At 46.7% G+C, this 72,089-nt stretch overlaps 1 protein-coding gene, 2 long non-coding RNA genes and 1 other non-coding gene across 4 annotated transcripts; all 4 read right to left on the reverse strand.

The window, feature by feature from the left end:
* Positions 1–2,044: 2,044 nt before the first annotated feature.
* On the reverse strand, positions 2,045–15,140 carry LOC135387072 (uncharacterized). The gene is made up of 3 exons (XR_010420831.1): positions 14,015–15,140; positions 13,134–13,299; positions 2,045–2,072 (listed from the first exon to the last, which is right to left on the reverse strand). It is a non-coding gene; the product is annotated as an uncharacterized LOC135387072 (long non-coding RNA).
* Positions 15,141–19,939: 4,799 nt separating this feature from the next.
* Positions 19,940–36,057, reverse strand: LOC135389454 (uncharacterized). The gene is made up of 5 exons (XM_064619501.1): positions 35,408–36,057; positions 34,358–34,649; positions 32,529–34,130; positions 26,454–26,673; positions 19,940–20,004 (listed from the first exon to the last, which is right to left on the reverse strand). Exons 1-5 carry the CDS (start codon positions 36,055–36,057, stop codon positions 19,940–19,942), a joined length of 2,829 nt encoding a protein of 942 aa, XP_064475571.1.
* Positions 36,058–40,505: 4,448 nt separating this feature from the next.
* LOC135387073 (uncharacterized) lies at positions 40,506–43,079 on the reverse strand. The gene is made up of 3 exons (XR_010420832.1): positions 42,970–43,079; positions 42,796–42,906; positions 40,506–42,219 (listed from the first exon to the last, which is right to left on the reverse strand). It is a non-coding gene; the product is annotated as an uncharacterized LOC135387073 (long non-coding RNA).
* Positions 43,080–65,710: 22,631 nt separating this feature from the next.
* Positions 65,711–65,783, reverse strand: Trnaa-ggc (transfer RNA alanine (anticodon GGC)). Its single transcript has one exon. It is a non-coding gene; the product is annotated as a tRNA-Ala (tRNA).
* Between the last annotated feature and the right edge of the window lie 6,306 nt (positions 65,784–72,089).

The following is a 72,089-nucleotide window of genomic DNA, read 5'->3' on the forward strand; positions in this document are numbered from 1 at the left end:
TCAATGCCACCATTTACCCTGGTGAGCACCTTATGCACATTCTTGTGTCACTGTGCTGGAGTACCAACATACCATGGGCTCAGAGATTACCGTCCCTGCTCCAGGCTTTCCTTTGTCTGCTTCCACGATCTTCTTGAGACGTTTTACCATCTTTGCAGCATCTAACGAGGTATTGTAAGATAAAAAAGGGCATTAGCTTTATGATGAAAAAAACAGACTGGATGACACACTGCACTGAGTTGTCCAGTCCTTTTGTCTCCGCAACGCTGGGATTTTATTCTTTCTAAGAAAAAAAAACTGTCCGACTGACTGACATGACATGACATGGACAAAGGACCCCATGATCTAATGCAAAGTTACTGGTCCACCCAGTGCATGTAAACTGTTACTGGTACCACAGAACAAAAGGACTGCACAACGCACCCTCCTTGTCTCCCCGGTACTAGGGGTTTACTGTTTTGAGGACTGAAGCACCAAATCGCCCAATTTTTAACCTTTTTCAACATATCAACATTAACCGGTATAGCTGGCAGCAAACTATTCTGCACAGTGAAGTTTCACTCCCTGGGATGGTGCGGTATCTGGTCTGAGAAACCTCAGGGGAAGTTCGAGTATCTCATGCACTCAACAGAACAGCACTTGCATGTAGCAACTTACTGACACACAGCTCATGTGGAGACTTTGTAATAATAATAATAATAATTTGGGGCTACATTTAATGTCCCTCAAGCGAGACGGCGTGTCTGAGCAACTTGTACCCTTCCACCAAATTGTCACCGTCCTCGGCTGGGTTGGATGCGATCTTGGGATCTGCAGGCGGACACGCTACCAAGGGCGGCCACGTGGCTATTTTCTGCAGCCTACAAAACTTCAATATTCGCTGTGGGAAGTGCTGAGAGCCTCAACCTCAGATAATGGGTGGAGAGAGGAGTAAATTGCTCCACACTAAAGGACTTTCACTTAGTTTCTGTGAAATGCAAACTGGAGGCCATCCTCCTGTTCCATATGCCATAGGAGCAGGGATCCCTCCCTTCCCCCGAGTAATGTACACTCCCCCCTGGTTACTTGAAACACTACCTTCGAAATGTGTGAGATTGTTCTTTACGGCTCAACTGCCAATATATTGGAAGAGTGACGAAATCTGGGCTTGTTGGTATGAGACCATATTGCTGCTGGGCGCTATACGACGAGGACTTAAGAAGGAACACAACACATGCGCTAACTTCCAACACTTTAATGAAATTTCACGAAAACCACACTTAAAAGGGCCCGTTGTACTAGAAATATACTGGAAGAGTGACGAAATCTGGGCTTGTTGGTATGAGACCATATTGACCATAGCGCTCAGCAGCAATATGGTCTCATACCAACAAGCCCAGATTTCGTCACTCTTCCAGTATATTTCTAGTACAACGGGCCCTTTTAAGTGTGGTTTTCGTGATATTTCATTAAAGTGTTGGAAGTTAGCGCATGTGTTGTGTTCCTTCTTAAGTCCTCGTCTTATAGCGCTCAGCAGCAATATGGTGCCAATATATATAACCCCTCCTTTCGGAACTCAGTAACCCAGAGGTTGATTCTTGGGAACTGCTGAGGAAGAGTATAACGAACGCTTCATCACATTTCAAACAAGCATAGTGCAACTGGAACACATACCATGTGCCTCTTCCGCTCTTTTCAGCCTGTCTTTCAGTTCCTCATTTTCTGCTCTTAGCGCTGCAATCCTCTCGAGAAGTTGAGGACATTGAACCTAACGGAGCAAATGAAACCGTAATTACTGTACACCTTATAAATCGCTTGCAAAAAACATACATGGCATGGCTACCAGATATCAAATTTGCGCAACCAAACAACGGTGTGTGATGTTCCGCGCACCTACTGCGGCATCAATTTGTGGGACAGCTAGAAGTAAGCATACCGCATTCAATTAGACCCAGGAGTTATCGTTTGGGAACGTGATTACCGAGTTGCACTACTTACACACGGCAATGCGACGCTGCGTTCTTCATCTGTATTTTCGGTGTCACATTTTTTCACAAGCTTCGTTCTTTTTCGCTCCATGGCGACATCCGTACCTGAAGCAGAAGTAAATTACGTTCGATAGTTTGCAACGCCAGGGAATTACTGCGAAGCAGGCCGTGCATCAAAACGCGCAAAATTCCACTCTGCAGAAAGCTTGTGTTCCCCAATTAGTATAATTCCCTTCAAGAAACACAAAATAGGTACTTACCAACACCTATAATTAACCCAGGTTCCGGGTCTTCGTCTTTTGCCCACTTGATGAGTACCGGAGTCTTCCTGATTTTTTCCACGTGGGACGGAGATGTCGCTATTTTTTCGCCAAGCTGCACGTCTACAACTGCACGGAGTGGGTATACATCCCACTTCTTTTCCGCGGGCCACCTAACAAGTATGTGTGTCATGACGAAGCAGACACCAAGTGCTGGTACTCGAACAACGCGCCGAAACACAACGAGCTTTTAGTTTTCAATATGGCAGAAGTAGAATGGCTGCGCAGAAGAAAAAAGGGAAGGGCAGGAAGCAGGAAGAACTGCCTTGGATTGGAATGGCTTTGAATCGACTCGTTTTGGATTCCAAGCCCACTAGCAAGAACAAGAGAAATTGTTTTACATGAGCTGAAGTAAATAATAAAAAAAAAACGTATAACAACGAAAATAAAACTTTTTTTTTTTTTTGTAGTGAACCAAAGACGTGTTGCTCTAAACCGTACAGCAAACGTGAGACGCAGTGGAAATCTGCTGTATTGGGTCCCTGGTGCTTATGGCCGGCTGTCGTCTTGCTCAGTTTCCTCGCTCTGTTTAAGTCTTCAAAACATGCCAAAAAAACGCAAGTACAACCAGTTTTTGTGGGATGCTGGGGCCGAAATACCACTTCGGACAAAATACCGGATGGAAAAGCAGGCGCTAGGACAGTCCGCAGATGGAACAACACACGCCGAGTGCTGCACAAATACCCTTGGTGCCTCAGAGATTGGAAGTAGTCCAGACACAGAGTTGACTCAATCTCCAGATGCTAGCTACTTCACATCTGTCCACGAACACTCTGGCGATGAAGCAGCCTCACTTCCATATCTATCAACGGATCTGGAGTCTTCTGTAGACATCGGCGAATCACACTGTTACGCGAGCTCAAGTGACGAGGAATCCACATGTGATCCCGGAGCCAGTGAAAATGATCGGGAACAATCGTCAGATGATGAGGCAGCATCAGCTGATGCTTCAGTACCACCGGGTGTGACAACTGAGCTTGTAAGTAATCCTACCAGACTAAAAGTTGCACTTCACAAAGTGCCACATGTTTGTTTGCCTTTACTGTCTCAAATGCTTACGACAGAAGTGAGGGCATGAAAATACATCCTTTTAATTGTTGCAGGATGAGAAGCTATACAGCAACTCCAAAGTGACACATGGCCAGAGTCTTCTCATGATAATGGCACACAGTCTCAAGCATCACTGCTCAAAAGAAGCCACTGAAAGTTTACTGAGGCTGATAGATGCTCACCTCCCAGAAACAGCTACAATTCCGATGACAAAGTATCTCTTCTACCAGAATTTTACCGGACACACTGCTATGACACGTTTTCATGCGTATTGCCCAAAGTGTAAAGCACATCTGCATGAAGTGAGTGTGCAGAATGCTGAAAATCAGAGTTCAGTTGTTGTGTCATGCACACGTTGTGTTGATACACACACAATTGGAAACCTCATAAAGGCGGGCAGCTATTTCGTGACACTCAACCTCGAAAATCAGCTGCAGGACTTGCTTGAGCAGTATGGGATTCCACCAAAAAATACTACAACGTATGATGTATCCGACATTACTGAGAGCCTCGCCTACAAAAGGTTGCCCGTCTGTGAAGGTGACATCACCTTTACGTGGAACACAGATGGTGTCCCTGTGTTCGAATCGTCGGGATTCTCGATTTGGCCCCTGCTGCTGCAACTCAACGAGCTTCCACCAAATGTGCGTGCAAAGAATGTAGTGCTCGCAGGGTTATGGTTCGGCATGTCAAAACCAGAGATGAACTGTTTTTTAACGCCATTTGTGAGAGAGGTGAACCGATTGTCGACGGAAGGTGTTAGGTGGACCAGCAAGGACGGCATTCAAAAGGTTTCACGTGTTTTTCCAGGCCCGTGCTCTGTTGACACTGTGGCGAGATGTCTCGTCATGAATATGACACAATTTAATGGCAGGCACGGCTGTGCGTGGTGTGAGGCAGAGGGAGAACAGCATGACGTTGGAAGGGGAACTGCACGTGTGTACCCCGTGGAAGACACCCTGCCCAAAAGTCGTACTCATGACAACTTTATTGCACATGCTACTGAAGCTGAAAGAAATGGTGCTGCAGTGTGTGGTGTCAAAGGGGGCAGTGTGCTATTTATGCTTTCATTTTTCTTTTTTCCTTGTAGTTTTGTTGTGGACTATATGCATGCAGTGTGTTTTGGATTTGTACGATCCACTGCGTGCATGTGGTTCACACACAAAGGTCCAAAGAAATACCACATTGGGAGCCACCTGTCCCAGGTAGACAGCAGGTTAAAAGCCCTACAGCCTACATGGGAAATGCCCCGTCTTCCACGTTCTGTTGACGCATGGCGGTACTGGAAGGCATCGGAGTGGCGCAACTGGCTTTTGTACTATTCCGCGGTTGTGTTGTGGGGAATCTTGCCAAGAAAGTACCTCAGAAACTGGATGAAATTCGTACAAATTATGCATGTCCTGCTCGGGGAGTCGGTGCCGGTGGATAAGCTCGGAATGATAAAAAGTGCAATGACTTCGTTTTTGACTGAGTACCAGGCATTATATGGAAAGCAACACATGACATATAATGCGCACCTCTTGCTTCACCTGGTAGACAGTGCCAGGGAGTGGGGCCCACTATGGGGATACTCATCTTTCCCATTCGAAGGGATGAATGGCACGCTGATGAAGTTCCTAAATGGGACACGATATGTTCACAATCAAATAGTTCAAAAGTATTTGATATTGCGTAATCTACCAAGACTCAAATGTGCAATACATCTAGTGTCGGCGTAGTTGAATCCTTTGTACAATATACCCTAAAAGGCTACCACCTCAGAAAACATGTTACAACACATGACTCATTTTTTCTGTTTGGGAAAGGGATCTTGCATAGTTGTGGTACACGCTATTACAAGAAAATTGCAGTGAACGGATTCACATACTGTATTAAAGACCTTGACAAGTCACGGCGGTGCAATTCGTATGTCTACACAGGTACAGTGTTTGGTCGTGTGTGCAGTATTTTTATTCCCCCTAACTCAAATGCTGTAAAGTTAAATGTGGAAAAATGCACATAGAGAGTTTTTTCTTGACATCACTACCGGGGTTCTGTACTTTGTTTGCAAGTGTCAAAGAATCGTGTGAAATTGAATGTGTCTGTGCAAGTGAGATCAAGAAGTGTATAGCATTGAAGTGTCCTGATGTCACCTACTTGTGTGTGATGGACAGGAGCAGCACACATGAGATAACATGATTCATGTGGTTGGTGCTATGTTTCATGTCACATCAACTGTGGCAAGAACATTTGCTGTTGTATCAGTTGTATAAACTTTGCCTGAATCTGTTTTGTATGCATTTAGTGTACGGTATTTTGTATACATCCGTTTTTCTCAATCTTTTTTGCTATATGCATCCCCTTTACCATTCATCAAAGTAGTGATCCCATCTCCCCATATTAACTCCAAAGCAATACACACATAAAGATTCCAGGTGTTTCGTTGTTTCTTCCCAGTACTCCCCATCCTATGTCATTCCTTCCCATGCATTTCCGAATTGCCCACTGGTTGAGAACCCCTGGTACAGATCATTTCATGTGTTACACAGGGTGTCATTAAATTCTTAAAAATAGATTGCATTGTGCAAAAGTATCAAACCGCCTGGGATGCATTAATAAAGGTCTTTGCTACAAATGGTTGTAGTTCACTCACACATCGCTCGTTAATACATCTAACCTTGCTAATTGAACTCGAAAACTAGCCAAGCAAAGGCAGCAGTTTCCTTCAAGAATTCCATTGTCTGTGAACACTGTACACCATTCCGACTACCGTCTTGCAGAAGATTTGGATAAAAATTTGGCACCTGAAAATCTGTCACTGGCAACCCACTAAACTTTGTTTGTTTTACTGGTTAGAACCAATTGTTTTGCCCCGCAGAGGCGAACCTGGTCAAAAAATATAACGATTCCTGCCTGCACCTCATATTTAGTATGTTTTATGCACTAAACTTATTCATGTGTAATACGTTATCTTTAAAGTTTGGTCAGTCAGGTGGTAGTAAGGAAAACGTAACAAAGTAACAAATAACAAGCAAAACATTTAATAAAGTAATGTAGCGTCTGACCAACACCGTTAGAATATGCAGTTGAATTTTAAAGAACATAAAATGTAAATAAATTTTGTATTGTGTTTCTATGTAAAAATGTATATAGAGTATGTATTGTGTGGTTATATACAGAAGTACATACATAGAAAGTGCATAGAGAGGACATAGATTTTCTATTTACAAAAGTCAATAGACTGACAAATGCAATAGATTGTCAATACGGGACATAGACAGTCAATAAGACGTACATAAAAAGTCAACATTCATTTTTGTAAGGGAATCCAGTGCAAGTGAAAAGAATGCGCCTATTAACTTTGCTGGTGCAGTAGAAGCGCCGTGAAATGTTACCAAAGAGAACATATTTCTCGCCCCTGTCGCCATCTTCGGAGCCCTCTGGCGGTGGTACGTTTGGATTCGCGAGGTAATATTACGCAATGTATACCTAGGGTCAGACTTTCCCGGGTTTTATTTTTGTCGGAGTTCGCGGGGCGGTAAATATCGGGTTGTATTCCTTGAGCAGGGAAACATGGTGCAATCGGGTGAAATATAACTATCCTGGAACCGCTTGCACGAAACACTTTGAGGACACTCCGGGACGCTCCTCGGCACTTTCCTTCCTCTGTGATGTCCTCAAGCGGAAAAGTGGCTTGCACGAAACAAGTTGAGGATCGTAGCCATGAGGAAGGTAGGACGGTAGCGCCGAAAGGGCTGAGGAAGCTACTAGCTCTCTCAACGCAGTCTTTTGCGCTAGCACTAACATGGATCGCATGGATCGTGTTGTGACGCTGCGACGCCGTCATCGGCTGTTTCTCGCGCTCTCTCGTTGTCGTGGCAGCGAGTGTACAGAGACCATGAGAATTCTTTGGACTGTCTAGACGACGGTGTGCGGCAACGGCGGTTCCGCTTTACGAGGGATGAAATATTTTTCATTACGTCCCTCGTTGCTCCCGACATCGAGCCTGCGACCCGTAGGAGCCAGACACTCCCGTCGTCGTTACAAGTGGTACTGACATTGCAGTTCCTCGCTACTGGGAACTTCTGATCACAGCGGGTGACGTGGTCTACGTGCACGAAGCAACAGCCTGTCGTGTAGTGCACCGCGTCGTTGCAGCGCTGTGCAAGCGGGTCGGAAAGTTCGTCCGGTAAGTATATATGCCTATTGGTGGTCTGTCTGTTTTCCTGACTTCTAAAATCATGTTTTAGGTGGCCAAGAGGTGAGGAGGTACCAAGGGCCCAACACCTGTTTTACCAGCTGGCCAGTTTTCCTCGGGTTGTAGGAGCAGTGGATGGCACCCATGTTCGCATCCAGGCACCGTCAGCACACGAGACGGCTTTCGTCAACCGCAAGAACCACCACACCATAAATGTTCAGCTCATTGCGGGTGCTGACTGTAAGATCTTGGATGTGGTTGCGAACTGGCCCGGTGCCACCCATGACTCCAGGATACTGCGTGAAAGTACCATTGGGAAGGAGCTTGAAGCTAGAATCCACACTGGGCTTCTTCTTGGTGACAGCGGGTACCGCTGTAAACGCTGGCTGACGACACCGTTTCTCCAGCCACAAAACAGAGCACAAGAGAAGTACAATGCTTCACACTCGACAACACGGGCTTTGGTAAAGCGGTAAGCTGGTTCAGAATATCACCGATATTTAGCAACAACATAGCAAGAATAGTTTATTGAATGACTCAGTCTAAAACGTGGCACTCTACTCTGTTAGTTATGTACATACATAATATGATGAGCTATATACATGCATGTTTCCATGCAGGATGGAAACTGCAATGTAAGCGCAAAATTGCACAGCGTTGCAAAACTAGATGGAAGTGCAGCACATGCCACCGGGGAAGATGCACAGTGTACATATTTGTTCCTTATTGTATGTATTGCAGGACAATTGATCAGCTGAAAAGGAGGCTCCACTGCCTTCACAGCGAGCTGCGAGTGCTAACAAAGCATACCGGTCCTGTCATCGTGGCATGCTATGTCCTTCACAACATAGCCAAAGATTTCGGCAGTGAAGTTCAGGAGGCAGACGGCGACACTGATCACGACCCCCAGCTGGTGTCCAGTTATGAAGGACGTCAGGATGGCTTCATGTACGGAGATGCCATCGTAAGTCAGCATTTTACATGAGCGTAAGCGGACATTTCGGAACATATCACTCAACACAGTACTAAGCGTGAATTGAAGGTTACCTGTGTTAACCTAAATTGTTTGTTAAACAAACAATTTAGGTTAACACAGGTTGAGGTCAAGTACAGCTTTAAGGGGTTGTGACACATCTTCCCATATTATCCCAGCCGTGTGTTCTAGGTCTTGTATCTCACCAAGTACGAGACGTAGAAGAATGATGCTTCTTCCCTCAGTACTCTGGAGTGGAGTACGACGCAGACATGACGCCATAATGAACCACATCTATTAAAGTGTCGCAACCCCTGTAAATATATGCAAATAAAGCAACAAACAAATTAAGCACTATGAGGGTACTGTCATGTACAAATTAAGCTCGCTTCAACTGCATTGTCACAAGGGAATGAATACAACTAGATAAGAAATAAGAACTTAAAAATGTGCGCATTTGCACTATTGCTGCTGCTGGAGACGTTCCACTTCCAGTTCCAGTTTTGTCTGCAACAGCCTCTCTGTGTTGTGTCTCAGCAGTTCAGTCTGCTGCCTGAGACGCTCTGTTTCCTGCCTGAGATGGCATAGCTCACGCTCCTCGCCTCGAGAGCAACCCTCTGGCGGACCTCAATGAGCCGTTGTTCCATTGTAGCCGTCTCAGTGTCCTTGTGAAGGAGGCCCCAGTAACTCCGCTGTATGTTTTCTCTAGTGTCCCTCCTGGCTCGCTGGGAACGCGCCTGCATACTGCTCCGTGCCGGCTGCTCCTCTGCACCGTTCCCAGCATCGGCTAACGGCAGTGAAGAGGCACTACCCCCTGTGCCACTCACCTCGCAAGTCAGTACAACGTTATCATCTTCATGCAGCCCAGCTACAGGCACAACATCCTGGACCACAGCACCGTAATCGTGGTCATCACTGGTGGATGGCCCTGGCAGACTTGCAATGACGTCCTCGATAATGTCAGCGCTGTTGCAGAAAGCAAAAAACACGGATGAGCTGGTTTGGTGAAATGTACAGCGATTTCCTTCACTGTTCCTTAGCACTCTGTTTATAAGCTGTATGTTTGACTTTACAAGAGACCCAGTTTTGTGTGCTTTGTGCGTGCATATATGTGCTTCCTCAGTTCACGTTTTGTTCGGGTTTTATTTTGAACAGTTTGCTTCAACCGTGGTTCATTTGTTATATCACAAAGGACAATGTGCAATGTTTAATATGCATAGCTATGTTTGGATTGTTATAATATTTTAGGTTGTCCCAACATTTTGCTCTTCACATTAGTTCATTGCTGTATTGTTGTTTATTGTTGTGTCTGTATGTCTTGTAGATAGTTTATTGAATACACCACAGGTGCTCTTCTTGTAGCACAACGTGCTCAATGGGGTTGTAACACTTCGCAAACAATAGCATTCTACGTCTACCTGTGTGTCTGCCTGCCTGGAAATTTTTCACGTGGCAGCCTTATTAGTTACATAATACCTGGCAGGCTACGTGCTCCTACTTACCCACGGCTGTCCACACCTCCTTCAACCCCAGTGATACTGGGGGAATCTTCACCAATAATGTCGATCACAGCCTGTGTGATTGCAGAGGGCTGCGAGACAATGCCTCATCGACCTGTAATCAGCAGCCCAGAACATTGTAGCACAAAAACAAATGTGAACATATGTGCTCAGCAGTGTGCCCTTGTAAATCTAAAGCTGTATGTAGTGTACCTTATGTTGTGGTATGTTACTGACATGTCAAATGACTCTAAATATGTTTTGGGAAGAATATATTGTAAAGCTGTCACCAAAGCGCTTGAGTGCGAAACAAAAGGATGTTCCAAGAAAGCCAGCAAATCGGGTTCCATTCTCATTGCTTTTCTTCCATTCTCATCATTCAATTGTATGTATGCCACTGTGGGATGTATGGCTTCTGCTGCGTTATGCAAAGTTCTTGATGCATTTCATAACGTCAGTGGTGGAGGTCATGCTCCTCGTACAGGTTCACTATGACGTAGGACCGTGTGTATGTCTTTATTTCACTTACATTGCAAATGAGGAACGCGTACATAAGCGAACCCAATATAAAACTAATGTATATAATAAAGCCTGATTGCTACTTACCAGTTTGGAGTGACTGCCTTCTAAAGTAAGAGAAAATAGTTATGTGCCCTGTGCACAGGTTGTCCCACTGTTTTTTCAACTCTGCAACAGTTCCTAGCCTAGTTAGGTGGCGTCCATTGAGCACATCCACTATTTCTTGCCACGCCGCCTTTTTATCTCTTTTGGTTAGCGATGGACTAAACTTTCCCCTGATGACAATCCTCCTGTCCATCACCTCTTGGAGGAACTCAAGTATTTCCTCATCACTCCACGTAGAAGCACGGCTTTTTTTTTTTTTTGCTGGAGCACTTTCCATTTCCAACAAAGCAGAAGCGCGGAAATACTGCGCGATCGTCTGCTTATACTAAAAGCGCGCAGTTTCATGTATTTGATCAAATGACTCAGGTCATATTGCGGGTAACGTATTTCTCAGCAGTATTTGTGAGAAAGTTATTTCTTGGTATCGTCGCGAATGTCAAACGTTTTTCTCTCTTTTTTAATATTCCCATTCTTGGTGTGAGGCCAGCTAATCGCCGCAACTGATGAATATCGGCGGCGGCGATCACATTTGGGAGAAATTATCTGTCACACGGAAGAGACAGTATGCAATATGAGGCTCGTTTATTGCAAAAAAAAAAATAGAAGCAACAACATCTTATACACGCATAACAGTGAAAATGAACCAATCGCTCGCTATTGTGCATTTGTCAAATTACATGGAGCCATAGCAAAAGCAGACGACAGTCCCGTTCAGCGCGATCGCTGGTTGGTCTAAACGCGAAATGACGCGGTGTCTTCCGGGGAGGAGCTTTTGATGTTCGTTCCACCAATACCAGCCTGCCGGAAGTTCCTAGCCACAATCCACTCAACTTAGGACGTGTCTCAAAGCGTTCGTGCAAGCCACTTTCTGCTGCAACCCATAAATTCCTCAGTTGAGGAACGAAATGCTTGAGGAAGGTGAGCGTTGAGGACCATACCGAGGATTGTTTCGTGCAAGCGGGCCCTGCTAGCTTTCGAGGAAGAGAGAAAAGACCCGGCCCCCACTGGAATGCCTAGAAGGCAGAAGTTGGTGCACTTTAGCATCAAAACAAGTGAAAAGCTACCTATTGATTGTTTACCTAGCGACATCAGCTGTACAGAGTACCTTACCCTGAGCTGAATAACGTTACAGGGCATGTCTAAGGAGGTGTTTCAATTAATTTTAAGCGTCAATTCTAGCGAAGATGCAACACACGCGAAGTGTGACCTCATCCGCTGCAATTGTTGCCTTAAAGTGGGCTTCACGCAAGGCTCATGCGCGTGTGGCGCAGTAGATGCTGTAAATAAGTGTTTCGTATAGTTAATCTTCGTTCTGGGCTCTCTAAGGTGACAGTAATGAGGAAGGACAGTGGCTGTTCACACTAAGCAACTGTGATTAACAATGTACAGGATACGGTGTGACCATATGGCTCTGGATGCATCATATGCCCCAATGAAGGCTGACACCGGAGACACGGAGACGACAAAATTACTCTTGCACAGCAACGGTTTAATAACAACCGACCGCTTATATCTCCAAGACCCTTGCTGTGTAAGAGAAATTTTGTCGTCTCCTTGTCTCCGGTTCCAGCCTTGAGTATGCACAGCTTGTCTGCGCCCTCTCGCTTTTGTCGATGATATTGCCCGCTCTGCGGGCTTTTGACGTACATGCAATAAATCCATAAATAAATATGCCCCAATACCTAGCTACCCAAGCCGGCCAAGCCAATGCCCCAGCTGGCTACTTTATAGTCGTCTTTCCAGCTTTGGGGTTACAGGTATGGTACACGTCAGGTTACCACAACCTTGTTGTCTCGCAGAATTTCTTTGTGTGCCGAAGCAGCAACGGCCGAAGGGTAAATGCCAGAAGGTCCTGCTTATCCACATCATCATCATAAACGGGACAGTGTTTTAGTTTGCCATGGTGGCCTGAAGCTTACACTGCAACATTTATTTAATAAAGTAAAGGCGCAGGTGCTTCTACAGAATAATGCGACAAGTGTCAGTAACTAGTACACTTCGTCAACTGCATGTGTGCAAAGTGAAGAAAGACGAAATGAATGAGCGTCAACCCATGGCGGGACTGGACTTTCCTGCGCGCCCATGACTTAAGGTCCGTGGTTTTTACTCGCAAAGCAATGGAAAACTTCTGCTGTTCACTGCGTCGGTCTCTGCCCTCCAACCCATCTTTGTTCTGCTAGGCCCCTGTGGCAAATCCGGTGTTCCGTTTTTGGTGCCGCAGTTCTCTTCTGTTATCGGGTTATCAACACCAAGAAGGCACGTGCACGTGCTTGGAAGCATCGCATCCTTTTTCTTGCTGCTATTGTCATGTTCCCACTCCCAGGCTAAGAGCCTGGAAGGAACTGATATCTTGAAGGGTGAAGCCGGTGCAGTTCTACTTCTTGTTTCAGGCTTGCTCTTGTATGCGGATTCGTTAGAACGACAAATGGTCTCCATTTAAGGGAGACCAGAGTGTGTATTTTCCCTGCTTGGCTACGCGCGGCCTGCGTACATGACCGGGAACGCATAACAGATCATACTTACTAACGATGATCTTGCACACATAGAGAGCGCTGAAGTTTTCCTTTCCCTTGCGCCCTCTGTAGCTGAACTGTTGTGCAACTGCGTCAGACATCAGACGTGACGGGATCCTGTTTTGTGGGGTCTCTTCCTCGGCGCCTTGATATCTCATGATGGCATTTTCCTGCAACTGAAAAAAAGTATGGAACAACCATGTAAAAAAATAAAGTAAGCCAGGCACATGCGCTGTTCGCAAGGCAGGGGTCTCCCGCTCCGATTCATGCCGTGCATACTGCTTATGACAAATGTCGTGAAACACATCTAAGGGTGGAATTAGAATACTTATTCCGTTCGACAGGCCTCGACTGATCGTGGGCCTTAAGTATCAACGGGGAGCTCTATCGGGGACTTGGGGTGCGCTCGATAACAGAATGACGAGTCATGCTTACTTTACTTATATTTACTTAAGCATGGTGGGAGCCAGTCTAGCACATTTTCCGGGCAAGACTTCCTGTCCTGGTCTGACCCATCCATCTGGGCTCGATCCAACATATAAAAAGCTTTTTTTTTTTAAACACATTTTGTACGCAGCTTCTAGGAATGGAGCAACTACTAATTTGTAGGGCCTGACTTTTTTGGGTTTAACCCGAATCCGTCCTATATTTACCCCTCCCCCCCCAAAAAAAAAAGAAATTCACAAAATTCGGGTTTAACCTACACTAACCCGAAAACCAATCCTGTCAACTTGCTTTTGTGCATTCCTATGTGTTAGGTTCAACGCTTTAATAGGAGGACACAATATGCAAGAGACGGGCGAGTCGCCCGTGATACATGAGCTCACGCTGCCCCAGCAGCTTCGACTGAGGAAAACTGCGTTAGCCGCGTCAGACGTAACGCGAGCTTACCTTTCCTTCTCAGCCTTTAGGTACGTTGCACCCTCACGTGGAGAGCTTCGGATACAATTGCACGTACATGTACAGAGAGCACAGGGAACATCGAACATCTCCCTCCTTAACTCTGGTCGTACCCGTAACGGGTTGGTGGCTTCGGATGTCTTCCGTAACGTGACGTAGGTCCAGACGTTTCCGGTACTGTTTGTGGAGTTGTCCCATCGGATGGACTTAGCACTGGGGCATTGGCTTAGCATGAATAGCACTAAGTGCTTTACATTTCGGCGAACGGTGCCCTGATCTGTGATAACCCAGTAGGACCGAGGAGTGTCAGCGACACTCAATATCGTTCCGTGGCGTTTGAGTTCAGTTACCCAGACCTTCTGCTGAGGTTGGAACTCCTCACGTTCTCGGACAGAATGGCGCCTGTTGAAATTTATTCCTTGACGCTTTCTTCTTTCGCCTTCAAATGGGCTCAGATGGTAGCAGCAGCTCCGCCGCGATAGGTACATGTGTACGCAAACGTTCTGTTGAACAGCAGTTCAGCAGGGCTAAAACCATTGGCCAGGGGCGTTGCTCGATACGCTAGGAGTGCTCTGTAAGGGTCAGAAGATTTCGAGATCTTCGCTTTCGCGATTTTTACCGCTGCTTCAGCACAACCATTACTTTGTGGATATTTGGGGCTCGAAGTGCAGTGGGCAAAACCTCAATCCTTGGCAAAAATGGTGAACTCTGAGCGAAACTGTGGCCCGTTGTTCGTGACCACCATTTCCGGAATCCCATGTCTCGCAAGAACCGACTTTGACTTAAGGATGACTGTCTCCGGCCTCTGGTTCTCCAGAAGAGCGATTTTGATGTAGCGGGAGTAGCAGTCCGTTACTAACAAGTAGTGCTTCCCATTGTCATGAAAAAGATCCATTGCCACCCTTTGCCATGGGCGGTCAGGGAAAGGAGTTGAAATAAGAGGTTTGCTCTCTATTTGCAACTTTGTGGACAGTTTTTCGTCTCGAACTCCGACCACGATTCGATCCCTGAGAAGCTCGTCTTTGAGGCTGCAGTATTCACATGTTTCAACCAACGCATACAGCGCAGTGATGAAGGCCGCTGCCGGCTCTCCCTCGCGTTGCGAGCGGCTGTTGAACACAGCCCGTTCATACACCACGTTCTTCTTTACGATGAAAAACCCTTCAAAGGCCGCGACGACATCGGCGTACGATTCCTTCTTTCCTGCAGGAATAGGTAGAGTGGCGAAAATCTCCTCGGCTTTGGGACCCATGAGGTACGCGAAGGAGTTGACTTGCTCTGCTTCGTTCTTTGCATGGAGACCTGAAGCGGTGCGGAACCGTTCCCATCGTCTTTTTCACGTTGTCCAGTGCTCTGGTACAAACGTAAACGGCTCTGGTGCAACGAGCTAGTAGGTCAGGGGCGGTTGTTGCGAAGACCCATCCACAGTTTCGGTATGTTAGGCCTACTGGTCGTATGCTCGTTGACACACGATGAGAAACGATACTAAAAGTTCGCACCTGTGTCCAGCGATGGGTCGGTCGGCTGATGCGTGAAACCGTATCCCACTTCTGACACCATGTTAGGTTCAACTCTTTAATAGGAGGATACAATATGCAAGAGACGGGCGAGTCGCCCGTGGTACATGAGTTCACGCTGCCTCAGCAGCTTCGACTGAGGAAAACTGCGTCAGCCGCGTCAGACGTAACGCGAGCTTCCCTTTGCTTCTCAGCCTTAGGTACGTTGCACCCTCACGTGGAGAGCTTCGAATACAATTGCACGTACATGTACGGAGAGCACAGGGAACATCTAACACTATGTAATGTGAATCGCTGACAACTTTGAAATAACATTGCACAAACGGTTGAAAAGGCATGTGATGTTACTCTTTAAAATAGTAACATCAACTTAAAAGTTCTGAAAAACAGTAAACTGGAGTCGGCGAAGTTTCTCACTCTGATTTTTCGCAAGTCTCTTGAAAGCGGCGATATCCCTAGTGACTGGCGAGTGGGAAAGATTGTCCCAATACACAAAGGTGGCGACAAGCACTCCCCAACTAATTATAGACCGATATCCCTAACTTGCGTCGCCTGCAAACTCCTAGAGCATATCATTGTCAAGAATATTATTCTCTTTCTTGAGGAAAATAATTTCTTCTATGTTTACCAACATGGTTTCCGGAAAGGCTTATCGTGTGAGACATAACTTGCGGGTCTAACCCATGACATTATTTCATCAGTTGATACGGGAAACCAGGTTGACGCAGTCTTCCTTGATTTTGCGAAGGCCTTTGACCGGGTGCCACATCATAGACTTTTATTGAAATTATCGAAACTCAATCTAGGCCCTTTAACGTTTACCTGAATTCGCAACTTTCTAACCAATAGGGTACAATTCGTCGTTGCTAACGGGATTTCTTCTTCACCGTCATCGGTATCCTCGGTGATCCCTCAGGGCTCTGTTATCGGTCCACTCTTGTTTTTAATTTTTATTTATGATTTACCGTCAGGAATATTATCACGAATACGACTGTTTGCCGATGACTGCGTAGTTTACCGTACCATCTCTGATTCTCTAGATTACTCGGCCCTTCAGGACGACCTTGACAAAATTTCGCAGTGGTGTACAACATGGCAGTTACCGATTAACATCGACAAAAGCAAGGTCCTGTCGTTCGGACGCTGCAAAACGATGGAGTACAGTTATCGACTTGGACCACGTGCACTGCAACGCGTGTCGTCCTACAAATATCTGGGCGTGTACCTTTCTCACGACATCTCTTGGGCCAGGCACATTTCCCACGTCGTCTCAACTGCTGACCGTTCCCTGGGGTTTGTGCGCCGTAATTTACGTCATATTTCTAGCGCCGTTAAGAAACTTACATATACTTCGCTTGCACGTCCAAAACTTGAATATGCTTCTCCTATATGGGACCCTTACCAAATCACCTACACAGAAGCGTTAGAAGCTGTCCAGAACAGAGCGGTCAGATACATTTGTAATAATTTCAGTCCCGAGTCCAGCATCACGAGTATGAAAGACCAACTCTGCTTTCCTTCGCTTGAAGCACGTCGCACCATTGCTGCATTATCACTTTTTCATAGTATCTTTCATAAGAATTCCATTAATTCAGATATGCTTACCAGGGCTACATTTATCTCCCAGAGGGTTGGCCACCTGTACAAGGTGGGCTTGGTCCATTGTCACCATAACTACTCCCTTCATTCTTTCATTCCTCTCACAGCCAAACTTTGGAATGCTCTTCCCTCGAACATAATCCTGCTTCACGATCCACAGAAGTTCAAAGCCGCCCTCACAAGCCATCTCCTAGGCTAGTATGTGCGTAATGACTCGGTCTTGTAAATCCAGTCTTCCTCCCACCTTTTGCCGTTATGCATACAGGTTGCAGTATAAACATGTAGTGTGTATACATTGTATACATGTGTGTTTAGATAGAGATATTGATAGATGTATAGATATATAGTGTGTATACATGTATACATGTGTGTTTAGATATAGATATAGATATTGATAGATGTATAGATATATAGTGTGTATACATGTATACATGTGTAGAGTTGTTAGATATGTGCACGCGTTTTTTAATTATCTTTTTGTTGTTATTTAATTATTTTCAGGGTGATACACGATTATTAGCTGTGTGCATTATTTCTCGTGTAACAGCAAGTCGCAGTTATGTCACGCCTAAGTCGTGCCCCCCGTTGTGTAATGACCCTTGTGGTCCATCAACGTATAACCAAAATAAATAAATAAATAAAAAAATAAAAGTACGCGCGACAGAGTACTGGCGTAATTTTTGGCGGCTGCTGGCATTCCGCAAGAAGGCTTCACTGCACCGGTGTGGCGCATGGCGGGAAATCCACTTTAAGGCACAGGCAGTCATTGCTTGACTGTGTCTATGGTTTCGTCCTATTTCTAAATGACATGCATGTGAGTGCGTCGCTAATCTAACTTCAGTCCCATAATGCTGCACTTCAATCCAGTCTCTTTTATCAAGATTGTCGTTCTCCATACTCCGTATGTAATGTTGCACGCACGCTTCCAGCAAGGCTCGATTCAAACACCTACCAAGTTGGAAATGGCTGATGCGAGAAGGTACGGCACTAGTACTTCGAAACTTTAGTGCACGGAGCCTATAGACATTGTGGCGTTACTCTCGGGCCGGTGGCCCCCGTGTGCCAGCCTAGCCTAGCCTCGTTCCCGGTGGCGGCGCTGCATGTGGACCGCCAAAACCTGCCGAGGCTCATTCACTCACCGTACAGCTGCTGCGTTTCCGCGTTTTAATGAAGCATGACGGACGAAAACTCCGCCGCTCCATATAAAACGTCGTCGGGAAAGCATTGCGTGGTATACCAGTGCACAGATAACCAAAGAAAAAGAGGACGACTGCTCGTCACCACGTGCAATGCGCACGACTGCCAACGTGAGGAGTGCCGTGCGGTATCTTCAGCCTCTACAGATTTCCTAGCGCTTCAAGCACACAGTCCATTCAACAGCAATGGATTGTAGCAGTGAAAAGGGTCGGCTTTGTACTGTAGCAGCACTAGTGCCATCGGATGATAGCAGCTCAGTTTGAACGTGACCGCGCTGAGCGCGTTAAACCGGTTATTCTCCACCAGTAACGGGGTACGGTTGTCAGTCCTTTCCTACGCCACAGTACCAACGAAAAACGCCAGGGTAAGCTGGTCACACCGCTTCCCATTACTGCAATCACTCTGGCGGTGTTCTATGTTGCATTTCATCATTATATTCGTCATCAATTATATTCGTCATTACATTCGTCATCTTATATCTTACCCTGCAATGATGCATTGCTGTTATTGCCTTATTGCAATTCTAGGTTTGCTCGATTAATTTCGTCGATGGAAAGCTCACAGAAGGGAACCCAGTGCCCCAGCTCCATATGGGTTACAGCAGAAAGGTGAGCCATCTGTAAACACATGTACGCACTAAAGTGAGTATCTACAGCTGTAACAATTAGAAACAATGAAGTAGGTATACAACAATGGCCACAATTTAATTTATTTTTAATTTAATATATTTAATTTACTTTTCACAAAACAGGTTGTGCCCGCCAGGAGACAGCTGGTACGACACATGGGGAATCATAGGAGACAGGACCCACTTCATGAAAGACAAGACCTAACCAGAAATGCCACTGAAGCCAGTACCAGTGGCTTGCTGCTCAACACGTGCGAGTCTGTGGAAGACGCTGTGTGTGAATCTATGAAAGACACTGTGTGTGAATCTGCGAAAGACATCGTGTCTGGATCAGCGAAAGACACCGTGTGTGACTTTGTGTGTGACAAGAATGCTAGGTACTCTACGCAAACATTGGAATATCAGGCAAGCCAGCAGTAGTGACCTAGACAAACATATGATTCAAGCAGCAACATTACTACAGAAGAGCATGGCACCTTGGACAGTGTCTGAATACAGGCTACAGATCAGGAGACGCAAGTTTTGCCAAGATCAATCAACGCAGTGGGAAGACCCCTATCTGCAAATTGTAGTGGAACATTCTTACTGCAGCAGAGATGAAGAGGCACCAGTGTGTGTATCTACACAGACACTCTCGCAAACAGCAGCTGATACAGTGTCAGTGACTGCCATTTTTACACAGGCCTGTGCCCGGAAATGTTTCTCAGGTTAGTGATGTCTGTAAACAATGTCGCTAAGCCTGTTGGCACTAAAGTTGCCCTCTGTGCCCAAGTTTTGTTGACTCTAATGAGGTTAATACTTAATTGGCTTGCTCTATGGAGATTTGGCTCGCAGGTTTAACATTTCTACGACTCTTGCTGGAGACATATTTCGTGCTACGTTGAAGGTGCTGTCAAGGTTGCTAAGAAAGACTATTGTATGGCTACCACAAGATGTGATCCAGCGAGAAATACCACAGTCGTTCTGAAGCAGTGGCTACTCAAATACAACGTGCATCATAGACTGCACTGAAGTGGATCTCCAGCGGCCAAAGCAGTTGTCTGCAAGGACACAGACGTATAGTAATCACGGAGGACAGAGCACTGCCAAATTTCTTGTAGCAGACGCGGTAGTGCGGGTGACAGCGGCGTACCGCGACCGGTACAGGAGCCTGATGCTCGGGAAGGTACCGCTGGTGGTAGGCCGAGGAGTGCCATCACGAAGCGTGCGGCGACGTGACGTGACGTGTACGACCATGGCGACGTGAGCTGGGCAGAACCATGGTGTTCCGCGGCCGGGCGTTGCGATGAGTGGAGCCGCGGTGGATTGACGTCGTCGCCTAGCGGTTCCTCGGTAGAACGATGCACCATACCTTCGGAGATGGCTTCAGAGGTGGGCTTGCAGAAATTTGGGATGGTATTGGGCCGAATTACGCCGAACATGATGTTAATAGTTCGGGGTCACCAAATGTAGAGGCGATGGTATCCCTCTACATGAGTCCTGACTGGCGATGATGGAATGTCCCAGCGGGCAGATCGTCGTGGCCTCACACTAGGGCAGTGCCGGTAGAACTGCCGTGCCAGCGCCGTAGCGCGTGGCAGGAGAGGCACGTCTTCGTCATCACACACGGGCCGCCACACATTGGATGATATGGTTACAGTTTCTGCAGGACTGTGCAACCTCAAGGGTGCACTGTCTGGGGTTTTCCCTGGGTTTTCCTCAGACGCTTTCAGACATATGTCGGCACAGTTCCCTTAGAAGTCGGCCCAGGACGCACATTCCCCCAGGGCGTGAGTCGTGACGTTGCCCACATACGTGAGGCCGACAACGGCAAGCCCTATCACCACCACCACCACCACCACCAAGGGTGCACTAATCACAAAAAGTACTTAGTACATAGAAATAAGATAAGCAATAAACGGAAGAACTGCAATAAGCGGAGACATTGTTGTACATCTCAAAAAGTACTTCAGAGGAGAACTGCACTAAACGAAGACATTGTTTTACTGCTGCACCGTGATGTCTGTATATGGTTTACACAACAGGAGTCTGCCACAAGCATGTTCATTTGCTAAGACAGGTAAATAGTGCATGAAATAAAAGTCATGGAAGCGCTGTAAATTGCTTGCAACAAATGCATCATCATATTCTACACACATAAGGATGTGTCGGCTTTTGGACCACACGAAGAACAAGCATTCTCGTGTATCAGTACAAAACACTTCAAATTGTACTTAGAAGTAGTAGCCTCGTGGACCTGTTTTAGATAGTGTATGTCCACAACCTTTTACCTCCACTATGTCGTACCTCTTGCCACTATTAGCATTCACTAACAGGCTACAGTCGTCAGTTACAGGACACTTCACCTCGACACACACATTATTGTTTATCATCCCATGAGGAGTTCCAGAAATGTAGGGATGACTCTTGGATACAAATGTTCCCGTACGAACAACTTTGAAATCTGTTATCTTGTCAAGCGCCCTTGTATGGCTATATCTTCATGCATCGTCCCATGCATAGTGGCAGAATTTCCAGCAAATGCACTACTCATGATACGTTTAACAGCATTGCTAGGGCATGTTGATTGAGAGAGGATTGATGCTGTGAGACGTATTTGTCTGCTTGTGTGCCACAACCTTCTTGATTCTCCTCTTGTCTTCTGTTCTAGCACAGTCCCTGCCACATCAGACATCATTACATACTTTGTGTAAAATTCCATGGATAGAGAACAGTTACTGTTACTTTCGTGTTAGCGCCGCGAAGCAACTGTGGCTAGCATGGAGAACAGTCCTGATGTAGATTTCCACAAGTCATGTGGTCCGCATGTTCTGGAAGCAGTGAGCTTGGTGCAGCCCCTTGTCCATGAACACTGCTGTGAAGAATAGTTCCAGGAACACTTACTAGTGGCCCAATGTCAGATGATGTCATAGAGCGAACAAATGATTCCTCATTGGGATACTTTTCAACACATCGACGTCTCACATCACAAGATAGAGAGTCTGTCGTCTTCCGTAGCTTGAAGTCAATATCATAAATTTGACCCGGCACAACATTGCGTTTCGTTCCCCTGTTCTATGCGACCAAGCTTGTGAGTGCAAGAGGAACCTGTCAGCAGGAGGCAATGGGCAAATTCCATTTTCCAAAGAGGGGCACCTGTTTGAGTAAACATATTTTGAAGATACTGTTCCCACTGTGTAAAGATTACAAGTCTTGATTCAAGCATTTAAATTCAAGTCTCTCTTACCAGTGTGGCTGCATACCGGTGCCTGTCCAGCCATGCAGGTACTGGAGACGGCAACAGCTTTCCCTGCTTTCTCCAGACATATCCACGACCTGTGGCGATGAACCTCCCCACTCTCCAAAGCCAAAAATAAAGTTGTTGTTGTTGTGTGGTGATGCATTTGCTGCTTCAGAAGGCGTCACTTCCCCTTTCACGTACACATGGTATTCCGAGACATTGTGTATCAGAACCTTCCCAACTTTTCCGCTTGCCACATAATTGAATGCTTGATTTCATGCTTTTGAGAGCGTTCACATCTTCCAAGTCGCAAGCCTTGGTTATCACGAGGTACTGAAATATATGATGCTCCCCAACGGACGGCCACAGACGCACGTCGTCAAACTATTCTGTCACAACTGATGGGTGGGGATAACGAAGTGATGCTGCAAAACAAAGAAGAAAACTTTATTCAATGTTTTAAATCGGACACAGCCATGTGCACAGCGTTAGTTTCATGAGGCTTTTTCCCTTTGTTATACAGCGCCGGTTACGCAAGAACCCTACGATAGCCGAAGCAATAGTTTAATATAAAATAAAATGTCTCACAAGCACTCACCTGAAATTTTCAGCGAATCTTGTGTTGTCATAACAGCACCAAGCTAAAAATATACGGGAAGCACAAGCAGCAGCATGTGCGAGGGAGCATTCAACATACAAACTTGGGCTGCTTGGGCTTGGTTGGTAAAAGGCAGTCCACGGGCGGTAGGCGAAACGACTACTATATGGCCAATGAATTCTATATGGCCAAACGACCACTATGTGGCGGCGCACACTCATCGAACCGCGTTTACGTGTATGCGGCTCTGCCCGTCCACGTTTTGCAGCGCCCCCGCGGCGGCATGCCGAAACTCTACAATCACAGCTTTCCTACTGTTTCCCTAAAACAGCGGTAGGCCGGAGCGAAGAGACGCGCGCAAGTGGCGGTGTCTGCCCTATTTCGCGAAAGCGGAAAACAGAATTAGAGAGAGAGGTCCAACAGTTTATTTGAACAATACGTGAGACAAACGCGTAATGAGGACTACCTTGTGTGCGTCTTCCTTTTACATGAGTAGTTGTCGATGCGCCAGAAAAACCCTAATCATCTTCATCATCATCACCGTCGTCGTCGTCATCACCTTTTACATGACATTATGGCATAACGCTTCTCAGTGCTGCGTCGTCCTCCACATATGGTCACTCCTCTTCCTTCACCTCGTCCAGTTGGTATATTTGTCCCGAGTAGTCATCAGCCCACTCAATGCACGCATTGTGTAGAATGCAGGCGGAGATTATTAGGGTTGCTGCAATGTCCAGGCGCCACAACCATTCCCACGGGATCTTTCGCCGGAATATAGTAAACATGATGTATTACACCTGTGTCCGACGGAGCATTTCCACACATTCCAAATTCACAATGCATTGCCAGGTCCTCGTTGTCGCCGTTGCTGTAAAATAAATCTGACGCGCGCGAGATTGCAATTTTTTAGGATTGTTTACTCGCCTTGCTTTCAGTTGTCTTATGGTAGGGGTACATGTAGAATGCGTTTGAAAGATGCGCTTAACGTTTTCCTATGTGGTTCTCTAAACTTCCAAAAGTGACAGCATCTACTTAGTGCGTACTAAAGTGCCAACGCGGTACATAATGTGTCAGTTTACAGTAGAATACAAAACGGGGCTGTTATACAACGGTACACTGATACAGTACAGTTACGTAGACAGCGTCTCCCGCCACGCGTCTCATATTATGGCACATTTGGTGTGCTCACAACATCGCATCCAAGATTGTTGTGGCCAGTATTTGCATTGTCCTGTCTTTAGCTTTTATACTTAACTTCCGTTTCATCCAGTCACGTTAGTATAGGAATGTCAGTAACGGCATTTCTACCATGGGCGTTCCCAGAATTTTTTTTTTCCAAGGGAGGCAAAGCGCTTCCAGGGGGAGGGGCAAGAGTGGAAACCCCCACCTCCTACCACATCTTTTTCTGGAGGCGAACGTTGCGCAGTGTGTGTGTGTTCGGATGTTCCTATCATGACACCTGAGACTAAAGAGTGCACCATTTTCACAAGCGACCTTAGAGTTCCAGGGGGACCACGGCCCCCCTTCTCGGTACGCCCATGGTCTGTACCACAAGCCACGTATCAAGTTTCATGTTTGCTATTTACCTTCAAAAGGTGGCGGCAAAAATTGAACTGGTCGCTTCCTTTTCCCCTTCTCGACTGATTGCAAATCTTGCACTGCAGGATAATACTGCAAGAGTCCTTTCCGTGACCGAGATATACGTAGTACCCTTGCATGTCAGTCCCAAGCTTGAAACTCCGTGTTTCTAGTTCCTCCTCTCGTAAGCGTTTCTTTTGATTGTTGAGACGAAACAGACATTTGAGATTTGAAACAAAACCATGACTACAACGAAGTAGCCCCACGCTTGAGATGGGTCGTTCGCAAATGATTCATTCGCAGGGAAAGAATCGGTTCTCGTGGTTCACTCTGATGATTTTGACGATTTTCTGTTAAAATACCAATGAGTTTTGACATCAAACTCATCAGAAATTCCGATGAGTTTCAAAAACGAATTTCTGATACATTTCTGATCAAAATTGGTCACCGCATACATGACGAGTACTTGATGGGTGAATTTCTTACGACTTTATGCCGTATTTCTGGTCAGATTATGCAGAGTTTCTAGTTTGTGTATGATGTATTCATGATGAGACTGTGATGCTTCTGTGAGTAGTTCCTGATGCAAATCTAGCAGTATACAGAAACTATGCAAGCGCTTTTGTTGTTGCCATATGTGTGTTCCTGTAAGTGTATAAGAGTTTACGAGCCTCTGCAACAGAAAGGGGTTGACAAATAATAGAGGACGCATATCATCACCAATGGCCACTATGTGGTTATGTTAGAATACCGGACCCTTTATTTGATTTCTCTGGATACAAGGGAGGACATGCTTGACTTGCACAGATGTGGTATCGTATTTGCTACAGACGTACCCTAAAAAGCAGGAAAAGAAAAATGTCGTTAGCAAGACAGAAAAATGTATTACTAAGTACACATATTTCACGTATAGGCACAGCATTTCATCCCGATATCGGATGTTCACGGAAGGTAGAGCCACAGATCAGAGGCGTTTCAGAAGATAGTTTTCGGCCGAGTTAAGAACCCCCTCTCCACACACACGCACGTTTGCATGTTTGGACCGGAAGAAGGTATTTTTTTTGGGGGGGGGGATGGGTGATTCTTCTGTCGCGTCATTGTCTCAACGTTAACTGCCAGAACCCTCCAGCAGGTGACCCCCGTAGGGAAGATGCCCGGTGTGACTTGTCCCCCCAGGACCGGCTGCGCGCAGTAAGTGATGATGATGATGATTGGAGTTAGGTGCACAAGCAACTAAGATGACACACAGTAAAGCTTAAGTCACTGCCAGTATAGTTCAATAGACGTAACTTGCAGTAAGCTTAGACTCCATTCCTTCCATCTTTGCACTGCTATAACGTCACAACGTCGTGGCACACAGCAATATCAATTTGATTCGTGTCCTCAGCGTGCCTGCATGAATATATCCAGCGCTGTTTCTCTAGAAATTCGGAGGTATCACAGCCCTTTTAACTTTCTTTCCATTCCTTCCATGCAGTACTCAAATGTGGGCAAAGAACTGAGACAAATACAGTGTATAGAAACAGACTGAAGGAGTTTTGCATATTCTTAAAAAAATACCATGGAAACGCACATCAGCTTTACCCTCAGTATCGCTATCTTGCACGCGGTCTATGAGGTAATGTAAATTTACAATACGACATAAAATATACAAAATGTTTTCACTTGAGTAATGGTTAAGTTAGTAATGGTTCGCAAAATATACTTCCGCCCTCAACAATGTACCAACTTTGTACGAACAATTGGATTTGAGCATGTTTTACCATACGAACTGAGGTCAAAGTAACAATAAATAGGGCAGTAAAGGATAGGGTACTAAAAGCTAATGGGTATGTAGCTCACAGTCCACTGATTAAAAAAGTAGTTGTGAGGCCAGGAAAGTTGAAGGGCATGGGGCAGCCTATAGCCTTGTAACCAATAACCGGACATGCTTTTATTCTCAACTAATTTGTTCTTTCAGTTTGCTTTTGAACTTTATATATCCTTAATTTATGGCATTATGCTACTGATATTTATATTTATCAGTTGTTATTTCAATACCATTGACCGTAGCACAGCATTAGCAAACAATTAGCAAACAAGTTGATACATACCGATGTGTGCACTGACGCGCTCTGGATCCAGTGCGTCTTTTGGAGGTGCTCCCTTGTTTGCATTTGATCCTTTACCAAACAGCGATTTGCCACGGAGCTCTTCCTCATAAAATATCGTCTTTAAGAGGCTCCTTGCGAAGTTTGTGGGAGCTCCCCGACAGTGGGCATGATGTATATCGAGGACCACCTTTTCGGCGATTACACCGCTGCCAATGTCAACCTGCGCAGCGAAGTAAAAAGAATTTCCGTTAAAATTTTAATAATTTAATTAATCATTCAGGACAGTTATTGTATGTGCAAACGTCTCATGTATCCTCTGTAACCACTTTCAGCAACAATATGTGGAGTTAAGTTAGTGAACACAAAACGGAATGTTACAGACAGAGGGTGGGGGATCAGGGAGTCAAACCGAAAATATGATCGTTTCGGTTCTGGTTTAGGTTTGACCGTCCCAGATGAAACTTGTAGGGTTCCGCTCCCTGAACCCCACCCGGGTGTAGGACCCGACCCGTCAAACCCGCAACCCAGTGAACACAGAGGCAGAATGCAGAGCGAACAAAACATATATTAATCTTACATAACGGCTTACATTTTTGAGAAAAACCTGCACTCTAAGAAAACAAGGAGTCAACCTGAACCCTTTGAGGGTTTTTGCGGCTTGTCCGTAGGGGGCACCTATTGGGGGTGCTAACTTGAACCCATTGAAGGACCATTTAAAAGGTTCACGTTTGAACCTTCTAAAGTGTCCTTCATTAAACCTTTTAGTGGTTCACAACTGAACCCACAAAGGGTTCGTGTTTTACCTAGTAGCCATGTGCAGCCCTCACACCCTCACCCTCAGAAAGTGCTCCCTACGGACAAACTAAAAGAACACTGTACTGGTTACACACAGAACTATCTCGATTTGACTCCGTGATGGTTAAGTCATACTGAACGAGTTCAAAATATATATTTGCTGTTTCCGAATATTTATTGTACTGATGATTAGGAGCTGACAATACAAATGCACCGGCAATAACAAACAAGGAGTAAATTCAATGTACACGTTTGTCAGGAAACCCACAGAAATTCTATAGTTGTGTCACACTGGCACGTGAAAAGAAGCACGATCGATAACTCGCACATATCAAACGATTTGAATGTTTCAAAGTAATAAAGTTACTAATGTTGAAAAAGAAACAAGAGAGCGCTTAATCGCCAACAATTCTGGGGAAGGATATATTTATTAGAAGAAAAAAAAGAAATAAAAAGGGAGAAGTCAGCAAAACGGAATGTGGGCTTGCACTCCGGAAGTAAATACTCAGCGAATAAATGAAAAAAATAAATACGTAAGGATGAAAGAGACGAATAGTTGAGATAATGTGTATGAGGGTGGGGATGTACACTCACGAATGATATGATGCAGCACTTGAGGTCATAAGCTGTATCACATGTATGGAAAACTGACTGCAAACACAACGCAATGTACAAACACAAAAAGGGCATAACACCTATGTAGATGAAACAAGGTGCTAGCATTTTGCAGTGTACCAATAATACCGACAAAATGATGACTTAACACATATACGTTGTTGTGGAATATTCTTCTACCCGAACGGGTAAGTACTAGTGACACAGAAGACAACCAGACTGTCTCGAACAGCTTTCGAAGCAAAAGTCCCAATCGCATGCAGGCCTCGCGCCTACCCGATCGTTTTCTTTTATTACAACTCGTTTTCCTCTTCAACACACCCACAAAACCCAACAATCTCCCCCGCAATGAGCAACAGATGCTCATAATCAGTCAACCAACTCCAGAGGAAATACAGCCTGAACTGGCCGCCGTAGTTCGAAGCCATTCGGTAACATTATCTTGCAAGATCGGACCGTGCCATCTCGCCCAGGAAACGTCTCAGTTATTCTGCACACTTTCCACATGTACCTTGGCACCTTTTCGTCATGAAGCAGCACGATGTCGTCAACTCGCAAGTGATGACAGTCCGCATGCCGTGCTCGATGCGCTGATGCTAACTCTCGGAGATATTCTCTCCTCCACCTATTCCAAAATCTTTCAGTCACTTCGACCTGATACTTCCACCGTCGCTTCAGTTCCTCTGGTGTGGATGACATATTCTTGGCCGAGTTCAGTGAAGGAAGACTTGTCAGCTTTTGTTCGATTAAAAAGTGGGATGGTGTCAACGGCTGTGGCTCTCCAGCATCACTGAACGTGAAGGTCAGGGGTCGCGAATTGACTACTGCTTCAACTTCGCTGACTACTGTTGTCAGTCCTTCGAAATGGAGGCTACTTCGTCCAAGCACCTTCCGCAGCGTTGTTTTCACCGTTCTTACCAGCCGCTCCCAGAAGCCGCCCCACTCGGCGGCTCTCTCAGCAATGTATTTCCATTGTATCTTGTGGTTAGCGAAGTAGTCTTGAACGGTTTCGCTTTTCACCATTTTGACCATGAGCCTTAGGTCCTTCGCGGCTCGCTTAAAAGTCGTCGCATTATCGGAATAAAGCGTCGTCGGAGTTCCTCTTCTAGAAACGAAGGAAGGGAGTTGCCTCAGGACAGAAGCCGCCGATATTTCGAACAGAGACTGTTCTTCTTCTGGGCACCGTCCTCATCATTGGCATGGTATTTAAAGGGTTAGTTAAACGAAGTCATCTAGGCTCCTGACCGGTTACAGAAAAATGGGGGTTAACGAACACGTCGACGAAATGGGACAATAGGCAAGAATTGGCAAGCATAGCGAAAGATAAGGAGGTTAGTGGTTACATGGGGAAAATTCCAGGACGAGCAAAGGTTTTTTTTTTAGTATTTCTAATACAAAATTGTCGCATGCAGTAAAGAAAGCAGAAGGCAGTGGCCATGCATAACATAACTGATGATAATGGAGATAGAAGGGAAAAGCATATTTTATTTGTGAAGTGTTTCCAGGGTGCCTTGTGATTTGTTGATACCGGACGGGTGAAGAGCGTTGAACCTGTGTATGAGATACGACTCCCTATCACGTCTGTCACGTGTGGATCTAAACCCGGTTTCTAAAATATATAGTTTAATGTTGTCAAAATTGTGACCAGGAACGTTAAAATGTTCGGCGACTGCTTTGGGGAGTTTGTTGGACGGGTCGGTTCTGTGTCCGGTAAGGCGGTTGTTCATTTGTTGGCCGGTTTCACCAATGTATTGCATAGAGCAGTCGCCGCATTCAATGCAGTATATGACATTGGAGCTTGTGCATGTGAATGCGTGGTTAACGGCGTGGGTGTAATTGCTCGCAGTGCTTTTGGTGGAGTTAGCGTGTTGAACGTGCTTGCATGTTTTGCAGCGCGGGAGGTTGCAGGGTCGTGTTCCCGTGTACGGGGCGCTCGTTTCGCTGATTTTGGCATTGACCAAGGAGTCTGCTAGGTTTTTTGCGCGTCGGTATGTCACCTGTATGGGATGGGTGAATATATTGCTAAGTCGGTCACTGCTTTGGAGGAAGGGCTCGTGCTTCTGTAGAATGGCTTTGATGTTTGGAAGTGCGTTGGAATATCTTGTGATGAAGTCTATTTGGCACGCGTCAGGATTTTTTCGGTTTTCCAGAACCTGGTTTCGATCGAGTGTGAGTGCCTTGCGACGGAATTCGGTTAGGAAGGAGTCTGGATAGTCCCTTTGGGCAAGTGTACTGCAGAGTTCGTCAAGCTTCTCAGCGTAATCTGTGTCGTTTGAACAAATTCTGCGTAGTCTTACACTCTGCCCATTAGGAATTCCAACCTTGCAGTGATGCGGGTGGTGACTCTTGAAGTGAAGGTATTGTTGTTTGTCAGTTGGCTTTTTGTATAGTGTTGTTGTGAGGTTGCCGTTGTCCAGTGATATTGTGGTGTCGAGGAAGTTAATGAAGTGAGTTGACTGTTGTGATGTGAACTTTATGTTGCTATGCGCGGTGTTCAGTAGATCTACGAACTTTTGAAATTCATGTTCACCGTGTTCCCATATTATCAGTATGTCATCGATGTATCGAAGGTACACAGTGGGTTTTAATGAGAGGGCGCTGAGAACTTTGTTTTCTAAGAACCCCATGAAGATATTTGCGTATGTGGGTGCAACAGGTGTGCCCATACTTGTACCGTGTACTTGTAGGTAGTATTCGCCATTGAACTCGAAGTAGTTCAGTTTAAGGACCAAGTCCATTAGAGCGAGTATGGTTTCCGTGTCTTTTCTGGTGTTTGTTGTAGAAAGGGTATTGCAGAGGGCTGTGATTCCGTCGTTGTGTGGGATGTTAGTATACAGTTATGTCACATCCAGCGTGGCTAGTATTGTGTCCCCACCAAATGTAATAGGCAACTCAACAATACGCAACACTACCTCATACTGGACCATGACCCTACAAAGGAGTACACGGCGCTAATAACCCATACCATACAGAACCTCCACGAACGAAAGCTCATCACACGTGATGACCTCAGATATCTCACCCCATCAAACACAGGCGCAGGTCGTTTCTATTTACTGCCCAAAATCCACAAGGTACACGCCAACGAGCTCTATACGGCTGACATCCCCAGCAGGCCAATTGTATCTAACAACAACACACCAACAGAAAGACTCTCGAAATTCGACGAAACTCGACGTGGAAAAAACCTAGCAGACTCCTTGGTCAATGCCAAAGTCAGCGAAACGAGCGCCCCGTACACGGGAACACGACCCTGCAACCTCCCGCGCTGCAAAACATGCAAGCACGTTCAACACGCTAATTCCATCAAAAGCACTGCGAGCAATTACACCCACGCCGTTAACCACGCATTCACATGCACAAGCTCCAATGTCATATACTGCATTGAATGCGGCGACTGCTCTATGCAATGCATTGGTGAAACCGGCCAACAAATGAACAACCGCCTTACCGGACACAGAACCGACACGTCCAACAAACCCCCAAAGCAGTCGCCGAACATTTTAACGTTCCTGGTCACAATTTTGACAACATTAAACACACATTATTCACATTTTAGAAACCGGGTTTAGATCCACACGTGACAGACGTGATAGGGAGTCGTATCTCATATACAGGTTCAACGTTCTTCACCCGTCCGGTATCAACAAATCACAAGGCACCCTGGAAACACTTCACAAATAAAATATGCTTTTCCCTTCTATCTCCATTATCATCAGTTATGTTCTGCATGGCCACTGCCTTCTGCTTTCTTTATTGCATGCCACAACTTGCCACAAGAAACCTTTGCTCGTCCTGGAATTTTCCCCACGTAACCACTAACCTCCTTATCTTTCGCTATGCTTGCCAATTCTTGCCTATTGTCCCATTTCGTCCACGTGTTCGTGAACCCCCATTTTTCTGAAATCGGTCAGGAGCCTAGATGACTTCGTTCACATAATACCCTGCACACTCTAACAAAGCGGCCATTCACTCCGGCCGTAAAAACCCGTACGGACCCTTTCTTCCCTCCGGGCTGTTGGCACACAATTCGCATGAACCTTTCAACACGTCACACCTAACCCTTTAAATACCATGCCAATGATGAGGACGGTGCCCAGAAGAACAGTCTCTGTTCGAAATATCGGCGGCTTCTGTCCTGAGGCAACTCCCTTCCTACACTTCTACCGGTTCGCTGGATTTCTACCCATCTCTTCTAGAAACGAAGCCTCTCAATGCCCACAGGAAAGCATCCGTCGACCTGCTGGTGACAAGCTCAAGATGTACCGCGCGTGTTACGGCACATGTGAACAACGCTATATAGCACTTTTGGTCACGTCGTCTTTCTCGGTACAAAAGCGGTCCGGCGAAGTCAACGCCAGTCACGTAGAATGGCTTGCATTTGGTAACCCTGTCAGCCGGTAAAGGCGCTACTGGTGCAGATGCTGGCTTGCACGCTTGCTTTCAACAGGCTAAACATCTCTTGATAATCTTCTTTACCGCTTGACGTCCTCTGATTATCCAAAATCGTTCCCGTAACTGCCCTAGCGTGTCGCAAATCCCGCCGCGAAGCAACCGGAGATGTTCCTTCTCGATTAGCAAAGAAGTGAAATGATGGTCGGCCGGTAGAAGCAAGGGATGCTTGGTTGACTCCCCAGACTCGCTAAATTGTAGACGTCCTCCTACCCGAAGTACGTTGTCGTCATCTAGATACGGACTGAAATCGCGAATGGCAGATTTTCCGTCCAACGGCTGGGATGCCCTCAGGTTGTTGATTTCTTCTCCAAAAACTTCTCGTTGAACAGCTTTTATCCAGTGCTTCTCAGCATCGTCGATTTCCTTCGCGGTCAGTGGTTCAGTTTGGCTCTGTGATGCTCTTTTGGCGTTATTTTTAAAGCGCTTGACCCAAGCAGTCACACGAACCATCCGGATGAAGGAACTGTAACGGTTAATGTCGAGGACTGGCACCAGCTCCGATCCAGCGGTTATATGAAGCGCTGCTGAAGCTTTCTTTTCTTCTGCCTCTACTTCTCTCACTACTGGTGTCGAGTTTGTCGTGGGCCAGCTGTGCTTAGGGCTGCACAACCACTGAGGTCCGTTCCACCAGGTACGGTTACCCGCTAGCGTTGATGGGAACATACCTCGCGTCAACAGATCCGCCGGGTTTTCTCTTCCTGGGCAATAGCGCCAGTTCTCGGGGCTTGACAATTGTTGCACCTCAATCACCCGATTTGACACGAAGTGCTTCCATTTATCCGCACTGCTCTTAATCCACTGAAGTGCAACTGTCGAGTCCGTCCAGTAGTAGCTCTCGATTCCTTGAAGGTCCGTCGCCTCCTTTACGAAATGAGCTAGCCGTGCTCCGATTAGCGTTGCCATCAATTCTAACCTCGGCAACGAAAGTTTCTTGAGCGGTGCTACCCTCGCTTTAGAGATCACCAACGAACAACGTGGCTCCTCGCCAGGCTTGCTGCAAATCAAATAAATAACTGCGCCGTATGCCTTCGGGCTTGCGTCGCAAAATGTGTGTAATGATTTCTTGACGCAGGCGAGCCTCACATCCTCTGCAAACTTTCTGGGAACAGACACGTGACGAATGTCCGGAAGCTGACTGCACCATTTGTCCCACCCTTTATAAAGGTCCTCCGGGATCCGCTCGTCCCACTCGATCCCAAGTCGCCACAATTCTTGAAAGAGTATTTTTACAGTTGTCGTCATCGGCGTCAGAAACCCGAAAGGGTCAAATATGCGTGCCACCGCTTGCAAGACGAATCGCTTGTTGTCTCTTCGACTGTGTAAGAAATCGAGGAGCGACTCCATGTCAAATAGGAACTCGTCCTTCCCTGGGTTCCATGCCACACCGAGCACTTTTTGCTGTGGCGTGCTTGACGTTTGTGCATGTATCTCCCCTTCAGGCTCCTCCGTCATGAACTCTTGGACATCTTTTACATTCGACGTCCACTTCCGAAGTCGCATTCCCGCAGTACTCATGATTTCCGATGCCTCTCTGCATGTACGTTTTGCTTCTTCGACATCATCTGCGCCCGTCACCAGGTCGTCCACATAAAAGTTTTCGCTAAGTATTCTGGCAGTGACAGGATACTGATCCATCATTCTCTTCAGGTGGTACCGGATCGTTGCCGCCAATAGAAAGGGGCTGGAAGTGGCTCCAAAGGGCACCCTCGTCATCCTCCAGGTGACCAGCTTTGGCAGGTCTTTACCAGGTTGGGGAAGACTCTCGTACCAGATGAAACGAAGTGCGTTTCTGTCCTTTGTTGAAAGGGACACCTGCAAGAACGCCTTCTCTATGTCAGATAGAATTGCAATGTTATACAATCGAAAGCGCAAAAGCACCGTCGTGAGATCCGGATTCAAGTTTGGGCCGTAAGCGTGTCATTGAGCGTAAGCTGGTCCTCAGATCTGGATGAAGCGTCAAAGACTATTCTAAGCTTTGTCGTTATCCTGTCGTTCCGTATCACTGCTTGGTGAGGCATGTAGAAAACCGGTTCAGTTACGGTTTCACTCTCAGTTACAACCTCGGCAAATCCTTTCTTCAAATACTCCCGAATGCCTGTGTCATATTCCTGAAGCAGACTCTGGTTTTTCATAAGACGAGCTGTGAGGCTGCGCAGTCTACTGAGTGCCATATCCTTGTTGTCTGCAAGTTTGTCAGCGTTTTGCTTCCACGGAAGGCTGACCTCATACCTCCCATTCTCGTATTTTACGGAATCTCCTAATCGTTGCATTACTTCGCCTTTGTCGCACAGCTCTGTCTTTGAGTCGGTGATACCGATGTCAGTGATGGAACTGCCTCAGAGCCCACGGGCGCTGGCGCTGGCGCACAAAAAAGCTGCATTTGGCGCAGAATTTCACAGAATGGCGCACCTCCGCCGTATGTATCCCACTGCGTCCCACCGCAATACGTCGTGTTTGCAATGCATACTCTCCACTTTATGGCGAATATCGGGGTTCAGGACATCTGGGAACAATTATCGGCACGTACGGTTTAAGTCCTGAAAGCTCAATTTCTCGCGCTCTCCTTACGCGCCTACACTCTGCGAGCACGCGCGATGTTACGTAGTAGCGGAAAGCGTGGAGCGATCCATAGTACAGGCGCTGGCAACTCCGGAATCAGCGTCGTCAGTTATTCCCATCCACAATTAGTTAAAACGCGGTTGTTTAAAAACAACTCCCATGCAAACGAGCCAACATTCCATCGCAGGCACGTGGGTTGCCCACATGTTCGGTAAATTTGTACAGCCACCTTTCATCCAGGACGCAAACACATGATGCACTAACAGTGCGCTTTATTGTTCACAACTTCTCTTTGAAGTACAACAACGTAATATTCGGTTCAGCAGTGACATCCCGGCAGTTTAAGAATCTTCGTCGACTTGGCGGGCTCGGCCGAAACGACACGGCTTGACTCGGCTTTGCTGTCCAGAGGCATCACGAGAATAGAGAGGGCGCGGGAGCATCGCTCGCGGTTTTTGTTTCGTTTTCATGCGTCCGAACCGGGGCATCTTTGTTCGGCGCAGCTGTGGCGCAGAATTAGGGAAAATTGCCTTTTCGGCGCAGGGTGGCGCAGGCAATCCCAAATGGCGCACTTTGGCGCAAATGGCGCAGCAGTTCCATCACTGTCGGTGATACCGATGTGTTCGAGTTCCCAGAATGACCTCATCCTTTGGGATAGTTCCTCGTTGTTTTCGGTAACGACCACCCTCATGATGCCAACGATTGATGAACAAATTGCCGCTGAGGTGGTTGAAGACACAGCAGGCCCTTGCAATGTCCACCCGAAAATTGTCTCCATTGCAACAAGCTTGTCGTCGAGGCGTCGTACGTTTCCGGTAACCACCTCCCAATAATAGTCACACCCAATAAGGAATCCTATTCCATTCTCGCATCGAGACCCCAATGGCGTTGTGTCTGCAATCTGCATGTCCTTGTTCCTCAGATGCCTGTTGATTATGTCTGGTGGGGCCTGCATCAAATCGGAGCAGATCTGTGGTACTTCCAGTGCTTCCACACGTATCTGCCTTTGGTCATAATGGCTCCTTAGCCACAGGTCTACTCTCTTACATTCGCTATGACCCTTGAATGTTACGTCCCCGAAGGTGAAGATGCTCAAATCTTCCTCATCGAGTACCCTCAAACTTAGCTTCTCAGAAATGTCACGACGTATGAACGTTCGCTGGCTTCCGCCGTCTAGCATCATCCGAACAAGAAGACGGGTCCGTTTACCTTCTGCCCACGCCTGTGCTGTCTGTAGAATAATTCGTTGTGGAGCGCACCGCGCGTGGTCCTTTACTTTCAGTGAAGACTGTAACGTTGCTTGTGCTGATGTCTGGTCTCTATCTTCTTTCTGCCTTGCTTCGCACATGGATGATGCATGCCTCCCGCTGCACTTTGAACATTTGATCCATCTCATGCTTCTGCAGAATCGTGACGTGTGGTTACGCATGGTGCAACGGAAACATCGATTTTCCTTCTTCAATAAACCCTTGCGCTCGGAGACGGGCACTGATGAATAGCAATCGGCAGATGCGTGGTGTAGTGTTTCTTGAACCCTGATTACTTGGATCATTTATGATCCAAGTAATCAGTGTTCAAGAAACACTACAGTTTGGCGACGAGGTCTAAAAATGCCTGGAGATCAAGAAACAAGTCCGCAAGCACCAATATTTTACGGATCCCTGGAGAACTTCGACCCAGACGTCGGGAACGCCAGCGAGGCATGGCGCAGATGGAAGCAACGGTGGGAATTCTTTATTGACGCTGAACCAGACCTACCAGAAAAAAGAAAGAGAGCATTACTACTTCATTTCGCTGGACCGTTTGACGTGAGGAGACCGAAGTGCGGTGGGGAAAAACGCGAATGGACAGCATCATAGGAAGCAACAGCGAGGTTTTTGAAGGACTGGGCAAATTGAAAAACTACCAGCTGAGGGTTCACGTTGACAAGTCGTTTGTGCCTGTAACACAACCACACCGACGAATACCGTTTCAACTGCGAAGGAAAGTGGAGGATGAAATACAAAGACTGCTTAATGAAGACATAATCGAACCTGTTATGGGACCGACCACTTGGTTATCACCCATTGTAGTAGTGCCCAAGACAAATGGGAAGATACGACTTTGTGTCGATATGCGAATACCAAACCAAGCTGTGCAGAGAGAAAGGTACCAGATACCAACTGTGGATGATGTCCTCGAAGAGATAGATGGGGCGACGGTACTTTCAGAACTGGACCACAGAGAAGGGTATCACCAAATTGAATTGGATGAACCGTCACGTGAGATAACAACATTCTCAACTCATGTTGGGAACTTCAGGTTCAAAAGACTTATTTATGGAATATCATGTGCACCAGAAGTGTTCCAGAGGCTTATTTCGGACGTACTACAAGGTTGTCAAGGAGTAAAGAACATTTCAGATAACACTATAGTGTTTGGGCGAACTCAAGAGGAGCATGACAAGCGTTTGGAAAAGGTGTTGAAGAGATTTAAAGAGCACAACTTGACATTGAACAGCAGTAAGTGTCATTTTGGGCTAAACAAACTCAATTTCATGGGTCACACCCTTTCGGGTGACGGCATCAGCCCTAGCACGGAGAAGATTAAAGCACTCCGAGAAGCGAGGACACCGAACAATGTGTCCGAGTTAAGAAGCTTCCTGGGACTCATCAGTTTTTGTGCTCGGTACATTCCTCACCTAGCTACGAAGACGACTAAGTTGAGGGACCTGATAAAAAAAGAAACGACATGGCAATGGTCGAGGGACCATGACGAAGAATTTGAGCAGTTGAAGAACTGTCTAACGAGTGATACGGTACTGGCTTTTTATGACAAGGAAGCGAAGACGAGGCTTGTCGTTGACGCCAGCGGTACAGGACTAGGAGCAGTACTCCTGCAGGCAAAACGAACCGGAGAGTTCAGGCCAGTAATATACCTGAGCCGTGCTTTGAACGAAACGGAAAAGAAATATTCCCAAACAGAAAAAGAGGCCTTGGCAGTGGTATGGGCAATAGAAAGGTGCAGGCTGTACCTGTATGGTGTGGATTTCGAGTTGGTGACTGACCATAAGGCTCTGGAAATCATCTACGGACCAAAGTCCAGACCGTCGGCAAGGATAGAAAGATGGCTTTTGAGATTAATGCCATTTACCTTCAAAGTGATTTACCAACCAGGTAGAACGAACATTGCAGATTCTTTGTCGAGACTGGTGCAGGAAAAACAACAAAAGGACAAAGGTGTGACGGAAAATTACGTCAATTTTGTTCTAAAACAAGCCACACCAAAAGCATTGACAGTGGAAGAAATTCGGGAAGCAACGAAAGAGGATGCAGGCCTATAACATGTCATTGAAAACTTAAAGCGTGGCCACTGGGAGAAAAATTGAAGGTGACGACACGTACAAGAGAGTGGCGTATGAACTTACCGAGAAAGATGGTGTGTTGCTGCGTGGAACAAGGATTGTTATCCCTAGTCAATTGCATCGGAGAGTTTTGGACATCGCCCATGAAACACATCAAGGAATAGTGAAAACAAAGGAAATGATGAGAACCAAAGTGTCGTGGCCCACCATGAGTAAGGATGTCGAAGAGATGATCCGGAACTGTCCATCTTGTCAGCTGGTGACTGTAGAATATCGACCACCTCCCCTAATACCAACTCCGTTACCGACAGGACCATGGGAAGAATTGGCACTGGACATTTGTGGCCCTTTGCCATCCGGTGATTACGTCATGGTTTTGGTGGATTATTATTCGAGGTGGCCTGAAGCGGTCATGGTGAGAGGGACAACTACGAGTGTAATCATCAAGTGGTTGAAGGACATTTTTGCGAGGTTTGGCTACCCACGGTCTCTGAAAACGGACAATGGGCCGCAGTTCGTTTCAGGGGAATTCAGTGAATATCTCAACGAATGCAACATCAAACACAAAAGAACTGGCCCATATTGGCCACATGCCAATGGAGAAGCGGAAAGGTTAAACAAATCTTTCTTAAAGGCAATGAAGATTGGACATGTCGCACAGCAGAGCCTTCACGATGCGCTTGGAAATTTTCTTCAAGCATACCGGAGTACGCCGCATTGAGTGACAGGAGTGGCGCCAGCCGAAATCATGTTGGGGATACCAATGCGAACGAAGCTGCCAGATGTTAGAAAAATGGTGAGATGCAGGAACGTCAGAGAGTCCGACAACAAAAGGAAGCAATATGAGAAAAGGTACGCTGACGTGAGGAGAAGAGCTAGAGAGAAAGTTGTGGAAGTTGGAGATGAGGTGCTTCTTAAACGGATGTCAAAGCCACACAAGTTGAGCACAGAGTATGAACCGAAAAAGTGGAAAGTGATTGAAAGACGAGGAACATTAGTAATCGTCCAAAATGCTGAAGGCGTCGTGCGGAAAAGAAACGTGACTCACGTGAAGAAATTTGCTAACAAGGAAGGTGGAATAGTCTCAGATCCCGACCAAGATACGGATTTATTTGCACCGTATGACGCCAATGGGAATCTGAGTACCTCACGCACAGTAGAGCAATCAGTACGGGTCGAGGAGAGACAAGATGGAAGAGAAAGTCAGGAGAGTAGGCCGAGACGACAAGTTTGTCCACCGCGACGGTTTCAAGACTATATCGTGTATTCTACAGCTATCAGACAGTCCTGGAGAATGCATGGACTGCACGCAAGTGTGTGAAGTTTGGTGGTGAAGTTGGACATGCTGAGTTTGTGTTAATTGTACGCCGGTTTGAAGCTAATCGAACATTGCTCGTAACTTCTGTACGTTGGTTACGTCATGAACATGTTTTATGTTCAGAAGACGAGACATATGGTCATCAATAATAAGATCATTGCTTCCAAATCTTTCCTTCAAGATGTCTGTTGCAATGGGATAATTCTCTTCAGTCATCTGGAGCCCCTCGATAGCCGATGCCGCTTTGCCCGTAATGTAACTCTTGAGGTACTTGAACTTGTCAATGCTCGAGAGTCCAGTATTCTGGTCTATCGTCGAAACGAACTGATTCCAGAAGGACTGCCAAGATCGGATATCGCCGTTGAACTTCGGAATCTCCAGCTTTGGAAGCTTCACTGTGGTAGGAGTCCTTCCAATGGGAGCCGACGGTGCCACTGAAGATGGCACTACGGTAATCTGTCTCATCGCTCCTGTGGTCGCTGTCCTGCGGTTCACTCTAGTCCTTGTTACGGCAATCCGCTCCTGATACGTTGCTGAACCTTCCACCTCGGCGTCCAGGTCATCGATGCTGATGAGGCTTTCGATTTCCCAAGTCCAACTTCTGTAGTTCTTTCTCTTTGAGCTTCAAGACTTCCACCTTTTCCTCAAACGCACCGACTGGCGTTGTCTCCGTGGTCAACATCACATCAAGTTCGTTCATTATTTTCGTCGCAGCTCTACGTACCACGGCTCTCTTTTTCTTCAGTCGATCAATAGCTGAATCTGAACAGTCCTCTCTCGAAGCTTCAAGGTCCATGCTGAAGGGCGAGAATAAATCCCGGGTGTCGGCACCAAAATCTGTTGTGGAATATTCTTCTACCCGAACGGGGAACTACTAGTGACCCAGAAGACAACCAGACTGTCTCGAACAGCTTTCGAAGCAAAAGTCCCAATCGCATGCAGGCCTCGCGCCTACCTGATCGTTTTCTTTTATTACAACTCGTTTTCCTCTTCAACACACCCACAAAATCCAACATACGTATTAGGCTACAAGATGCACACATATATGTCAAAGTACTGCCGAGTAGCATACCAGTCTTACCCCCAATCAACGTCAACAGTGGCCAAAAGTAATTTAAATTGTACCGACAAAGACAACGGCAATGCACTCATGGAAACACAAACAAACCTAAGTCAATGCTGAATATATTGTGGCATAAATTTCCTATGATAGAAGCACACTGCAATGCGAGAAGTTCGTATAGGTTTGGATATGGACTGCATCAAAAACATGATGTAATGTATGATTATGATATAATGTAATGTATGATGTAATACACATTTCACAAATTGTGCAAAGCTCTGTTGTCATGCAACGTTTGTACCATGGACTATGATTTATCTTGAACAATGACAAAAACTACGAAAACCTCTTATGCATAGTGAAAGGAAGGTTAAGTAGCAAGTGAGCTGGTAATAAGTATCCATGATAGCGAAACCCAAAGACGAGGGACAAGAAGGGACATACACAAACAACATATCAAACACAGCTGAGGGACAAGGAGAGAGATGGAGGCAATCCAGAAGATGTGGGTTCGACTCCTACAGCTAGCTAACCTTTTCAGTGCCTTTCATCTTTCACAGCTGAAGGGTTTATTCAAACACAACATACTCAAACCACAGAGACAGAAAGCGAAGCACAACGGGAAAGTCACCAGCTTCCTAAAGGCCACAGGGAAGGTCACTGAAGGATTGCTGACACAGGTTCTGGCCAATCAAATTTGCATATCAGATTGCTCTTGGATGCAGTTTTTCTTTTTTTTTTTTGCACTGGCCAGCCAAAGCGATGTGTGAATGACCAGCTATAAGAGAGCACTCATTGAAAGTAAAAAAATAATGATAATTGTTCGAAAATTGTGAAACATTTGGAATTGTGCAAGGGTAGCCGTCTGTTGTGGAAGGATACTGTTGTGATGACCAAAGAGGGTAACCGACAGAAGAGGATTCTTAAGGAAACGCTCTCCATACTGGGTTGTGGAAACTGTGTCAGAGATCCCTCAGTCACCTTTTTTCTGGTCTTGAGGAAGCTGATCAGTTTACTGTTGTGACTCACTTTCTGACTCTGTGAGTTGAGTATCTTTTGTGGGAATAAACCCTTCAGCTGTGTTTGAGACATTGTGTGTATATGTCCCTCGTCTCAGGGTTTCACTATCGTGGACTCTTATTTTCCTTTGGTTAGATGTGTTGCATGAACAAAAATTCCAAGCTTTTGTTGCAGTTGGCCCATCTGGTTTCTCACAGCTGATTACTACATAGCCAAAAAAATCATGTATAATAATTTTAGAGGCAGATTTCAAATACCTTGCTCAAGCGAGAAAGCTCTGACCCTCTAGTTATCGCACTATACATGCACAGTCACGTCGTCTCACGCTTCCATGGCATAATATTGTATACTTTAAATCTGTGCACAAAGATGTGACTCTTGCTAGGCTTTAAGCGCAGAAATGTACACTCGAAATGCTGAAATGTGTGCTTACAAGGACACTTTACATGAAACAAAAAAGCAGCACTGTAGTTCATGAAGTCGTCACTGATTCTTCTTAGTGCCGAAGAAAAGCTTCACCATTGATACGGACGGAGTAGGCACTGTCGCTGACCTTTTGCCACTTCCCACAATTTACGGCCACCGTGGCTATTGGGCTCTGAAAAAAAGTCGTGCAGAAACAAGCTATTAAGTGTGTACAAAAATGTTTACCATCAGTACTAAGCAGCAGGGTAAGTAACGCTAAGAGCCAAGATTTATTTGTGGTATGATTATGTACACAACACACAATATGTACTGGATTTAAAAGCGCACGTTCTATTTTTTCATTAAAAACTATAAAGCAGCACGTCCCGTCTTTCACAGTAGTTTTGTGCCCAGTCGTTTTACGATCATACATCAACACCCGAACACATAACACTGCTCTAAGTAAATAAGGTTTTGTTACATAACAATTTTAACAACCATAAACAATCTCTGAGGTTCAAAGAGGCATTGTACAAGCAGTAACAAATGTACGCACGTGACTTCCTTGTGATTACCGATCTCCTTCGATATCAGTATGTGCGCTACGGCACACGATACCACATGAGAAATCGATGGGATTAGTATACGATTTCGGTAGTTACATTTTAACAAACTGCACACTATTCACTATCCACACCACACATCCACACTCAAGCCCTCGCATAACATTCCAACTCACTTCAAGCAAGCGGATATCAAAATGGCATACCTTCAAACGTGGCGGCGGTGGTTTCCGCATTCCAGTTCACTAGTCACTGTCACACTTTGCTCTGATTCCACGATTTGATATTTCCACGTGATATTACTCATGTGCAACATGCTGCAAATGATAAGGACGCGTCCGTTGTAACAGCGAGTCTGGGTATTCACAGCCCTAACTCACCTGAGCAGCAAGCAAGAACACGAACGACGTCCAACTTTCCTTACGCCGATGCGCCTGTACACGCTGCCACATCCGGGATCTTTCTCACTCGAAGAGTTTCGGTTTGCATTTCGCGTCGTGTATGAAGGCTAAAATCGAAACGTTGCTTGTCGTCAGATTACATAGACGTCTAGCTCCAATGAATACTAACCTCTGATCAGCACCTCAGTACAGGGGTGACACAAACCCGCCATTGTTGTAACTACCCTCAAGCGGGTGCTTTTGGCAAAACTGCCATCTTGTCCTGGTCGCACGTCATAGAAAACGTCATTTTGAGGTCATGTGACTTTGTTTACATGTCGTTTTGCCGCTTACCGACATATTTTCGTCATACCATATTTTCGTCACTTACCGTCATAACACCAAAAGATGAACGTATTTTGCCAGCGTAAACTATGCGGTGCTTCTTCCGCAACATAGTAGCCCGTTTCAGCTTAGTTTAAGTACATCGCATCGGCTCGGTAAGTCTTAACGCGCGGTCGTCATCACATCTTTGGAAGTTGTCAACAATACGAGGCTTTATGTGTAAAACTCCGCGTTTTATTGCGAGATTATCGGATAAAAATAATTACCGTGATCGAAAAACATCCAAAACGTCGTCCAGAAACAATAACCGCATTGTTTACAAACGGTTTGGCCACCGATCACGGGCGCCGCCATCTTTAAGGTCACGTGTGCCTTGACGTTTGCTGTGACGTGCGACCAGGACCTGTCCAGGATGCATTGCGTTCGCCAAGCACGCTTTCGTCTACGGAGCAATACATTGGATGCCACCCCTGTGATTGAAACCGACGAGCCGCCATGTTGCATCGCAACTTGTGGAACCCTCTAACATGCAGATGCACCCTTTTCGCTCTGGTTCGTTTGAGAACCTCCTTGACTGGCATGATAGCACCCCTTTTAGGTTACAATTGATATTGAGGCTGCTCAGGCACCTTTTTTGCCGTGGAAAAGGTGCATCGTAGTTTTCGAGGAGGAAAAAGGTTCAAAATCTTCGCTCGGAACCTTTTTTTCTGAGAGTGTGGAACCACTTGTTCCAACACAGCGCAGCAGACAGTTGTTCACTACTAAGTCCCTTTCCTTTAGCCTCCTCCGCAACTGCTCTCACGCCCACCTCCGCAGTCGGTTAAATCTCCCCCCTTATCAGTTCCGGGAGCTATCCGCTCGCATCGGCGTCTTGCTATGCGCGGCCCCTACCACACTCCCCCCCCCTCAAAGTAGGCACAATGTAGGTACGAGCCGTCCGGGAGGTCCAAGAGGTCGGCGTCGGAGATCTTGGCCAGCAGGTGTGGTTGTTCGCGACGGATGAGATCCACTGCCGCCTGGATATTCCAAGGTCCAAAACGGGTGGGCGGCACTGGGTGGCTGAGATGCATGTGGCTGGCATGTAGTGCACTTTGTCGGTGTGTTCTGGGCTGACCAGAAGAACCTTACACACGGGCAGAGTCTCTCACGTTCCTCCAGAGTATAAGAAGCAGGGGGCTCCTCTGGGTAGATGTGAAGGAGGGTGTGCCCTCGGAAAGGTTCGGGCATCGCTGCAGGAGGATCGGTCCGACGGGGCCTGGGCTGATCCCTCCAACGCCGATGAGTGCAAAAGGTTACGTTCACGTTGCCCGCTGGAGCAGTCCACGTAGCAGCATGATGCAGCGGCGCCCTAGGAGCTGGGGTTCGACGTCTCTGAATACGTCGGGTAACCACGAGGGGTTCTCGGCCGAGGCCTGCACAAAAAAAGAAACAGAAACGTCACCACCCGGTTGCTTACGTGGGCGAAGGTTATAACGGGTAATCCCGGGAACCCCGCCCTGGTCAGTAGTCGCTTCAGGGGATTGATCACCAAGCCTGGGTGTACTTCAGGAAGTGCGGCCTTCCGATGTTGGATCAGGCCGAGATGCGCTGACGAAAGGCCTTGAGGTCTTGTGCGTGGACGGGGCCCGTTTCGTCGTTCTCACTGCAACGCTCGCGCCTGTAAGTGACCGGAGTTAGCTGTGCGCTTACCCGATAAGGACCGTCCCGTCGATCAGCGACAGAGGCAGCAAAGCCTTTCGCTGCATCACTAACGGGACTTGTTCGCCTTATAACCAGGTCTCCAACACGGTAAATGACCTGGCGTCGACCATTGTTGTACTGGAGAGACTGCTCCAGTCTTGCGACCTCAAGACTCTCTCGTGCCAATCGAATGGCAGTCGAAATTAATCGCGAAGATCGTTTGCATACTTCGCGTACAAACGACTAGGCTGTACGTGCCGTGTTCGCAATGTGTTTTCGAGGGGTAACACAATTTCTCGCCCGAAATTCAAATAAGCCGGGTTAAATCCTGTCGACCTATTTTCCGTCGTACGAGTGGCAAAGCCATGTTCCGTAAGACGGGCGTCCCAAACTGCCTTTCGGTAAAAGATACCAACATCATATTGATGTTGCGATTAACCCGCTCAGTTATGTTCGCCTGAGGGTGATAAGGGGACGTCTTTACGTGACGTATGCTCAACGCAGAGCAGCTATCAACAAACACCTTACTTGTAATGTACGAGGCGTTATCCGTGATGAGCTGGTCCTGGAATCCAAACCGGGAGAAAACGTCCAGCAGTCTGTCCCAGATCCGAGCGGACACCATCTTCCGCAGCGGGTAAGGCTCAACCCACTTCCTGAAGTGATCTGTAATAACTAACAGATACTCGTTACCACGGGGACACCTGGGATAAGGACCCATTACGTCACATGCGACTATCTGCCAAGGTTTCCGGCTAATAATCGGTTGCAGCAAGCCGGGAGGCTGCCCTCCAAGCAGCTCAGACTTATGACATATCGGACAGCTGCGTATATACCGCAAAACATCCTGTCTCATGCCTGGCCAAGTCGCGATACGACACAATTTAGAATAAGTCTTGCTGCCGCTACCGTGACCCGACAGTGCAGAATCATGGAAGTATTTGAGGAATAACTTACGTAGCTTCCTTGGAACTACGATCCGAAAGGGGCTATCACAAACCTCCTCGTCGTCCGCCTGGGGAATGTACCGGACAAGGAGACCATCCTCGCTAAGCTGATAGGAGTCGTCCTATCCTCAGAGTCTTCAGTGCCTTCCAGGTTTGCCGTTTCCAGCCACCTTGACACACGCTGACAAAGGCCGTCGGTCCTCTGCGCTTCCAGGTTCCTGCTTACAATTTGCCCCCCCACGAGAGCTCCTCGTCCGAGACGGTCTGGTTAACCGCGGCCACAAGCTGCTGCGGAATAACGATGTCCTCAAGGGGCAACGGTGCTCGAGATAGCGCATCTGCCGCCTTATTTGAGGTTCCCTTCCGGTATTCCACCGAGAAGTCATATCGCTGCAACGTTAAACTTCAACATGCGAGCCGTCCGGCTGGGTTTTTCAACCGCTTTAACCAGGACAGTGCCTGATGGTCAGTTTGAATAGTGAATTTCGCACCATCCAAATACATGTCGAACTTATGTAGTGCGAACATGATTGCTAGGCACACCTTCTCCGTCACGCTATAATTGCGTTCGGGAGGCGTCAGCGTACGGCTTGCAAATGCCACGGGCTGGAGTTCACCGTGGTGCTCTTGTAGCAAGACTGCACCAATGCCGTAATCGCTCGCATGCTGTTTGAAGTACGAATGGGCGGTTCAGGTCTGGGACGGGACGTACAAGCGGGTAGCTTCCGCAATCGCTTTAGCGAAAGAGTTAAACGCCTGCTCCTGCGCTTGACCCCACGACCATCGTGCTCCCTTCCGCAAAAGCCAAGTTAGCGGTTGCGTTAGGTCTGCGCATCGCGGTGTAAACTGACTATAAAAGCCAATCATACCCACGAAGTGCTGCAAGCTTTTAACATCCGTCGGGCGGGGGTACTCTAGGATAGCCTTTAGCTTGTCCTCGTTCGGCCGTGCCTCGACCGTGCCGGACACCACCTTGAACCCGAGGAGATCGATGCTGTTGGTAGCCAACTGCATCATCCGGAAATTGACAGTCAATCCTGCAGCCTGCATGCGTCCTAACACCACTTTCAAATGAGAAAGGTGTTCCTGGAATGTACGTGAAAAAATTACTACGTCATCCATGTACGCCAGAGCGAAATTGTATTTCGCATCGCCAAGCACCTCGTCCATCTCCGCTGAAAGCTATAGCGGGGGAATTAGACAGTCCAAAGGGTAGTCTGACAAATTCAAGTTATCCCCTGTGACAGGTAAATGCGGTTTTCTCAACATCATCCGGTGCTATCGGAATCTGCAGGAATCCTCTACTGCAGTCCATAGTTGTAAACACGTGGGCGGATCCCAACGAATACATGATCGAGTCTATCGAAAAGGGTACGAATCTCTTGTCAGCGTCGGAGGTTCTCGTTCAGTCGGCGGTAATCCAGGCACAACGTTGCGGTTCCATCTTTTTCGGTGCAAGAATCATCGGAAAAGCCTACGGGCTGCGGGAAGGTCTCACAGCACAGGTCTCGATCATTTCATCCAGCGCAGCATCGAGGACAACAACAACTCTATTTTTGGCTTTGGAGAGTGGCAGCATCAAGGATCTTGCGCTTTTGCACACTCAAAGGCCGAAGATTACATTGCCAGGGCCGCCGGTTTCTATCCGGTGCTCCAATGCATGGGTTAGAGCTGGTCTCTCTGTGGACATACAGGAACATACAGGCCGCAATGCTTTAGCGGGCATGCGTCGTTGGTCCGGACTTCCTGGAAATCGTTTCAGGGCGTCCTCCAAGACAGCGGGTACGACCGTCGCTGTTAGGTGTTCTGCTCCGGAAAATAGCTCAATGGGCATAGATTGTCCAGCTCCGGAATCCTGGGTCTCCTCAGCAGTCCGGTTCTGCTCCGTTTCCGGCTTCGTCCACTCCATGAAGGGGTAGAAGGTACCTCCACGACGAGTCCAGGACAAGTCCCATCCGGATTATGAAGTCGCTTCCCAGGATCATCAGTCCCGCCAATCCGGGAAAGTAGATGAAACGTTTTCTGACACGTTGTCCATCGACGGTCAAGGTGAGACGTACTGCTCCTCCGGCTGGTACCACTGGATCTGATGCAAGCCTTAGGCAGGCCCAGGTTGTCTGTACAGAAATGTTCCGCTTCCGGCACCAATCGTGGATCGTGTCACCTATCGGGGATACAAACGCTCCAGTGTCCTGCAACGTCCTTACTCAGAACGCGCGCCACGATAAACGGTCCGATGTTGCATATGTCATCCTGCGCTCGAAATGGGAGCGGGACCGAGGCCACTACGATATCAGACAAGATAGCATGGTCAGAATTCGCTTGCTTCTTATTGACGTTTTCAGCAGCCGACGACAGAACAGAGTCATTCCCAATTACCGCCGCCGGCGTCCAGGGTTTCCTTGCGGGGGTTGTCTCGGGGTGGTAGCGGTCTACTGCGAGCAGTTAGGACGAAAATGACCGCGTTCGCCGCAACCGTAACAACGGGGTTGTGTTCCAGCGTTATTACCCGTCCGAGAGTCGCGCCTCTCCTGCTGCGGTGCATGACGTGCATCACCGACTTCGCGCTCGCGCGCCTCTGCTCGTGCCGACATCGCTCGGTTCCTTTCCCCATACGCAAATGGATCCAGAGAACGGTATAGCGGTCCAAGGGACGAACCGTCGTGTGTTCCAACAGCCCCGCGGGGGTTTAGTTCCGCGTCTAGCGACTGTCTCGGCGGGTTCCATGCGCAGTTAGGCTCCAGTGCCTGTTCCGGCCTAGGCGGTGGGCGGTACTGTCATTCCGCCAACAAATCTGCTTGGATGACACGCAAGACCCGCTGCGAGTACCTCATGGAGGCGTTCAGAGCACTCTCGCGGAACTGCGAGAAGAATATTGGGTTCAGCGGGGTCGGCAATCAGTGAAGCGAATTATCAGAAAATGTGCCATCTGCGCAAGGTTCAGAGCTCGCCGTGTCGTTGTGCCTACGGCCTCCCTTCGGAGTTTTAGGAAAGAAGCGAATCAACCTTTCACAGTGGTCGGCGTCGACTTCGCTGGCCCGCTATACGGACGGAAAGAAAAGTAATGATAAGTACTACATAGTCCTGTTCACGTGTGCTTCTACTCGCGCCATTCATCTGGAGGTTACGTCGGCGGCAACCGCTGAAGTGTTCCTGATGAGCTTTCGCAGATTCGTTTCCAGAAGAGGACTACCGACAACCGTTTATTCCGACAATGCTCTGAGTTTCAAGAAGGCCGACAAAGAACTTCGCATTCTATGGAAAGCGACTGCGGGTACTTCACGCTTCACAAAATCACATGGAGATACATCCCCCCTGGAGCTCCCTGGTGGGGAGGATGGTGGGAGAGGTTGATCCGGACCGTGAAGAATACACTTCGAAAAGTTCTTGGGAAAGCTTGCCTACAGTTCGAAGAGCTGCGAACGTTGATGACAGAGGTAGGGTCGACGATGAAAGATGAAAGTCACTGAAAAGGTTAGCCAGCTGTAGGGATCGAACCCACATCTTCTGGATTACCGGTCCAGGGCTCTACCAATTGAGCTAAGCTAACACGCCTCTCCAGCAACTTTCGGGGTGCGTTCTATGTTGTTCCAGCCTCAGAACATCAGTTTCTCTCTTGTTCAAGAGGTAGAGTCGGTTTTAAACTCTCGTCCCATCACCTACGTAGGAAACGACCCAGACGAGTTTGATGCTCTGACACCGTCTCACTTTCTTTTGGGCAAAGGAAGTATTGCGCTACCTCCATCGGTCACCTCATCGAACAATGACTGCTCGACCGCAAGAAAGGACGAGTTTACGCGTCGGTTGAGATACCGAGAAAAGGTCATGAATGATTTTTGGCAACGCTGGAAGCGAGACTATTTATTGCAGCTACGATCAGCTCATCACTTTTCCTCATCCTTTACGACGAAGTTATCCTCATCGAGAGCAAGTTGCCACGGAACATGTGGAACTTACGAAGGGTGGTGAAGACGTTCCCTGGGCAAGACGGCACTGTGCGATTATGTGTCGTCAAACACACTAACGGCAAGTTCGTCACGACTTCTGCTCAACGCCTATTTCATCTGGAGTTTAGAACTCTTCATTCGCCGCGGGAGGATGTGGAATATTTCAATGAAGAGGAAGACGATGACCGAGAACGGCTAGAGCGCACTTTTGATTACGAGGTTTTGGGTCATTCCCAGTTTTGGAACTGACCGTTAATAAACGTAGGGATTCAACGCTCTTCAGGTCTCCTATATTTAACAATTTAGCTGAGGTTCTTAGCAAGGTCATCGAGCGAAGAAAAGCTTCGCCCCCGCAAATAAGGCTTAAAACGAGGGTGGCATTGGCGAATAGCGCGGGCCACTTTCTCGGTTTCTGTCGCGAGCGGTTCGGCTCTGCGATACAGCTCTTGGATTGCCCGGGTATATTCCAACAGGCTCCCCTCCGCGTGCTGCGTTCGGGTCATGAGTTCCTCCCGCATACGCGCATACGCATTCCTCCCGAAACAGCCGCTGAAATTCAGTCATATACGGAAATACGGGTTGAGACCGGCGCAACACAGCAGCTGAGCTTACCAATGCAGCGGGTAGCATCCGGCGCAGGACGGCTTCGTCGGTTGCTCCATCGGCTGTCTGGTAAGCCTCAAGGTCCTCAAGAAAATTTTCGACGGACTTGGCGTCGCTGTAGCCCGAAAATGTCGGTACCGTCAGGTTCAGGCGTAGCGGGGGTTCCGAGGATGGCTGGGCGGCGGACGTGCTACTGGCAAGCTGCCGCGACAGTAAAGCGCAGAGAGCTGTCATCTGCCGAAGCAGGTCCTCCGCTACTGGCGGGTCGTCCTCGTAGACGGGCTCGAGATGCTTCTTGGGCGACATGGCCGGCAAAAGCACGCTCCCGAACTAAAACAGCAAAGCGACAGCGAGCGAAGGGCACGAGCGACAAGTGCTACAAACAACACTGCAAATGTACTCGCTGTCAGTGCCCCCCGGGCATGCGGCAAGACAGGTCGGCCCCACGTTGGGTGCCAATTTGTAGGGTTCTCTCCCTGAACCCCACCCGGGTGTAGGACCCGACCCGTCAAACCCGCAACCTAGTGAACACAGAGGCAGAATGCGGAACGAGCCAAACATATATTAATCTTACATAACGGCTTACATGTTTAGGAAAAACCTAGAACCATTTGTTCCAACACAGCGCAGAAGACAGTTCTTGGCTACTAAGTCCCTTTCCTTTAAACTATAAACGGTACAGACATGCTATTGTCACCTCTAGCCTGGTGGACGTTTCATGCGTGGTAATGTTTAATCGTGTGGTGACTAATAAGTTGATTTTTTACTTCTTTACATTTTTCAGAAAAAAATATTCAGGCTACAGAATGCATGAACACAAGACATCCTTCGAATTGTTGCGTGCATGGCGTCAAAGCACCTACTCCCACACCCTGACTATGGTTTCCTGTCCACCTCTTCTCGTAATTGGAAACCGATTTGTTTCTGATAATTTTGGCCATGAAGACTTTTCTTTTGAGTAGAGCTGAAAGCTTTCCGTATTGAGCGTCTACAGGTTTTCCCGCCCATTTCAGTCTAAGTGCTACCTCAATTAGTCCAGGTGCTTCCTGAAATAACTTAGGTGTCATTCAGTTTAACCCGAGTGCCACCTGAAATAATCCAGGTACTATTCAATTTAATCAGGGTGCCTTCTGAATTAATCCATGGTGTTTTTAACCGTGTATTCACACGAGGGACATCCCCGTGGAATATTCTACAGGCATGTAGTGGCAGGAAGGTAGAATGCTGCTGACGGGACTGAAGTTCTGCTGCGTCTTATGTTGAGCATTCGCACGACGCCGAGATATCGGGAGTTGGCGAGCAGAGGTGTAGCAGACGACACCATTGGTCATGTCGTCTGCCACAGAATATCTTGTGACTGATCTGGAGGATATTCCCCGCGGTTAGCAAAGCGCGAAAAGGCATGATAAGCATTCATGAAGGCATCCACAGCAAATGACGATGCCATTGGTCATGTCGTCTGTGAAGGAACATATTGTGACTGATCTGCAGTATATTACCCGCAGTTAGAAGATAACGAAAAGGCATGGTGCACATATCAGATGACACAATTGGTCATGTCATTTGCTGTGGAATACCTTGTGCCTCAGCCGCGGGATATTCCCTGAAAGACTTGACGCACATCCTGAATCTGAGTCACAAGATATTCCTTCGCAGACGACAGAGCCAACGGTGTCTTCTCTTTTGTGTGTCATGTCCTTTCGCGCTCTTCTGCCCGCGGGGAACATCCTGCAGTTCAGTCACAAGATATTCCGTGGCAGACCAGAGGACCCATTGTCGTCTGCTATATGAGTCATTCCTCTTCGTGCTCTCCGAAGCACGTTGAATACTCCGCAGCTAAGTCAGAAGATATTCTGTAGCAGATGACAGAACAAATGGTGTCGTTTGTCATACTTCCGCTTTGTGAACTCATACTCCCCGTCGTGTGAATGTTCAACTAGAGCACTCCACGGGCCTAATTTGCAGGCCAGCGCCCGGCCCAGGCCCGGCTGCTACGGCCCGTACACGACCCGGGCCCGACGTCTTCTATAGATTTCCAGTCCGGGCCCGGCCCAGGCTCACCTCAGCCGGCCGGGCCCCAGCCCGTACCCGACTGTTTCCATGCTCTGGCCGGTTCCCAGCCCGTGTGTTCTCGAGGCCCGGAAGCGTATTTATATTTACTAAAGAGCACAGGAAAAGGATGCAGCTAAGACTGAGGAGGTACACTAAAACGGAGCCTCTGTGTCTCTCTGCCGGCAAGCTGTTGTGTGCTTGGTGCTTGCTTGCTTGGGAAGGCAGCGCGCAGCGGCGCGTGGGTAATATGTATGTACCATGCGATTCAAGAGAGACTCATCTCGGCTGTATTGGGCATGCACCGGTGTTAGTTGCACTTTCTCGAAGTTTCACACGAACTAAATATGTCACAACACCTAACCTAACTGACCCTCGTGCCGGACTCTCACGGGAACGAAATATGTCCCAACACCTAACCAAACTGACCCTCGTGCCGGACTCTCAGCAAGCCCTCCACACCAATCGTTCCCAAATGTGTGTGAGTGCACGTGTGAAATTCAGACCCATTTAACAAAATAAGCATGATCACATATAGAAAAGTGATAGTTCTCAGATGAGAATACCGTAATATCCCGTACCTAGGGTTCCCGGTTTTCGGCATTTGCCGAAAAATGTCGGAAAACACTCCCCGGTTGAATTTTTGCGGAATCTGCATGTCCCGAAAAAATCCGAATATTTTGTACTGGCCACGCACTAATTTAGAATGTAGAGAGCCGCGGAAATTCCTTTTACTCCTCTAAATTGGAACAAAAAGGATGCTCCTAGGGGAATGCTCCTTTTTCTTCAGCGTCGTTCTTGGCATTATTTCTATAGTAAGGGCCCTACCCTATTCTTTTGGCTTGGGTGAAGGATGACGACTGACATAAATGCGAGTACAGGATAGAGATGGCACAGTGACTCTAGGCACCATGTTCTCGACATTCCACTTTTTTTAGAGATCTTTCCCGATCTCAAAACAAAGGCACACTATGCAAAATGTGTCGCTTTGTCGTGCGTTTGCTGCTCCTAATCCACCTTAGTATGAAGAATAACATTCTGGGCATTCATTCTTGTCAATAGTTCGCCCGCGTTTCAACCCGCATCTTAAGTTGGAGCTCTCCACACACTTCATTTTGTGTGCACACTTCTTTTCAAATGCTTTGCGAAATGAGTCATTAATGACTGACGTTACAAAAGAGAGTTCCTATCAAGTTCTGGACATCCCGCTCTAAATCATGGCCATTGTTATCAAAATGAGCATGGGGCATTCAGGAAATGCCGGTTTCGAGCGCAAACGTTGAATGTGCATAGTGGAAACTGCGCGTCGTTAACTGCAAACAGCGTGCTGTTATGACAGACAAGAGTATGATGATGTATGCATGCATTTATTAAACCAAGTTCTAGATGTTACCTTCATTTTTTACGTGTTTTGCATGCAAATAAATGACGTTATCCAAGCTTCCTCACGTTCCACTGTTCGTATGATGACTTGTCATTAATTTGCAATTTATTATAAGGCCTCGGATTCGGGCATTTATTTTCTGTTCTGTGGAAAACTGCCGCAAATATACGAAATTTGCCAAAGGAGGTAAATGCCGAAAAACACCCGACGAATTCATTGTTCACATTCCGTGGCTTTTCCCTGGCCATTTGGAGCTAAGTTCGAAAGTTCCCTGGCCATTATAAAGGTGCCACATAATCGGATGCCTCCTTTTATTCTCAAAAGAATAGCAGTTGTATCAGGTAAAAAGCAATTTTGAATCAGGTAAACAAGGAAAACAAAGTGACCGATCTTTACTCTTAAAGGGACTTTTTTTTCTCTCTAACAGAGAGCCCCTTGTGTCTCATTTACGAACTTGTGCTTCCATTTTTCGGTAATCACTGTGTCATACCTACTTGCAATTTTCCCTGACAATTCCAGGTCTTCCCTGATGGTAGACACCCTGGTGAATCAAGTTGTTGCCGCTCTAAAAAAATGTAGGTTCTGTCGTGTGCTCAACAAGAAGACGAACACTGGACACTTATTGTTTTATTGCACTTCATGGCTAAATGACTTGATGGCTAAAACACGTAGTAACTTACTGACATGTCTTTTGGCTGACTAGACTTAAAAGTGTTGCTCTTTTGAAAGCAAATAATGATGAGCATATATGTTATGTTATGTTAGAAAACAGTCTTGTGAAGAAGATATGTTTCACTTCGGCGTTTGGCTCAAAAAGCCCATATTTGCCCTTTGAAGCAACAGCATTTCGAAGGTCTCGTCCTTCAGCCGGTTACGACGCGGTGTCCGCACCAGTGCTGCCTTTGAAAACAGGCGTTCAACTGGAACCGACGAAGGAAGAACGCAGTTTAATTTCTGAAACAGTCTTTTGATATCAGGGAAGTCATTTAACTGTGTCAGGTCTGCAGGTGGCTCTTGCAGGTACTGCACGCACGTCAGCGACATGTAGTTACCTTCAGGGGAAGACGAAACTGCTGATGCATCCATTTCGAAATCAAAAAGCACCCTCTCACGTTCTTCTGTGCCAGAAGACGTGGCTTCCGAACTATTCGCATAGGCTGTTCCACTGTCGCTGCCGGCGCATCTTTAACTGCACTGACAAATACATTTTTGGCCCATTCCCTTTTTTCCTGAGGCAGCCAGAAGAGTTTGAACTTGGGATGACAGATTGCAGCCCACAAAAAGACACTGCTTTGGTGGTCAACATTGATTAAGTCGCTGAAACTCTTTTGCAACCCTTCAACGATAGCGTTAGCGATGTTCTTCCAGTGTTTCAGTGATGGCGTCAGTGCTGTAGTTGTTTTGCAAGTTGCCGCACAGCTGGCATGAGATGCGCCAAGTAGCAGTCCTTCTCTCCCTGCAACAGGTCTATCGCAGCTGCTAGCGGACCAAATACTTTCGAAAACTCCTCAAGAAATTCCATTTCAAGCATTGTTAGCTTCGGAATTTTTAGGCGGCTCATTATCTCCGGAAGTTGAGAACGAACTCTTGGATCTAACATCCTCCTAGCCGCATCGAAGGTTGAATTCCATCTTGTGTCAACAGGTGGCTTCATTGAGAGGTTAACCAGCTCTCCTATGTTGTCCGCTGCAAGGGTGCTGTGGTTAAACATTGACCAAAGCTTGGGACATTTAGCCATTGCGGAACGATAGAGCTTTCTGCATACAGTCTTGTCACCATCAAGAAATCTTCCGACGTCCGCAATTGCTACGAGGTTGAGCGTGTGCACAGCACACCACATGTGCTGTGGGAGCACCCCTATGTCTTCCCCACTAGGAGAAGAAAGTACGGCATCTGTGTCACTGAAAGTGATATCTTCTTCTCCCTCACTGTCCTGAAAGTGCTCTTTTTCATACGCGTACTCACGAAAACACTTCACAAAGTTCGACGCATTATCCGTGACCGTGTAAGTTATTTTCTTGTAGTGATGTTCACCAATGAGCTCTTGGTTCACCTGGGCTAGCATATCAGCTATTCTGTCATACGTGTGCCATCCTCTGATGCGTCCACGTGCAATGGCACATGACATCCGTTCGAGGCTGTTTGTCAACCAATGCACCGTGATACCTAGAAAGCTCTTGTGATTCGTGGACCATATATCTGCTGTGGTACAGACACTTGCAGTCTCCTCAATGCTCGCTTTTATGTTGAACATCATTCTTTCGTGTTGTTGCACTATACTTGAGAAGAGCGCCTTACGACCCAAAACATTCACTGAAGGGCAGAGGCCAGTCACAAGCTCCTTGAAGTAATCCTGCTGTACTATGGACAATGGAAGTACTTCTTTCACAACGAATAACGTAATTAGGACATTTACGTCCTCTTGTCGACATCTCCGTGCAACCTAAAGACAATCCTGCAGCCTAGGCTGGGTTGGCTCTGTGTGCTGTGGGTGCTTTTCCGAAGCGTAGGTTTTGTGCGCATCAGGGTGGACCCTGTGTAAAAATTGTACATATGCATATTGTATTGCATGTATCTGTACGTGCATGAGTCAGCTGGGAGTAAAATGGGCACACGACGCGAGGATTCATAAGCATACGATATCGAATGCATATAAAATGTGCTCTGCATATATCAGGGATTGTTACCGGAAACAAACAATTTCTATATGAATTCCACAGGAAATAAAATAAAAACTTAAACTAGAATATTTGTTGCCAATACCACAAGAGACAGAAACAGAATTCAAAGCACAGTAACCATAAGGGAAACCTGTTTTTCAATCTGTATTTTTTTTTTTTTTTTTAAGATTTGGTAGCCACATAGTGTAACAGGGTAATTCCATTTTAAATTGACCAAGGTCCGCCGATGACATTTTTTGATTTCAGTGAAAAAAATATATGTTGGAAATTACCTCAACCGGAGACGAAAGTAGGTTCCCGGAGCTTCCTTCGATCAACCAGTCCACAGATGAAGAGGGGGCAAGGTGGCGCCGTCTTCGTGACGTGATTTTTTCTCGCGACTTTGGAGCCTTACTGATGCTATTTCATTCGCGTCAGAGCCCTCATCGCGAGCACAGGTAAAGTCTGGGCACTCTAGTATACCTGTACGGAGTGAAAACGGTGTCACTTTAAAGGGACGGTGAAGAAAAAATGCGAAATTCAGAAGATTTAACAAAAATTCCACATGTTGTAGCGCTCATAGCTCCTCGACGGCAGGTCAGGTAGCCGTAAATGAAGTATGCTTTTAATGTGCAATATTTTTTCTATAGATAAAACCATTCTAACCCGTTCCGTTGCCGAAAGAGATGTCAGTAAAGTTAGGCGGAGAGCAGAAAATTGCCGATGTTTGGTATGGCGTACCCCAGCCGCTGCAATACTTACTACAATAATTTTGCGGTTACTGAAGCCAACGTATCCCCTAAACCCAGCTGCAAAAATATGTTGCACTATTTTAGTAGTGTGTACACAGCGAATTTTTTTCTGCGCCCATATCTCGCCGTTGCGGCCTTGCATTCAGACTCCACTTTCGAGTGGGACGCCGTCGCGCGTTTCCCATTTCACAGGATCTTCGGTCTCGCTAATGTTTCACTGATTTCCGCCGCTGGCATTCCTTTGTGGACATGTCCACGTCTGTATTCTTATTTACGTGCAAACCTTTTATATGCCGTTGCGAGACGAGCAGATGACGTCTGCCTGTTATGCCGCAGCGACTGAGAGTGGAGTACCGAGTGAGTAACCTGAAGAAGTGCAGTCTCGTGCACGAGAGTCTTGTTACCATGTGTAAATAAATAAGTTGCTCCTACCGTTTAATATCACTCTTTGATCTACTCATCACCGGCAACTTGACATCGTCTATTTTTCTGTCGTCGTATCTTCTTGACAATATGTAGCTGAGTATAGCAACACCTTTTGAAACAGTTTTGTTAATACTGCACAGGGCGTGCGCTAAAAAAAAATATGATGTACTGGGAAGTGCTACCAAGTGATGGCTCATTGCTGGAGGTGCCGTCTTTATTGCAGCCGCAAGAAGGAGTAACAAAAAACTGTCATTTGCTTACCTTACATTACATTAACTTACGTTAAGCATTACCTTACATTACATAGGTAGCATATGCATCCCCTGAGCCCCGACATTATTTGGTCAATTAGACAGGATTTGGTCAATAAGAGGAAGGTTGCACCAAGCCAGACCAGGCGAACCCTTGTCGGTAGAATGCGCCATCATTATTTTTTATTAATATAAAGCACAAATAGATGTCACGATAATTTCCATCGCAGAAAGGCATGGTACCTATGCAATGTAGGCTGACAGTTTTTGTTACTTCTTTTGCGGCTGTAATGAAGACGGCACCTCCAGTAATCGGCCACTGGTACCGCTTCCCAGTACGGAATTTAATTTAAAAAAAAATAACACCTTGTGCGGTATTGACAAAAGTTGTTGCTATACTCGGCTACTCCAGTCAGTAATCCACTCTCTGTGGCATAATAGACAGACGCTCTCTGTTGGTCTCGCAACGGCATATAAAAGGGTTGCTCGTAATTAAGAATGCCGACGTGGATATGTCCGCAAACAAGTCCCAGAAGCGGGAATCGATGCAGCATCAGGTACAAGTGCAATTCGAAGCGCAAGTGCAATTCGAAACGCGCGATGGCGTGCCACTCGAAACTGGAGTTGGAGTGCAAGGCCACAACGGCGAAACCAGGGCACAAAGAAAAATTCGCTGCGTTCACCATACTAAAATAGTGCAACATATTTTTGCAGCTGGATTTAGGGGATACGTTGGCCTTTCAGTAACTGCGAACTTATTGGAATAAGTATTGCAGCGGCTGAGGTACGCCATACCAAGCATCGGCAATTTTCTGCTCTCACCTAACTTTACTGACATCTCTTTCGGCAACGAAACAAGTTTAGTTTTGTATATATTGAACGATAGAGGAAAGATTGCGCCTTAAAAGTATACTATATTTACGGGTATCTGACCCGTCGTCGACGAGATATGAGCGCTAAAAATGTAAAATTTTTGTCATATCTGCTGACTTTGGCATTTTTTCTTCAGCGTCCCTTTAAAGTGAGACTATTTTCACGTATACCAGAGTGCCCAGACTTTACGTGTGTTACCTATGAGGGCTGTGACGCGAAAGGAATGGTATCAGTAAGGCTACAAAGTCGCGAGAAAAAATCACGTCGCGAAGACGGCGCCACCTTACCATCCATCCATGGACTGGTTGATCGTAGGAAGTTCCGGGTACCTGCTTTCGTCTTCACTGAAGGTCGTTTCCAACATATATTTTTTTTCACTGAAATCAAAAAAATGTCATCGGTGGACCTTGGTCGATTTAAAATGGAATTACTCAACAGCCAATTAGGGCTAAACACATAACAAGCGTGAGTGTTTGTGACTGTGGTGCATGTGCAGATCTGCATCATAGAACGTTTCAGCGTCATGTTTATTGTTCTTTCATGCGAAGCTGGATAGATGGAAACATGCTTTATGGCGTCATGTTCCTGCAAACAAATGGCGATTTTAGAGATATGCTATACGAACACGCTCACTGTTGTCTGGTAACCACGCAGGGACAGCGTGTTAAACTTAATATTTTCCGCATTGAAGTTGTATTGTGTAAGCGTGTGTCGTAGGTATGCTCATTGTATAGTGTTGTCCTCTCGCTGTGTTGTTGTACAAGTAACCAATGCCATGAATATCTCAGCTATATCACCAGACTTTTTGCTCCTTTGTTCAGATACGGTACCCGAAACAAACAAAATCTCAAGAACGGAAACAGAAACCAGTGTACTGAAATTCGATCAGAAACGCGAACGGAGATTGTATAATGTATCTTCGGGTATCGGGAAGAGACATTGTTACTTTCGGTAACAATCCCTGGTATATATACGTATTAGGCAGATGGCTACTGACAACTTGCTGCAAGCGCAGTGGAGGAGAAGAACAGCAGGCTATACCGAAAGTATGACGGGTGCAGTTTTTTTTAATACCGACAAGGCCTGCATCCAATGAAATCACATTAGCTGGCCCTCGGGTAGTCCACTCTGGATCTTCAGTCATGTCAAAGAACCCCAGACGGGATTCGGAAATGTAGAAGCCTCGCGTCCTTATCTTTAGGTGCTTCGTGAGGTTTGAAGTGGCGTCAAACTGGCTGGACAAGGGCGGTTTCGCTGGTGCACAGAGCTTACATCTCGCTATAAACTTCGTCCCAACAGACTCCTGACTGACAAGCTCAAAAAACCTGCCATTCAGAATTTTTGCCAGTTTCGTAGACGAATCCGTCATGCTACGAAGTACGATACGGAAGATGCGAGACGTCTTCGATTTTTAACCACTGCTTCTAGTATACGACCATCGGATCGGCTTGAGATTCGCCTTTTGGCTTTGGCTGTAACCCAGTGTTGCGAGGCGTCTGTATGAGAACGTTTCGTGTACGATCAGCAGAGCGCGATATCACGCTATGTTTGGCTTGCAGGGGTGCCAGGCCAAATTGATTTCATTTTGCAACAGTAAAGGATCCGCAATGGAAAAGGATGTGCTTTGAATATCATACTTCGGATTCATGTCTGTATAAAAGCACCCAAGCACTGTTTTTGTAATATTTGCCTGCTGGGTACTTGAGCACTTGATGATAAACTACTCCCAAAATGGACTTCAAGTCCAGTACAAAGTACACATAAAGAAATGTACTTCAAGTAGTACTTGAGTACTTGGTGCTTCAAGTACTGCCCATCACTGACCTGCACGATGCATTGTATCAGGACTTCATCTGAGATTCCCATACCAGTCTGATAGGCTGTAAGGTCATCCAAGAAGTCTGCGACCGACTTTTTATCGGTATACCCTGAGAAGCTAGGGACCGGTAAATTCAGTCGCAGGGGCGCTTGTGCCTGCTGCGGCGAAACCGACCCGACATCAAGGCGTTGTGGCACTAACGAACATAACTCCGTCAGGCGTGACAACAGTTCTGTCGTTATAGTGCGGTCAGACTGCGGCACTGCAGGTACCGGAGCCGACTTACTTTGGAACGGAGGGGGTACGTGGTTCATCTCCTCCGACGATGTGGCCAATACGGCCGGGAGCTGGAAAAGAAACTAATAACAAAGCGGATAGCCCCGGAAAAGCACAACGGCGGAAAACAAGGGAATATCACGGTCTCTCGCTAACTTAACCAAAGGCAAACAGCGCTATTGCGCCATCCCCAACGGCCGGGCGGACGAGCAGTGGCCCCACGTTAGGCGCCAGTTGTGGAAACCCGTGTTTCCACAACCTCGGGGCGTCAGCCCGTCCACCGCACTGGCCAGGAAAACACAGCAACGATAAAATGCAATCAGCAACAACAAGGATTTGTTTCACTCACATCTGCGGCTGCTCCGTCTTGACCGACACTCCCGGCAAAGAATCATCACACTCAAACCCCGCTCGCGCTTTTAAATGTCCTGAAAACGCCCCCCTTACTATCATGTGATTCACCGACGCTACTTCTTTTCGATGGCACGAACTGGTATCTTATCAGTTCCCACAAAGTTGAAGTTGAAAGTCGAGCGAGAAGTGGAACTACGAACAAGACAGACGGCCGTTGGCACACGCCTGGCACTCCAGGAGGGGGTCGCAGAGTTCCGTCGGCTATAGCGTCCTTCAAACCTGTCTTTACCAGAACGTCTGCTTCTTTTGTGGATCCTCGTCACATCAGACCGGACGTTGTGACTCAGATATCAGTCTGGAACGTAACAAAGACAAGTTAAAGTCTGCAAGAAGATCTTTCCGTTGAACATGAAAGAACTGATGTTCTGAGGCTGGAACAACATAGAAGGGACAAATACATACCAAACACATACAAAACAAGTGCATACTTTTTATGTATTTGTCCCTTCTATGTTGTTCCGGCCTCAGAACATCAGTTCTTTCATGTTCAACAGTTGCCGCCTGCGTCGATCCCGTCGTATGAATGTCCGTATGAGTGAGCAAAAAATGTAAGAGTGAAAGGAGGATGAGTGAGAGGGAGTTGCTGGTTTGTCCCTTCAGATGAGGCACCCTTGGAAGTCGCTAAGAAGGCATGTTAGCTTAGCTCAATTTGGTAGAGCCCTGGACCGGCAATATAGAAGATGTGGGTTCGAGTCCTACAGCTGGCTAACCTTTTCAGTGACTTTCATCTTTCATGTTTCCGTTGTTCTTTTCCTGGACACAGATCTAACGAGTGCCACAAGAAGTTCTGCTCTCGATGTCAAGGAAGGCATGTTACAGTGCAACCCCAACTGGAAGCCTTCCAAGACGCAAGTAACAGTCACTGAGAGCACTACCGCAGTCTGTTCTTCATCGACCGAATCTTGTGGTTCAGGTGCTGTATACCTCCGAACGTTTCGAGCATGGGTGTCGTCCAACGACGATTGTGTGTACGTTAGAGGACTATTTGACAGCGGAAGTCAAATAACCTTTATTCGTGAAGACGTCGCGAAGAAGCTCAAGTTACCGACAACAGGAGAGATTAAAGTCGATTACGATCGGCACAATAGTGGTTCCGGTGATATGCAAGGACATTCTCGAGACTCCTATAAGTGAACGCCGAATGAACCGAATGAACCGAACCGAATGAACGCCGTAGGAATGACAACAGATATACAGCAAGCATACTTGCAGATCGGTGTAAGTCAAGAAGATCGTGACGCACTCCGTTTCCGTTGGTTTTATGAGCTTCCAGATCACCCTTGTGCAACGAGCAAGTTCTAGAGTGGCGTATGAAACGAGTGCCATTTGGGACCACCGCAAGTGCTTTTCTCCTCTCGGCCACTCTGCTTCATCATTTGTCCGCACAGCAACGTGATATCATGGTCCAGTCTTTTTACGTGGACGATCTTGTCTCTGGAGCGGATTCCACGATCGAGGCTCAGCGGTTACACTATGAAACAAGGAACATCCTCGATGAGGAAAAAGATATATTCGCCTCATCGAGCTCATCTCGGCTACGACAACTGCATCCTTTCTTAGACGATGACTCGCTGTTACGCCTGCAAGGTCGTCTACAGGAAGCTGATCTGGACGAAGACAAGAAGCATCCCATTCTCTTACCGCATGACCACACACACACACACACACACACACAAATAGAGATACGATGATCAGACGGGCATGACCGCATGACCACCGGATAGTATAGTTACTAGCAATGTGGATTCGTCATTGTCTTCTACATAGCGTCATGAATGCTATGCTGGTCGATCTACGAGAGCATTACTGGGTGCTACAGGCCCGGGCATTACTCAAAATAATTGTTCATCAGTGACTGAGTTTAAGGCCGATGTCCGCTCCCGTCGCTCCACTTCCTCGAGACCGCGTATCTAGAGCCAGCCGGTTTAGCATCACTGGCGTGGACTTTGCGGGGCCGCTTTACGCTAAGGAACGAACAGCTGACGTCAAGGTGTACATTTCGCTCTTTACCTGCGCAGTCACCACAGCGATTCACCTGGAACTAGTCCACGACCTATCCGCCTGGTCCTTTCTGCTGGCGCTACGTCGTTTCATATCCCGAAGAGGGATTCCCGATATGATATATTCGGATAACGCTGCAAGTTTCAAACGAGCATCAACATAACTTAAAGGTACTGTAAAGCAGCACCGATTGAAGGTCATTTAGTGTAGCTATTCGATAGTCCAAGCCATCAGGACAAAAACTGCGCAAGTTTCATTCCAGTCGACGGTGCAATTAATTAGAAAATTAGAATTAAAGATTACGGGCAACACTGTTCTAGGTATTCGAAATGAATCCGTACTCCACACACATACGGCGGCAACCACATTGCATGCGTATAACACTGGGCCCAACATAACAATCCACCACAATCCACCATAAAATCCGCCCCTGCAATCCACACAACGATCCACATCTGAGGATAAACGGATAAGCGAACTGAATTGAAATGCTTAGCCGTTGAAAAAAATGTGTCAGACGTTCAAGAAGCCAGACAGCGTCTGGACTTGTTTGTTCACCGAGGTTCAGAGATAGATTTCGTTCGAAAGAGGCCGCGAACAGAAGGAGCGCGCAGGTGCAGCAGCGAAGTAGGGAGAGCCTCCATCGAACAGCGGCCAGCGCTGGGTTACTTCGCAAAAAAACACTGTTAACGGGGGTTTCAGAATGCATAGGTAAACAATGAAACTAATAATATGGTTACTAAAATAACGAAGTTCCGATGTAATAGCGTGTAATACCAATTTTCAGTGTTGCCCGCTGTACAGGGGGTTGTTTGACACCAGACGTCTCACCGCTCCTCTGCGGCGCATCTTTCATGGCAAATTAAAAATATGTATAGCGCGTTGTCGGTCGTATGGTTCCGCATGTGGTATTTAGAAGCAACAAAGTCTCTAGTCACATCACCGGCATACCATGCTTGTCTACTGCTTTACAGTACCTTTAAAGACCCGCTTCAAATCGTGGTTCATTGGCAAGTTCAAGACTACTCAGCATCCCTCCGCATTCATTGGAAATTTATCATCGAACGTGCCGTGTGGTGGGGTGGCTGGTGGGAAAGAATGGTTGGCAGCGTTAAAGTAATTCTACGCAAGACCCTCGGACGTGCCTCACATACCGAAGAAGAGCTGATCACAATTTTGACAGAAGTGGAAGCGGTAATAAACTCTCGCCCCATCACGTACGCAGATACCGATGATGCAGAAGACAAAGTGCTAACACCTGTACATTTTCTCGTTGGAAAGTGGTTGAACCGTATTTGCGTTCATCGCCGTTGACGCCTTCGGCCTCCGGAAACAGTGGCTCTGAGTACCGGCGTAGAATGAAATACCGCCAGCAACTTGCCGATAAGTTTTGGAAAAGGTGGACACATGTATACCTCTCAGACCTACGAGCAGCGTACCGATTTCCAGGGCAGCAGGGTAATTCCATTAAAAAAGGGGACGTAGTAATGGTACACGACATCCGATGCCCCAAGCTTTTCTGGAAGTTAGGAATTGTTGAGACCACCTATCGCTGTCGAGATGGCAATATTCGAGCATGCCAGATCAAGTTGGCCGACGGAAGCGAACTTCGGCGACTGGTGCAGCTTTTGTACCCACTAGAAATTAGCTAAGCTCATCGGGGGGAGTGTGTGGAAAACGGTTTGTGTGAAAAAGAGGAAAAGGACGAAGTAGACTGTGCATTTTTTTTTATTTTTTTTTATTTTATTGGTTTGTTCGATTTTCAAGGCCTGCACGTGTGACATTTTTTTTGCCATTAAATCTGAGTGCTAGAAATCATTTGGTCCTGGCCTTGACCTTATCCATCTCGGATGAGCGTCCCCAGTTTCATCGAATCGATGGCCGCCGCTTTTTCTTGCGGTAACATGTTAAAGACGTAAAAGGCTCTCATTACCTAACCTTGGCGAGTCCGACCTGTCAAATACGTGCCAGGCTCTCTGGTCTAACCTTGGTCAGGCGTCGATGAAACGGCGTTCGATGAAATGGGCGGACACCCTGAGAACCCAGTCCAATGCGCAAAATCCCTTATTCAGAATCCAGGTGTTGAAAATCGAATGTAAACTTTACATGCTGTCGTTCTGAATTGAAGTTTCATGGGGCAAGAACTGGGAAGTCGGAATCCCTTCCCCTCATGCTCGACACCGTTCACACTTTCCGAACTTTTGGATGTAGACGCCATCTTTGCGTGGTCATACAAACAGACAAGGTTGATCCAACCTCACACTCGCGAACATGTGTAACTCAAGGAAGAAAGATGAAAGTCACTGAAAAGGTTAGCCAGCTGTAGGACTCGAACCTACATCTTCTGGATTGCCGGTCCAGGGCTCTACCAATTGAGCTAAGCTAACACGCCTTCTCAGCGACTTCCAGGGTGTGTCATCTGAAGGGACAAAGAAGCCTCAGAACATCAGTTCTCTCATGTGTAACTCAACCTGATAATCCCAGTGTTAATCTAACCGAAAAACAGACACAGACTGAAAGATACATTTACACAGACTTTGAACATTGGATTCAGACTTGGAGATTTTGAGTCCTGGGATATTGTGAAATCCACGAGATAGGTTCAGAACGCGTGTAAACTAGCTGAAACAATGGCTACTTACCGAAGTCTAGCAGCTCCGCTGTAGCCGGTCCATTTGACACTGACAGTCGTCCCACATTGAGCGTCGATGGCGTTTCCATCTGTCATCAACCGAAAGCCGATTTCTACATCCGTGATTGCCCGTACGTTATACACGCTCCACGCTTGCTCGTTTGGCCGTTTTACAAGAACGTGCATCTTTCCGTGCTGATGTACGGCAGGTATTTCCCATACGGCTAAACTGACTTTATTACTGACTGAAATTACTTTCTGTTAGATACAACAGAAAGTAAAACACGCTGACAACGAAATGGCTCCAGGGGTGCGAAGCTGCAATAGGAGCCTATTGTAGCGGAAAACTCACGTGACCTCCGGAGTTGGACCAATGACTGAGGACTAGCTACGCCATTTTTTTTTTTTTCTGTTTTGGTCGTGTCGCCAATCTCTCTTACTACTTTCCTCCTTTCTGCCCTGCTTCCCGTGTCTTCTTTTGATGTTCCCCGTTTCTCCCTTCCGCTATTTTTGGGTTCGCGTATGTCGGAATGCAGTGGGAGTTACAGGAAAAGGATGGAGGCTCGGCTGTCTTTGTCACATTAAGCATTTTACTGTGCGGTATACGTTTATGCAAGTAAGACGTACACAGCATGTCTGCATCCACACACGATATTAATACTGCTCCGGAATTTGCTTGAAGAAGCCTCACGATATCGGACTGCCTCGGGCAAGTACTGCTACGGGGGACTGGAGCTCGATGGCTGCAAGATGAAAATTAGTGTCAGTGACATAGCTATGCATGTGAAAGCTGCAATGTACACCGAATGAATAAGGGTGGTATTGAATGCGAAAAGTAAAAACGATTATGGCAGGGTTGTGAGATGCTCGTTGTGGGGGTGTGATGACCTAAGTACAAAAAATATATATATATTTTATTGCGCTACTTCACAATGATATATTCAGGCCGAATATCAAGACAAACTTGGCTTTGGAGCTACGTACAGAACAGTTACTATGTCAACGTCGGACGAAACTTGTCGAGAGAAATCACCGAGAATCACAGACTTACCGTAGTGTCATGCCTTTAGTCAGTACGACGTGAGCAGGTATTTAATCATAACATGAAGATGATATTGTTTAAGGAAAAGAAATATAATCTACCATCGTAACTGCAAAGCTACGCGGTCACAACGTATTTCGGTCCGGATTTACAGCTACTTATCCACGAAACACGAAGTGAATGCGGTATTGTAAGGTAACAATCAATAGCAAATGACTTACCTGTCGACAGTCTTTGACCGGGTATCGGAAGAACGAGGCGTTCGGATTCTCGAATCGTCTGTACACCAAGAAGCAGAGCAGAAATGTTGCGCTAGACAGCTTGACACTAGACAATCTTGCGTTGAGACAGCTATTTAAACAGAAAAAATCGGAAATCATAGAGCAACCTAACCGCTATACGCAGCATGGGCCAATGGCAGCATGTAACAATGTGAATCTGAATCTGTTCAGTGCTCTCGGTGTACTTAAATGGACAAGCAGTTTCAAGCATTCCAAAGCACAGCTTTTGGAATCGGGATCATTTTTTCTGACGGTTGGCACTCAGAGAGAGAAATCAAGGAGTTGCTCTTAAGTGGCAAGCTTTCACGTAATCGTGCTAGCCTGTCGTGTGACGTCAGTGATATAGCTCAGAGCGCGGCATACAGGAGGTTGCCAATAACGGATGACGACATTTCAGTTACATAGAACGTTCCTTTGTTTGAATCGTCAGGACACAGTATATGGCCATGGCTGCTACAAATCAACGAACTCCCCTATAACCCTGTTGAAAAAACTCATATAACTTTCTATGTGTAAAGAAATGAGCAATATGTGTAAAGAAATGAGCAATATGTGAAAGGCAATGCGCAATATGTGAAAGGCAATGAGCAGTATGAGCAGCGCTATGGGCAGTATGAGCAATGGTATGAACCGCACGGCAAGGCCAACGACGCGCTATGTGCGCAGATATAAGCAATACGAGAAAAGCAATGAGCAGTATGAGCAACGTTATGCGCAGTATGAGCAACGTTATGCGCAGTATGAGCTGCATTTCGGGTAGTATGAGAAAGATATGAGCAGTATGAGCAGTATGAGAAAGGTTGACCGTTTAGTTAACCAATTATTCACCTAGAAGTGCTGGCGCCACAGCGTCTGGTGATGGCCTTTCAAGAGACGCTCGTCACAGTCGGCGGGCCGTAACGGTCGCAGCTCCATTTCCTTTCGTCCGATTCTGTTCAAATTTTAGGTGCATATTTCCCGTTCCGATCGTGTCCTACATTCTCTTTGGCTCCCGGATTCTCATTCAAGCCGTTGCGAGTGCCATCTCAGTGCTTGGACGCTTACTTGCTTATTCTACCTTGCTTCTCGGAGCCGTCTGGACGTATTTCGCTGCGCTCTGCGTGGGAGTCATATTTTCGTCGCCGTCTCCATGCTGTGACAGCGTCTTTGTACCGTTTCAGTGATCACTGAAGATGTTTTGTGTGTGTACCTTAGAATCAAACTACAGAAGCCGTGGCAGGTGTGTGCGCAATACAGGTACGTTGCAGTCCCGTTTTTCCGTTATCGCCCTTTATGTCTGTCGGGTTAGCTGTCTGCAACTACCATATTCGTGGAAAGATATTCACTTTTTGTGGAAAGCCGGTTCGCTGATAGCCTTTGCATGTGTGTATAGAGTGTTTAAAATAAAGTCGTGCACCAGGGCATACCGAAATCGCACGTTAGCATGAAAAAAAATGTGTATTTGGATGCCCCAAAGTGAAGCAAGCCACGAACACTCTGTGTCAGTAACCCGTTGCTGCGCGAACAAGTACATGCACTCAGTTTTGCAACCACAACGCAAACATACTCAGATGTTTCAGAACCGCGTTCATTGGACATCACCAGCATTAGAGGAAGGTTACGTTAAATTTTAATCGGCAAAATGACCTCGTGCGTTATTCCGACTGACTAAATACAACTTAATGCTTTGAAGGTGTGATCTACGCGTTGGGATGAGAAACAGGCCCCAGTCATGTTCATTTCAGCATAAACCCATACGGCTGTATAAGTTGTGGGAACTGGAATACTTGTAGGCGCAGAAATTTAGCGCAGTTCTAATTTTGTTCGTTCTTTTCAACAGATACCTTCGTCAAATATGCAGAAAACGGTAAACTATCGACATCAAAGGTGCCTGTACAGAAACGAAAAAAGCTCATCAAAAGCATTTGGCAAGCTTTCTGAAGGACCTACGTCGCGCCAGTACCTGAATAAACCGGTATTTTGTAATCACGTGTTGTCATTTTGGCCTAATCACGCCGTTGCACGTTTGTTCAGACGGTTGTGCATTCATGTACATGAACACGCTGTATGAGAGTGCTCATATAGCTCATACGCTGTTTGAGAGAGTGCTCATATAGTTCATACATGCTCATATAGCTCATACATGCTCATATAGCTCATACATGCTCATATAGCTCATATGATTGCTCATACAATAAACACATATACGAGCCTCATATGATTGCTCATACAGATGGCTGTATGGTTTTTTTCGACAGGGAAAGAAAGAGTTCAGAAGCTTCTCCTTTTCGGCCTGTGGTTCGGAACAAAAAAAGCCTGATAGGAATCGCTTTCTGAAACCATTCGCACCAACCATGAATCGTCTATCACCGGAAGGTGTTGTTTGGGCAACTAAGTGGACTGAACAAGACATGTCGTGTCTACGTGATATCCGTGTAGCAGAACAGGCACTGAAGACAGGAAAGCCTCGCCTGGGTGTGAAAGGACCGAGTATTCTTGTTTTCATGACGTTCTTTAGCTTCGGTAGCTCATTTGTAGTTGGCTACATGCACGCTGTGTGCAATGGGTTTGTTAGGACGACATTATACTAACTTGAAGGATGCTGGTGAGCCACGTCTGGCCACATCTAACACTCCACGGGCGGATGTAGCTTGCCCTTGTTGATTCTGGTTAGGACCTGCAAAATTATCATATGTCCATTTATACCTCACTTATCAGAATCTCAAAGATTCTGCATACTTTTGGCACGGGTATGCTCCTTACAGTCGTGGCACAGGGTACCAGGCTGAATTTCGTGGTGTGAAGCATAACGATCCTGGGTTCCTGTCACCGTGTCTGTAGTGAAGCAGGACTATACTGCCGTTACATATCTCTAAAATGGGATTTTCTGTATGTGTAAATAGTCGCCTTGAGTTTGCTATTTATTGCTATGGAGCTAATAGGTTAGCTAATTCGTATTAATTATTCCTTTTTAATGAGAAGAATAATTAGTGACACTCGCACTGTCAATAAGGAGAGATACATGAGGCCAATAATTTGGTTCTCGGTAATGATGTGTTCTTTACATCCATCTTTTTTTTTTTTTTTCACGCCACCACGGAAAGCATGAGAACCACGAAAACAGCGTGAGACACGAATCCGGTGGGCCTGTGCAACTGTAACGCTACTATGCGCCTTCAACGTGTAGCAATTAAGTGTGGACCTGAACATACATACAGGGTGTTCATTTTTAAAAGGCGATAAAAAGCTTTTAGAGTGTTCATTTTTAGCATTTACAAGATTTTGATACAAAAGCTATGAGAGGAGCATAGATGTCGTTTTTGCAGCTGAGTTCTACGGCCAGGAGGACATCCTCTGGAAGAGAACTTGGAACATACCATGTGCACTACTATTGGTGTTCACTGCTTGGTCCTGCCCTCTTCTCTGACCGTGGCCCACAGCTGCAAGGCAAGACATCACACCGCATGCGTCATTACAGATAACACGTAGTTCTCATAGCATCCCTGCGCCAGATGGGGTTTCAACAATGGGCATGTTCATCGTCGTGCCCTACAACTTTTTCTGCTTCGTACAGCAGTGTATTAGAGCGCAGGTGTTGCTAAAGCGTCACCATTGCCGTTGCCCATGGAATCATCAGCCACATAGCACATCACTCTCGTCAGAATGTCCTCCATGATGGATTGTTATCGTTGCGCGTTTCCTTCGTTTTCGTGTGGTGTGAATAAGTTGAAGAGCACCAGCAGAACATGAAGTGTTTTGTGGAACAATGTTCACCAGCACTGTTGTTTATCGGTGTTTCTCGTTGTCTCAGTGCAATGTGAGCTAGAACGAAAGCAAAACATACATCTGTGCAGACGTGTTTTTCATCCCATGTTCTCGTGCTTGCCAGTGTGACGAGGTCTTTATCAGATGAGGGTGGGGGAAGTTGTGAAGGAGTTATAAACACTGCTAACATGCACGTTCCGCTTCACATTTTGAAGCTCTGTTCTGCTTGTAAGAGATGGGTGAGAGACAGCTTACTGAATCATTGACTCAGTGAGCAACGTAAAGCTGCACTGTATCAGATCTCAGATTTCAGATGATCGCTACCTAACTGCCCACCACACCAAGTTTCCAGGAACTCTCCAAAGCTGGAAAAGTACATACCAACTGTAAGTGGCCTCACATTGAGGTTGCAAAACTTCACCTTCCCCTTGTTTCCAACCCAACTGTAACACTGTGCAACGTTGTCCGTCATAATGTGGGCCAGTATCTTCTTTGTGGCGACAGCCACATTCTTCCCGCCAAGACCCTTGAGTTCCGAAAGCTGCAAAAGGGTACAAACATTGTTTCAGTGCCCGTTTTTGACGGTGGAGTACGCAATACAACGAACATCTGTTTGGAGATGACGACTACCCTCTACAAACGTCTCATTGCCCAAATATGGGGCGTCAGTTACGTGCGGGCACATGCTATATTTTTTGGTTGCTCAGCACTGCTAAATTGGAATGTATGTGAACAGCAACTTCATGAAATGCTCTTTTTCAGCCTTAGTTTGTGTTGAGCTAACAGACCCATCCACACACAAAGATAAAACAAACGTAAAATAGAAAGCCTCACAATAAACAAGTTAAACTATACAAGGGGAAAACTGCAACACTGACGCTGACGGCACTTGTCCGTGATTTTCCCTGATTTAAGCTGCTTTTTTTTTTTTTTCAAATTCCGTGACAATTCCCTGTTTTCCAGGTTTTCCAGGTTGGTAGATACCCTGGGGTTC

The sequence above is a fragment of the Ornithodoros turicata genome, chromosome 3 (assembly GCF_037126465.1).
Source record: "Ornithodoros turicata isolate Travis chromosome 3, ASM3712646v1, whole genome shotgun sequence".
Lineage (NCBI taxonomy): Eukaryota > Metazoa > Arthropoda > Arachnida > Ixodida > Argasidae > Ornithodoros > Ornithodoros turicata.

Bases quoted from the DNA above. Each gene is read 5' to 3' on its own strand.
- LOC135389454 (XM_064619501.1), bottom strand. From the start codon at position 36,057: ATGCTAGACGGCGGAAGCCAGCGAACGTTCATACGTCGTGACATTTCT. The intron at 34,650-35,407 runs GCAATTTTCCCT...GCTCTGAGGCAG, and splicing joins CGCCACCCTGCGCCGAAAAG to TTCCATCACTGACATCGGTA. The intron at 20,005-26,453 runs GTATGTATCAAC...GTGTCCTTGCAG, and splicing joins GCGCGTCAGTGCACACATCG to ACAACTGCTTTGGCCGCTGG.